We start from the raw sequence: 71,215 nt of genomic DNA on the forward strand, positions 1-71,215 counted from the left end.
ACTTCCAAAGTCAAAGTCACTGAAGACAAACGAAGGGGACGTCTCACTATCCGGATCGTTTTTCTTTTTTCCCAGTAAAGAGCACGGTCTATTTATGTAATTTAAAAGAAAGAGAAACACCTTGCCCACCCTCAGAAGAACAACCAAAACCCCCCACCATTGTTGAAATGCCCCCGTGGACGCAGACTGCGTGCGCACGCGGCGCCCGGGTTTTAACGGCAGCGCTCTGCCTGTGTCTAGAGCATCCTCACCCGGGTAGGAGCGATCCCGGTCCCCCTGTCCTTCCTGAGATAAACGCATCCCCATGGCCGTCCACGCCCGAGCCGTGTCCCCTCATGGGCCCCTCCGCTGCCGCGTGGGGGATCCACGTGCCGGGGGTGCCACTGGGCAGCACCCACGGGGTTCTTGGGGAGACGGGGGCTCGCAGAGGATCCCGGAAGCTGAGCGCCTCCTCGGGAAGGTGGGTGAGGCTGGCAGACGCCAGCCCTTGGACCTGCTCAGTTCAGATGCTCAGGGTGAAGGAACGTTCCTTCTGACAGCGTCTCTGCGTGAGGTGTTTTTGGAAAACTATAAAACAGTCATTTTCCTCTCATTGTTTTCAGTCTGGAGAGTTCAGTAACTCACATGCATGCAGGGAAGGGGGCTTTTCCTCCGATAATCGGGCTTGGCCCCCAGGAAGCCACCATGTTACCAGGTGAGGGTCCCTCTGGACCAGCCCCTGCCACCACCCCACATGATGGGACGGCTGTCACTCAGCCTGACCATGGGGAGCCCCCATGACCTGGGACTCCGCACTCACTCTCCAGGCCCCTCTCTGTCCTGAAGAGGACTTCTGCACATTAGCTCTGCTGTGGCCAGACACAGACACTTCCTGAAGGTCGAAATATCGCCTCTGATTTCGAATGTCATCCCCAAACTGCCAATGCCTTCCTCCCCAGGGCGGGGTCCTGACTCCAGGTGTGTGTCCCCAGGCTGGCGGCGTCACTGTGTCCTGGCTTTTCGGTCTCCAGCCTCTTCCCATTCTCCTGGGGCACAAGAATGAGGTCAGAATGAGGGGTCGCTCTGTCCCACCAGTGGGTGGACCTGGGGAAGGACCTGCATTTGGAGGGTGGAGGGCAGTCGGGTAGATCTCTCAGCTCCGCCCATCCCCACTCACGTGGCACCCCACCTCCAGCAGCTGCAGACCCTCCCGGCAGCGGCTGCCCCAACCCTCCTTGCCCCGCCGCCCACCCACCTGCGGCAGGTGCCAGGGCACACCTGGCTTTGGGAGCTGTTCTGAGCCCAGCCTGTGGGGCAGGAGGGTGGGTCTGCCCGATGTTTGAGTGGTGCTGGGGCCCAGCCAGTGGCCAGCAGAGCAGACCAGGGGAACAGGCCTGCCAGGCACGGGGGTCACGGCACATGCTGGACGTGACCCTCAAGGAGAGGCCACGGGCAGGTCTGGGTCCAGGTGGACTGAGGGCCACATCCAAGCTGCTGAGGTCTGGGTTTCCGTCCAGCAAGCGACCGCCCCAGAAGTCAGGACGGGTCAAGGTCTGTCTGGAGAGGCCCAGGACGAGTAACCCAGGGAGGACCCCCGGCTCTGGAAGAGCTGCCATATGCCAGGCCTTTACCACTGCCAGCGCCGGCCCACTGTGCCTCCAAGTTGTATGAGAGAGAAATGAGGCCACTGAGGCTCGGAGGGTCTCAGTAAAACCGGCCGAAGTGCACCCGTGAGTGAGAGGCGGAATGTGAGCCCAGACGTGGTGGGGCGCAAAGCGCACGTCCCGGCCCCGCACGAGGGCACGCGCGAGGCCCCGGGGCCGCCAGCCCTGGCCGATTACGACAGCAGAAGTGCTTTGTCTCATGGTCTGGAGGCCAGAAGTCCAAAATCAGTGCGTCAGCACGGGCCTTTCTGCCTCTCTCAGCTGCTGGGGTGGCCTGCCCCCTCAGCACCCCTTGGCTTGCGGCCACGTCCCTCCCCCGTCCCCGGCCTCGCGGTCACAGGGGCTCCTCCCTGGGCCTCTTCTTCCAGGGGCGCCGGCCGTGCCGGGCTAGGGTCCCTCCTGCTCCAGCGTCACCGCACTTCAGTCGCCCGCAAAAGCCTTACTTCCAGGTAAGGTCATGCTCGCAGCTGTGGCGTCGAGACTCTGACACATTCTGGGGGGAGGGCGGGGACACAATCCCACTCACAGCAGGCTCTAGGCAGAGCTTTGGTCTCGGCACAGCAGTGGGCCACGGGCACCCGTCGTAAAGGAAAGAGGCAGAAAACCCAGCTCCAGGGACCGGAGTCCCTGCCGAAGACAGTGCCCTAGACGAGGGGGGAATTCGGCCCCTGAGGCTGGGCAGCAGGGGACAGAGCACGGGTGCAGGCTGGACATCGGAGCCGGTGGAGGGCCGCGCCCGGTGAGCAGGGAGCCGTGTGCTCCCAGTGCTCCCGTCTCTCCACCCGGGAGGGGCCTGGAGCCCAAGTCTGGGGGGCTGGTCTGGCTGTGCTGGCGGAGAGCTGGGAGGTGGGAGGTCACCAGGCCGTTACGTAAGGGCTGGCTTCTTAGAGCTGAGAGCCACCCCATGCAGAGTGAGAACAAAAATAACTCCTTAAGTGGAAGTCATCTCTGCCACATCCACCTGGTGGACGCTGATCTAGCTCCAAGGGCTGAGTGAGAACATGCAGGTGCGAGTTCTGTAAACGCAGACGTCGTCGGGCCACTGGGACCACGGCTGCTCCTGTCCAACCTCTCAGCGGGGACGGAGGGGGAGACCTCGGTGACTTTACCCCTGCATTTCTCTTCTCTTCCAAACTGATGTGAGTGCATATTATTTTATAACAAGGCATGCCTGATTTTAAAATCCTCAATTCAAGTAAACGGCCAGAGGCTAGGAAACCCTGCTGTGAATGAGCAGAAACGCCTCTTTGCTGAGCTCTTACTGTTCATCTTTTAAAATGATGTGCATGTTTCCCGCAGCAGAAACCACAGCCATCCTTCTGGGGTGTTCAGGGGGCCCAGGCAAGACCCCAAGGCCCTCAGCCCTTGGCCGCCTTCCTCCTCTTGTGGATGCGCTGGGTGGGCACGCGGGGCAGAGGCAAGCTCCTCTTTCTGGGTTACAAAGGCTCCCACCGCCCACTCATTAGGTGCTCATGCCAGAGAACTGCAGACCGAAGAAACTATTTAATTTCATCATGAATTTGTTCCAAGAAATGCCACCTTCCCACAGACAAATGTGCACCTCTGGAGAGCGGGGGCGGGCAGGCCCCTCTCCAGCCGCTGCGTGTGACGCCCGGGTACCCGTCTTTCAGGATGTGGATTTAAGATGACGATTGCTTTTGCCAGAATTTAGCGTATTCATTGCTCAAACGTTATCGGAAGAAATCCATTTTCTTTATAACATGAAGGCAAATCCTCACCGTTGTGTTTGCTCAACAGAAAATTTATTTTACAATCGTCAGCTCCTCAAGGTTGAACCAGAACACTTTATTTAACTTCTGTTAGAGTCTGAGAGTTCACACACAAAGTCATTACGTAGCTTGGCAAGGATCTAACAACAGTGAGGCTGATTGCCCAGACTTGGTATTTGCCAGACACTGTGCCTTCTCCTTTCGGATCCTCAAGACAGCTCAGACCTTGAGATGTTAGAGCACGTGCCCAAGTTCCACCAGGAGGCAAATGCCAGTGTGTAACAGTTTTCGGTCACACGAGTCCGAAGTTACGGCTGGCGTCTGACTCGGCAAGGAGAGGGTGCTGGGGATGGTAGCAGCCCAATCTCAGTACCTAGACAGTGCGGTGCAGCTTGTTCAAAAGAGCAATTAGCTGATTTACTTGAAAGCAACTTGATTCCCAGCGGAAAAGTTTAGTTTCATCCCAGGAGCCACAACGGGGGTGGAGGAGGGTTATTAGAAAAATTAAAAGCAGTAGGAATCTGCTGTTACTCCGGGACCTAAGATGAGTCACTCCTTTGGTTTCACAAAGGAGCAGGCTTTCAGACGCGGTAGGGGTGCTGAGAACAGCTGAGTGGGGAGAGGGTGCTTTTCCGTCTGACGGGGGGAGAAGGAACGGGACCTGGGAGAGTGGCCGTGGCTGCGGGAACGCCCTGTGTTCAATTTCACGCAACTTTTGCGCGTGGCTTTTCTCTGGACGGTAGGTTTACGCGTTTTCTTCTCCCTAATTTTCTCTATGTTCTGACACTTAATAATGAGCATGTATTCAGTGCAGAACTTTTTTAAAGTTATGTTAAAATCATGTCGTTGGTGAATTCACTTAATGGAGCTGGAACTTGGGAATAAAAGTGTCCTCAGTAAATTAAGCCATGAAATGTACCGATGAATCACAGCACATGGATTTCTGGTCCCCTCTAGAGACAGGCCGTTGCAGGAAACCGAGGGCCAGCTCCTCCACCACAGCAGGAGGCTCCGCGGGGAGGGCGCCGTTGCCTCCCGGTCACCTGTGGCTTTGGGGGGTGCACACACCTGGTAATAGCTGCAGCTGGCCGTGCACGTGCTGGAGGGCCCACCCCCAACCCCACGCGCCCGGAAGAAGGAGGCCCGGGGAACAGGAGTGCCAGCCTGGGGCACAGGGGCCTTCCTGCCCTACCTCGAGAAGGCTCAACGAGCAGGTCCCCACTGGGCCCCCCGGGCTCCCTGAGAGGACAGCGTGTGAGCCAACCCCGGCCCTTCTGGTCCACATCCCAGCCTCCTCCTCCAGCTCTGTCTGCCCAGACAATCTGCCACCCAGCCCTCAGCCTGGAGGTCAGCCACCCTCCTTTCCCACGTCTCATCTGCCCCCAGCCCTGACGAGATGGGGCACAGACCCCAAAGCCCAGCTTTCTGGGGCACGTGCCTGGAGCCGTACACGTGGACCGTCTCATTTGTGTTCTGATGCTGACGGCCTGCAGCCGCTGGACTCGGTCCACGGGCGGGGCAGCCGGGGGAGTGAGCAGCAAAGGAAAATCCGCTTCCAAGGGTGGCCGTTTGAGTGTGTCAAGCCCTTCAGAGAAATAGCCACAAAGCTGTGTGTCTCTGTGCCACAGAGGGTTGTTTCCTGCTGAGCACTGGTCATTAGCTAACCCTTCAGGTAAGCCGTGGACATACGCACACACACGTGAAGACGTCACATACGTGTATACAAACACACGTGGCATTCTGTCTCAGCAGCAACACACACATATATAAGCACACACACACACGCACACCAACCCGGCAGGATAGCTTTGTCTGCAGCCCCAAGAGTTCTGCGCTAGGAGTAAATGGTGACCATTTCCCGGAACACTTGCATGCCCACCGTCACACTAGCCTCCGCCATGGACAGACTGAGCGAGTCTTAGCAGGACCCTACGGACCCTGTGATCGCGGATTGCAAACCTCTGGTGACAACCGTTTCCTTTGACTCACAGAGGAAGCAGGCGTCTCAGCCTCCACGCTTCCCCACCCGCATGGTTTGAGAAGGAGGAATATCCCCCAGGACTGCAGGTCTGGAGAACCACGTCCTCCAGGGCAGGTGGGCGACGGCTCCCTGGGAGTGGACACTGGCGCTAATTACTTGTTACTTGATGTCCTGCTGTCAGCGATGGAGGGTCTCAGAGGGGAATTACTGTGCTTAAGCCTCAGACTGCTCAGAGCCAAACACTCTGCAAGGCAAGATTCCCCCCAATTAACACGGAACTTTGAGCCAGTCGCCTGTGCGATAACCTGGGGGCCGTGAGGAAAGGCAGCCCGGCGAGTCCCAGAGCCAGGGCAAAGGGACGCGCAGTCCTTGAGAAAGAGGCTGCCTCCCCCTCTGTCAGGACGCCCCCTGCCCACCCCGGGGAGAGACACCGGGTGCCACTGCAAGGTGGGGTCGGGGCCCCATGGGAGCTCCTCAAATTCCCGTCACCCTGATGGCTCGCCGGTCGTCAATAAACGGGCACGTGAAGGTGCAGCAGGCCGGTTGGTTCATTGGTCATTGTCAGCCCGGCAGCTGTTCCAGGACACACGCTGTCCCAGGCCTTCGCTTTGCTTTGGCCGTTTGTGGTTAATGTCCCTGCTAAACAAAAGTGACCGCGAGGTCCCGCGCGTGCTGGTGTTGACCGCCAGAAGCCAGCGCCGCCGCGCCTGGCCGTCTGAGTCGTGGCAGGACGGCGGGCAGGCGCAGGGGCCGGGGAGCGCGCGTGCCTTCTCCGGGGGCGTCCGCAGGTCTCCGTCCCGGCTGGCGGCTTAGAAGGCGGAGCCGTAGCTCAGAAGACCCCGCCACCCGGCAGCACGGGCGGCTTTGAGTTAAGCATTGTTTTAAAGAAGCAGGAAAAGCAAACTGTCAGTCCCACAGTAGTGAGGGCAATCGGCGGATGCGAGCGCACAGATTCGCCCTAATCGTCGCCGTCAGTGGAGAGCTGTTAATGTGCCCTTTATCCTTTGAAGAATGTCGGGGAAAGAAGACTTGGCAAAAAAGCAGAAAATCAAACAAGGTCCAAATGTTTCGCATTCCCCGGTGTGCCCATCCCCTGAGCGGACAAAGCCCTGGAAGCCGTTTCTGAACAATGATGGAGAAGTGCACCTACAAGCAAAGGCCCTGAAGGGCTAAGCAGCCGCCTGCAGCCACCAGGTACGGGGGAGAGAGCACGGCAGCCCACACCCAGGTCTTCTCCGGGAGCCCAAGGGGACTGTTGAAAATACTGAACAGAAAAGGAAAGGTTGGGGCATGCATTTTAAAGCATTAGCTACCTGATTTTGCCCCCAGTGGTTTAAATTTTCTGAGTGTGTTTCCTTCGTCGTAAAGGAGGGGAGATGGAGAGACGGTGGCTCAGGGCAGAGTCCCAGCGTCCTTCCCTCGCTGTACCCCACTTCTCTGCAGAGCCTGCGGCTCCCGGCCCCCGTGCGTCACGTGGAATTCTACGGAGGGCTGGCCAGCGTCGCCTCACTCCGAGGGCACCTCACTCACTCGGCTCTTTGAGCAGACTGCCTGCTCGGGGCAGTGAGGTGCCTGTGTGCAGTTGGGGCACTGGTGGACACACTGGGGGACGAGGAAGGAGAGCCACGTGTATTAAATGTCACATGCCACGTTTGGGGCTTGGAATCATCTGCATAGGGCTTGCAAGGGCCGTGTCACTCAGCCAATTTCACAAAAGAGGAAGTAGAAGTGCTCAGCAAGTTCAGGCAGCTGGCCAGCGCAGCAGCCGGGGCGAGAGCCGGGACCCTCCACCACGCCCCACAGGGGCTCGCTCCACCAGACACGTGTCCGGCTCACGGGTTCATTCAGAGTCAGGCCAAGAGCTATTCCAGCCCCAGCGAATGTTCTGTGTCCTCACAGCATCTGAAGCTAGAGGCGGGTTTAAATTTCATATAAATAATAACTAAAACCTATGTGTGCATTGTACATACGTGTATATGTGTGCATATATATATAAGATGTTAAATATATATTAGAGGTCAGTGACTTCAGGCCTGATTCCCGTTGTCTCTAACTCTGGGCACCATGCCACTAAACAGCAGAAGATGAGCATCTGGCCTGTTACCAATAAATAACCTGCTTTTATCCTTGAGACTCTGCGGGGACAGATTGCTGACCCTCAGAGAGTTGCCAGGAAGCCCCGTCCTCGAGGGCCTTGTTTCGTGGGGCAGGGGTGGTGGTCAGGACACCGGGCAGACTCCCTGCAGGATGTCCGGTGGCTGCCCAGCACCAGCTCCTGCCTGACCTCAGGACTCCTCCAGTCCAGGCACAGGGTTGCTGGGCTGCAAGCATCAAGGACCTGGCCTGGGCCACTCTGCCAACCAGCTATGGGGCTTGGGGAAAATCTCTTCCCATCTGGGACCTGGTTTTCCCATCTGGGACCTGGTTTTCCCATCTGAAAAATCTGTTCAGTCTTCCCCAAGTTTGAAAGAATGTGATGGAAGGCTGAAAGTTGTCACTGAATATCCACTGATTCAAAGCCGGGGCCTGCAAGCTTCAAGGCTGCCAGATAAAACACAGGACCCCGGTATACGTGTCCCAAGCACAATACTGGGGACTTACTAAGAGTGCATTCAGTGTTTATCTGAAATTCAAGCTCAACTAGGCTCGCTGGATTTTTATTTGCCTCAACCTGGCAACCCTGCCTGGGCCAAATTCAACCTGCTTTTGTTTGTTTGTTTGTTTGTTTCTTGTTTTTTGCTGCCTGCTTTTTAAATGAAGTTTTATTGGAACAACCGTGGACGTTGACTTGCCAGCGCCTCCGTCTGTTTTAGCAGGAGGACAGGGGAGGCTAGTAGTTGCGACAGAGACCCTCTCACCTGCAGAACCTAAAATATTTACTAACTGGTTCTTCACACACACACACACACACAAAGGTTTCCAACCCCTGATTTAGATGTTGTGTATCGTGGACCAAACTGGTCCATAACCCACAACCTGGCTTGTCAGCAGGTGCTCTATGTTCTTATTGGTTATTTAATATGTGTTTCTCTTCCCCACAGACAGATGACAAACGCCTGACGCCACCATCTGACACGGCCTTGGAACTGGCAGTCCTAAGGCTGCACGTGTGCGGATGGTGGGCAAACTGCGCGGACTTCCGGGCTGGGGCGTCCGTGCCCACGGGTGACCTAAGGGGTCGCGGCCCAGGGATTCACCTCCATCTCCATTCCAGCCTGTCCTGAGGGCGGCTCCGACGGTGCCCTGCTGGTCGGGAACAGGATAAAGGACATCGCATTCGAGACAGTGCCCTTTCCTGCAGGCAGAACAGAGTCCTCAGGGAAGATTTAGCACCTTGCTTCCCAGCAAGGGCTGCCCAACTGGTAACTTCATTCCATTAAGCAAACATTTTTCGCAGGCAAAGGCTGACGCATCTGATTTCTATGGCACAGGGGAGAGATCTGCTGGATTTCTTGAGGTCTAACGCCGGAGACAACATCTTAAGCCCGGAATCACACGTCCCCCTCCGTCCTGCCTTAAATCCTCCATTGAAAGCTTTCTCAAGAGCTTTGAAAGGGGCCGCTCGCTCGTTTCCCAAAGAAACCCCAAGATGGGTCTGATGCCTCGGTTTCAAAGGAAGAATAGGAAGCTTTTTAAGTCTCACAATGGAGGCGAGAAGCAGCAATCTCTCCAGCGGACAAGTGCGTCTGGGGGCGGGGCGTGGGGGGTGAGGGTGGAATTTGAGAAGACCCTTGAAATGGGGGTGAGTGAAGACGAGAGAGGACGGCCCAGGGCCCGGGACCAACATGGCAGCTCCCGGGGCAGAATCCGCGGTGTCTGCCCAGAGCATCACGTGAGCGAGGGGCGATGAGCCCGTGGTGGGCTTCCACCACTGGGAGCCGCCTTCCAAACTGCAGCGCTAGTCGGACCAGTTCCAACGCAGGATCCTGAGTCTTTCTGGGCATCGAGATGGGTCTCACGGCAGAGCTCTGGGTGGGCTCAGAGAGGGCCAGTCCGCCCGCCCCTCCAGCCGTGCGCTGTTTTGTTATCTGGCGGGCAGGCAGCCTAGAATTCGCAAAGGGCCCCGAGGAGTTGCGGTGCTCCGGCACAGGTTCCTTCTTTCCACCCCCGTTCTCTTCCTTCCTTCCTTCTTCTCTCGGCAGTCCTAACTCTCGACGGCAGGGAGTCCAACCCACAGAGCGATCCTTAGGCAGAAGATGATGCCCGGTGAACCCCCTTACGACGGCGTCCCCGCTTTACGGAAGAGCAGTCGACACTTGTGATGCCTGTAAAGCAGGGTGGCTTCTCCGCGCACTTTTCGAGAACAAGGCTGTCACACACGCGGCGTGCGCCGCTCCTGCTCTGCTGTTGCACATCTGAGTGAGGAGGTTTGCTTGATCGACAGCGCTCTGAGCTGCGTGCCTTGGCGCCAACACGTTATGTTTATTTTCTCCCAGAAGCTCAGCGAACACACTGTGGGGGCTCTGTCCCCGTGCACAGAGCGCGACTAAAGGCCCTTTGATGGCGCCACAAAGCCCCTTCACATTCTTGCTGCTTCCTCTTCCTAGGCCGCGGGTCGGGGAGATTGGAAGGGGAGTCAGAAAACCCGAGTTTTGACCTGAGCTCCGCCCCTGGACGGCGGCCTAACCCCGGCACTTTCCTTCTCCGCTCTTGGCCACGGTTTCCTTTTTTTTATATTCCAGTTGAACTCATTCTAGCTTGCTTTTATTTGTCATTTGCTTATTTTAGTTTCTGTCTTTTGTTTTTAATCGAAATGTAATTGGTTTACACAGGTCACTATTTTCTCGATTACAAAATGAAGAGCTTGACCCCTGCCTGGGCTGGTTGGCCTGAATGTCTGGGGCCAGAGTTGACATCTTCCACCAGGTCGTGCAGAAAAGACCCAACCAGCCAGCCCGACCTGTGCTGGCCCCGGGCTCTGAGGCCCTAACAGACGGGGCGTTCCAGCAGCCACGGCCCAGAGGGCAGCGTGGAAGGGACCCACGCTCTCCTCTGTCACGATGACCTAAACCAGTGCTTCTCAAACTTCACTGTGCACACGGGGGTCTCATTAAAATTCAAGTCCGATGCCGTAAGTGGGAGGTGGGGCTGGAGCACCTGCCCTTCTAGGAAGCTCTCAGGTAAGGCCCGTGCTGCCACGGACCACACTCTGAGCAGCCAGGATCGACACACGGGAAACTCAAGGCAGTGCTTCTCCCAAGGACTTTGGTCTCAGTCATGGGTCAGTCACTTTTGCTTCTTGAAACAATTTGCTCCAATTGACTCGAGAAACGAGGTGCAGGCCGAGGTCAGGTGCTCACACCTCGCTGATACACTCTGCTCCAAGGCAGGCTCCGCCCGCCGCCCCCCCCCCTCCCCGGCACTGCAGGAGGTGAGGGTGAATCGGCTGTTTTCACAACTGCCAAGCAGGTTCAGGGTCCAGGGGGCAGCTTAAGTCATCTGCCAGGGCATGTTTCGTGAAGCCCCAGCTACTCCAGCTTCTGACATGTTTCAAAGGACCATTCTAGACCCCATTTCAATCCACAAGGCTCTGCGGGGCCCTCGTGTCCTCACCTCCTTTGAGACACCTTGAGCCCAACTTCAAAATCCTACGATTGGCACTTGGGTCTTCCCACCGGAGACCTTCTGCCCTGCCAGCCGTTGGCCGGACAGAGGCCCCCGACCTCACTGACCTTCAAGGCAAAGAACAAGTGTCATGTGCTCACCCAAGCTTGTGTCTGAGGGAGCAAAAATAACCACAGGCGTTGAAGCTGCCTCGAGGGCCGGTCCACCGGGAGGCGTCAGTTCAGCAGAAGATGTGTCAGTCCTTCTTTTTTTTTTTTTTTTTGGTGATCAGGAAGGGTAGGGTTGCCTTCTGGTAGCAGACTCAGCACAACTGTCCCGGAAATGGGACACCATTTTCTCAAAACTCCTAACAACTATTCAAGAACTCACTAAGCATTTAGCTAGCCACGTCTCCATGTTGTTTTCCAGAAGATGCTACGTGATCTTTTGTCACCAGGGGTGTCCAGTAGTCATTGAGAGAAACGTCCCATGGCCCGGGTTGTCAGACAAAGCACAGGATGCCCAATTAAATTTGTATTTCAGATAAAGAAGAGATAAAATTTCATTCCTTCCCAAAGATTGCCAGGACATATAATGCTAGAAAGATATTCATGATTTATCTGAAATTCAAATTTCGCTGGGCAGCCCGTATTTTTATTTTCTACATGTGGCCACCCTTTCCGTGACCTAAGCAGCATGTTTGCGTTCAGTCTCGGACCCGGACAGCCTCTCGGTCTGAGGTAGGGTGGGAAGGCCACAGACCACGGGGAGATCCCCCAGTGCAGAAGGTTGGAAAGACGAGACGCTGTGATGTGGTGCTGCTGTTCAGCATTTACACATATGTCTCTGTTTGAAAGGACTCAGAAAGCCTCAAAGTGTAAATATCTCTATTCAAACTACCCACTTCTTAGACATTGAGAAAAACAGTTATCTAAAAATGGAAACAAAGTGTTTCTGGTGAAATAGATAATACTCTTTACTCTACAGGCAAGAAGGTGCATGTGGGTTTTAAACCATGCTTTCTGCCCCCAGCCAGCACGGTCTTCAGCCCCATCCTGGTCCTCCCGGTGTCCTGAGCCCGACCCCTGCTCTGCCCGCCCGCCGCCCGCTCAGTACTCCTGACGCTCGGGGGGCCTACCCCCTACCGCCCGCCAGGGCCGCTGTCGCTGCCTCTGCCCGGCCGCCCCCCACCCCCAGCAGCCCTGTCCTGGGATCCCCCACAGGCCCACCGTCTCCACCTGGCCTCTCTCTAATCCGCTTCCACCCGCTACCGAATGACCCTTCCCTCCCTGATTCCAGGTCCTTCGTTGGATCTGACCCCAGCTGACCTTTCCCCATGTCCCCTGCTGTTCCCCTACGTGCGACCGTGGTGTATTCCGGCAGGTCCCTAAATTTTGCGTCCTGTTCACACGTGCCTCCATGACTCCTCCCCAGATGAGTCTCCTCGAGAGCCTTCTTCCCGTCCATCTTTACCCAAATGCTCATGCCTGGCCCTCAGGTCCCGGCGAGCCCCCAGGTCAGCTCAGCTGTGTGTCCTCTTGTCCCCTTGGCCTACCCCCACCGCAGCCCTAACGCGTTGTGCTCAAATGACGCTGGCTCGTAGCTCTCCCTCCTAAACAGTGAGCTCCTTGAGGACCAGACTTGACTTACCCACTGTCATATCCCAGTACAAAAAAAAAAATCAGTACTTGATGTGTAGTGGAGGCTGACGAGTATGTTGACTGGAGAGAGAGAGAGAGGTAGCTTCCAGCCTCCAAGACGGCTGGGTCCCCCCCTCCAGGATTCTCGCTTGTGCAGTCCCCTCCCACTGTGAAGCAAGCCTGGCCCAGCCTGAGCAACAGAACCTGGTGCAGATGACAGAGGGAGACTGTCAAAGCTGGTCATCAAAGACTTTGCCCAACCCAGGTCTCCTGCACCCTCCCAGGGGAAAGCGGCCATCTGCAGTGAGGGTATCACCAGCCCCACGTGCACCGAGGTCTGAGCCTCACCAGCCGCGACTTGCCAGCCGTGAGACGGAGCCCCTGTGAGGTGGGCGCTCCAGCCCCAGCCCGGCCCTCGGAGGAGACTGCAGGCCGGCAGCAACCGACTGCACCTGTGTGAGAGGTCGCGAAGGGGAACTACCCGGGTGGTCCCTTCCAGATACCAGACCAGGAGAGATGGTGAGAGATTTAAAAAAAAAAAAAAAGATTGCTGTTTTAAACCTTAGTTTTTGTGACAATGCAGCTTTAGATAATAGGAAAAAATTCACACACGCACATGCACTGATAGAAAATAATTATAGTGACTCGGTATGATGCAGCCAAGGGCATCCACTCATTCATTTATTGTACAATCTTTTCCTGAATGCTGATCAGGAGCCAAGCACTGTGCCTCAAGGGAAGGATAGAGGTGAAAAGATAAGACCCCCGTCCTCAAGGACTTGGAGGGACCCCGAATTAACGTTCAGATGACTCGGTGGGACAGAGCGCTTGGCCTTACGGCAAGACATGTCTGACTGAGGCTTTTTCCTTTAAGAAATAATATACGAAGCACATTGGAAAAGCTAGTTAATTGCTTTAGAGGCATTCAATCTTTTTTATTTGCTTGTTTACATATTCAAAACCGGCATAGTTCAGCTTATAACCTCAAACGTTGGCTTCAAATGACTTAGCCACTTCCAAAATCCACGTGTACCTTCAAAAGACGAAGCTTTGCCACTACTGAGGGAATCCAAAGAGACGCCAGTCAGTTCCCAAGGAGGCATCGAAGGCTGCCCTGAGCGTTTGTCCGCGTGCTGCAACCCGGGGTCGGCACGTGGGCGGAGCGCGGGACTCCCGCAAAAGGCTAAAAGGGCCGCATTGAGGGATGACGCCCGTGTCTGTGGAACAGGCAGCCCCCGGACGCCCGTGCCACCTCTGGCACGTTTAGAGGAGCGCAGCCTCGTCTGACTCATGCAGCAAACATTCATTTGCTTCAACAAATTTTGGGGAGCATCTGCTAGATGCCAGTGAACCAGCTCTGGGGTGCGTTCTCCTTGGGGAAACGAAGCATGAACACCGGCAGCACTCAGGACCGAAGTAAGACGCAGAGTCGACGGAGGAGGCGGGGCGGAGAGAAGCTCCTCGGAGGGCTGCGTTTTTGAGACGATGAGAGGCAGAAACGAGGACCAAACGCTCCAGACGGAATTGCCAGCTGACCTCAGCCTGTTATTTCAAGGACCTCAGGCTTTTCAGGGCTGCTCTGAGCCCCTTAGAACATCTCCCAGGGCACCGGGATAGCATCACTCACTGGACCTCGACGGGATGCAACTATGTGAATCTTTCTATGTAGAAAAAACCACGTGGTGTAGAGAAAGAGGCAGGCACTGGGGTTTGGGAGCCCCGAATTCCATCTCAAGTTTGCTGCCAACATTTGGGCGAGCTCCTGGGATGTTACGGAACTCCAACAAGATAAAAGATGTGAAGTGCTTTACAGAGTTAAAATGCCTCACGTAATCCCAAGAGGAATAACCTGTAAAGCCCTAAAAACAACAGCCCAAACGAAGCGACAAGTCTGCTCGCAAGGAGGCAGGCTTTTAAGGACTGAGACGTGAGATGGTTAAGTTTCAAGAGGAGAAAGAGATTAGCCTGAGGGTTCTGAGGAGGGGGCTTCGGGCAGGGCTTCGGGCAGGGCTTCATGGGAGTTCACAGGAAGGTGCTGGAACACTACGCCAAAAGGGAGGAGAGGCTCCGGCAGGGGCTGGAAAGACGTGTGACTGATTCCACCAGGGTCTCAAATGCGCCCACGACCACTCTTGGCCAATCTGCTGTCCCTTTAGCTGACTAGGGCTCAGAAGGACTGGGTCGTTGAGCCAACCCTGCCACGAAGATCGCAGTCCGGATAAGCATCAGATCGCAGCACCCGTAGGGGGCGAGCGGCGCCCCCTCCCTTAACCCGCAACTTCCGCCTTCACGTTTCTGGGAGCACGAGGTGGTTCTGGGACTCACCGGTCACCCCAGCGTGAGCCCCTGCAAAGTTAGATTGTAAAGACCTGCACTGACGGGAACCCGTTTTGTAGTCGGTGAGGCTGCTGGTGGCGCAAGGAGGTGCCGTCACCGGAGTCCTACCGCCAGGGGCTGCGAAGTGAAGTCCGCCCCCAGCCCCCGCCACTTCCTCTTCCAGGAGGGCAGTGTCCTCAGGGTCAGCCTCGCTCTTCCTCCTCCTCCTCGATCAAAGAATCCTCCTGCGTAACCGATGTGCTGGCAAGGAACTAATCAATTCCCATCAGACGCCTGTGACAAATGACAACTTAATAAATTCTGTTTCCTAAAGATATTTTAGGAGGGCCTAATCCTTTTATCCACAGAAGAGTAAAGCAAGAAGGAACTTTCCAGGCACTTGGCAGGCACTGCAAAGGATGCTGTAAAGCGAGGGCCTTCTTCCTGCAAGCCTGGGTCACCCAGCTGCCACTCACACTTCTTCCTGCAGGTGCCGGGACCTGGGGGACACACACACTCGTCCTCGCTCTGACACCCAAGTGAATGACGGCAGTGGCTCGAACCGAACAACACCTGCATAGAAGGCGCTTCCTGCGGATGGACGGTGAGGGAGCCATGCTTTCAAATCGTTCAAATCGCTCCGGAGGACAGGATGCAACCTTTAGAAGGCTGAGCCGAGATGCTTCTCGTCTGTCTTGTCAGCGTGTTGCATGTGAGGACGCCAGGGTCCCCAGAGAGAGAACCCTTTCCCTGCCGCTGGAAAAGGGCAGGAGCCCAGGCTTCCATCTCAGAGCCCTCAGTCAGGCCAGCTAAACCCCTAGTTAGCAGTTCAAAAGGACTCATTTGCACTCTTCCCTTCTCTTGAGCATCTTAATTTTGCCGCCACTTAAAGGGAACTAGCTGGATTTCCGCAGGAGGGAACGACATTTTCAAGGGGCTTGCCCCCAAGATGCAGATCCCAGTTGCACATTCAACCACAGAGTGTCCGACAGAGAGAACTTGGAAGATGACGACAAGAGTCCCACCCTCTCATTTTCCAGATGAGACCCTCAAGGCCATTGGGAAAGCTGACTCGCCCATAGCCACCTGACCAGCTGAGCAGAGTCCTCGTGGACCCTCACACCTGACTCCGTCCCCCAGGGCCGTGTGATCGGCCCGCGGCAGTTACAGAGTTCACTAATAGAAGAAGAGGCTACATTAGCTTTACCTTCTAAGAATTTTAGAGCCATTATATTTTCTTAAATCAACTCCTTATTTTGGAATAATTTTAGATTTCTAGAAAAAGTTGCAAAGATAGTACCCAAAGCTCCCCTGTACCCCTCACCCACTGTCCCCAAAAGTGACCCTTGGCACGTGGGTCAGCACTAGATGTTGACGGCGGAGCATTTCTATTAACAGACTCCAAGATCACGTGCTTTCCCACTGATGTCCTCTCTCTGTTCCAGGATCCAGTCCAGGATCCCACAGACCATTATATTTTAGCATTCTAAAATCTATAAAGAGACCAAAGACCCTCCCTGCCCAAACCCACATCACACCTTCGCCATATTAGTGTAGGCGGCCGGTGACTAATTAGCTGATTCATTTGCTAGGATCCAAGACTCTTATTAATCACAGTGATCATTTGTTTCAAGAAAGCTGCTCTTACTTCATTAGTGACTGTGAGTAAGAGATCGTGTGTTTGGATTCTGTACACCCGGCTTGTCACATTGTGGACAATAGTCAATACTTTTGTATATTGACATTTGTAATCAAGGCAAGATTACAGAGATAACAGTTAAGTTTCTCAATAGAACCATGAACAGAGCCCTGAATTTTCCCCTTTTCTTTCTGGCTGCAGTGGGGAGAGAACAAAGGGGCAGAACCGCGGGCATGTGGAGACGGATTGATGGGTTGAGACTCATTCCTTCTTTCCGGTATCACTAGGCCAGGGTGAGAAAGACAGGTGAGGCAGTCCTTGATCTCGAGTCTATTTTGATGTGAAGTCTGAAGCAAATGGTATAAAAATACACTTGCAAATTCAAATGTAATTTTTTGTTCATTTTACTAAAACCAAGACAGAAAGTCTTTTCTTACCCACAAAAAATTAATCTTAGCAGTAACAGCTATGTGAACAAAAAAATTTCCTTCTGGCCACATTGATACAAAGATATAAACAAGGTATAGGGTGGTGGTTCTCAGCAAGGGAGCCATCTGTGAGCGCTGGGTTTGCTGGATTCTGCCCCCAGTCATATCAAGTAGAAGCTGTCCACTTCACCCGGGTTCTGTTTTCCCTTAAGACAAAGACACATCACTGTGGGGATGGAGGACTCAGGTCAGCATGAACACTGTCTGGTGAAGACGTGTCAGCTCTACTGAGAAGGAGCGTCTATGTGGCTGGAGCACGGCGGGGGCCCGTAGCGTCTCGGAAGTGCTCATGGGTCAGGCAAAGCCGCGGCATCACAGCAATCAGATGGGAAGATTTTAAATAACTTCACAAGTGCTGACTTTTGAAACATCAGGAGGCCCTGCAGTTAGAAAATCATCGCACTGATAGCCCAAGAGGGGCGGGCAAGCCAGGGGGACTCTCCTCCGTGCTCAGTGCCCAGGCCAGAGGGGATCAGGCTGCACCAGGGTAAAGTCGTCTGCTCAAACAGCTGCCTCAGATGGGTTTCAGGTTTATATTGAGAATCACGAGATATCATCCAAACAACCCTGAGAGACCACCCAGTCCAAGCTCTCTGCTAGGAATCCGCCCCACTCAGGTAACCTACCAGACTCCAAGTGAGATACTCCAGCAACAGAGGACTTGCCATCTTCTCTCATTCCATTCCTTTGCATTTTTCCCCAAGAAACATGTATTAATGATCTGTACCACTATTAGCAATAAGAGCAGCATTTAGCAAGTTGTTTTTCTACATCGAGTCCCAGCCATCCCCCTCCAGCCATCGGTCGCCCCAGCCACCAGTCCAGGGCTATGGTTTTTTCCCTGGGAGGGGTTGGCCACCGGCATCTCTCGTTTCCTTCAGCTCTGCGTTGCATAAACTATCTTCCGGGAAAGAGGTCTGGGGGCCCCTTCTTCCACCCAGGCCTCACTCGTACCTCAGAAACCGTGGCTCAGGTGCAGCCCAAGACCCTGGGCCCCTGACCACCCTCACCCAGCACGCTTGGAGGGCAGAGATTCCATACCAGGAAGGGCAAGCCAAGAAGACCAGAGGCCAACACCCCCACCCAGTGCCCTGCTCGTAAGGCAGGGGTATTACTTGAGAGAAGCAGGCATTGCCCCCTTGACTAGGTCCAGAGAGGGATGCAGAGGTCTTTCCCGGGAGGCAGAGAAAGGCCTGAAGAACACATAGCTCCGAGCTCTTTCCAAGGAAACCAATTTATTTGGAACAGAGAGTGAGGAAGTTCGTCCGAAAGGTGCTATCAGAAACAGTGGAGATTTCAGTGACGAGAAATCTAGAGGAGGCTAGTTGCTCCAGGTACACAAGCTGGGCTGTAAGCCAGCTAGAAGTTTGCCAGAGACGCCAGTGAAAGAGGCAGTTGGGGTTGGAACAAGGCTCAGAGACAAGCCTCCGAAACTAGCCTTGCGAAGGGGCATGAATTTAATTGAATCTGACCATAGAGCAACTTATGCCCGGGGGCCTTGTCAAAAACGATAGAGCAGTGAGCCAGCAGGGGTGGAGGCTAACAGCTGAGTGTGATACCAACAGAGGAAGACAAGAGAGGCGGTCAGAGCGTCCTGCTGGAACCGCTGTCATCCCGGGGCGGCTGGACACATGCCGAGGCTGGGCCCTCAGGGAAGAGACAGCAGATGCCGCACACTGAGAGGGTAACAGGCTTGCCAGAAAGAGTCCAACCAAGTCACCAAACGGAAAGCACGCCAACGGTGACAAGCCCTGCGGAGGGCGACGCGGCGCACACAGTTGCTGTGCTATATCACCGGATATGTCAAGCTTTCAACAAAAAATTCTAAGACACACAAGGACCAGGAAAGCGCGACCCATAAACAGAGGGAAGACCAGGCGACAGAAACTGCTTTTGAAAGGACTCAGATGTCAGACTTAACAAAGACCTCAAAACAGCTGTTGAAAGGATGTTCAAAGAACTAGAGAAAACTATGCTTAAAGAAGTAAAAGAAGGTATAATGACAAATAGAGAATATCAACAAATCAGTGGAAATCATGTTAATAAAAGAACCAAATGGAAATTCTGGAATTAAAAGGTGGAATGACTAAACTGAAAAATTCACTAGAGGGGTGCAAAAGTAGATTTGAGCTGACAAAAGAATCAGTGAACTTGAAGGTAGATTGGAAGAGATTTTACAATATAAACAGAAGAGAAGGAAGAAAATGAACGGAGCCTTAGAGAAATGTGCGTACAGAAAGCATACCAATAGATGCATGATGGGAGTACAAGAAGAAGTGAGAGAAAGGAGCAGAAAACATATGCAAAGAAATAATGGCTAAAAACATCCCACACTTGATAAAAAAAAATATTAATCAGCACGTCTAAGAAACTCAACAGCCTCAACGAGATCCACAAACAGATGCATCGTAGTTAAAATGCTGAAGGACAAAGAGAATCTTGAAGTCAGCAAGGTAAGAACGCCTATCACACGCAAAGGAACTCCAGTAAGATTAACAGCTAACTTCTCATTAGAAGCAATGGGGGCCAGAAGGCAGTGGATGACAATCAAAGTGCTGAGGAAAAAAGCTACCAGCAAAACTATCTTTGAAAAATGAAGGTGAAATAGATATTTCCAGATAAACAGAAGCAGAGGGATTTGTTGCTAGTAGACCCAGCTTACAAAAAATGCTAAAGGAAATTCTTCAGACTGAAAACAAATAAGACCAGATGATAATTCGAATCCACATGGGGGAGAAGAAGAGTGCTGGTGAAGGCAATGGCAGGCGCGTCTCGTTACTGCACTTCGCAGATATTGTGGGTTTTTGTTTTTTTTTTTTAACAAATTAAAGGATTGTGGCAACATGGCATTGAGTAAATCAGCACCATTTTCCCAACAGCATTGGCTCAGTTCATGTCTCTGTGCACATTTTTGTAATTGTCATAGTATTTCAACCATTTTCATTATTACTATATTTGTTATGGTGATCTGAGAGCAATGATCTTTAATGTTATTACTGCAATTGTTTCGGGAATCAAGGAACTATGCCTGTACACGATGGCAAACTTAATGCATAATCTCTCTCTCCTCTCCAAGCTTCAAAGCATCAAAGGCTGGGCTGATTCTGTTGGTAGGGGCTAATGCAGCTGGTGACTCTAAGTTGAAGATAGGGCTCTTTTACCATTCTGAAAATCCTAGGACCCTTAAGATTATGCTAAATCTACTCCTCCGGTGCTCTCAACAAAGTCTGGATGATAGCTCATCTGTTTACATCTTGATTTACTAAATATTTTAAGCCCACTGTTTTAAACTACTGCTTGGGAAAAAAAAGATTCCTTTCAAAATATTACTGCTCGTCGACAGCGCACCCGGTCACCCGAGGGCTCTAATGGAGACGCACAGTGAGAGCCATGTTATTTTTATGCCTGCCAACACACTCATTCTGTAGCCCACACCTTAAGGCATAATTTTGACTTTCAAGTCATACTATTTCATAAGGCTATAGCTGCCATAGATAATGAATCTTCTGATGGATCTGAAAGGAGTAAGTTGAAAACCTCCTTTCACCAGGAAAGGATTCACACCATTCTAGATGTCATTAAGAACATTCATGATTCACGAGAAGAGGTCAAAATATAAACATTAACACGAGTTGGGAAGAAGTTGATTCCAACCCTCATGAATGTCTTTGAGGGGTTCACGGCTGCAGTGGAGGAAATGACTGCAGGTGTGGCGGAAAGAGCGAGAGAACTAGAAATAGACGTGGAGCCTGAAGATGGGACTGCACTGCTGCATCTCGTGATAAACCTTTAACAGATGAGGAGTAGCTTCTCACGGATGAGCAAAGAAGATGGTTTCTTGAGGTGAAGTCTACTCCTAGTGAACATGCTGTGAAAACCACTGAAGTGACAACAGGGACTTAGAATATTACATAAACGTAGTTGATAAAGCAGCAACAGGATTTGGGAGAACTGACTTCAATTTTGAAAGAAGTTCTGCTGTAGGTAAAATGCTATCCAACAGCACTGCCTGCTGCAGAGAAATAATTCATGAAGGGAGGAGTCAACCAATGCAGCAAACTTCACTGCTGTCTTACCCTGAGAAATTTCCACAGCCACCCCAGCCTTCAGTGGCCACCACCTTGATCAGCAAACAGCCATCAAGACTGAGGGAAGACCCTCCAACAGCAAAAAATATCCACTACTCACTTAGAGCTCAGATGGCGGTTAGCGTTTTTGAGCAATAAAGTATTTTTAATTAAGGTATGTACATTTCTTAGATAGTGCTGTTGCAAATTTACTAGACTACAGTGTAATGTAAGCATAATGTTTATATGCACTGGGAAACCAAAAAACTCATGTGACTCACTTTATTGCGATATTTGCTTTATTGTGGTGATTTGGAACCTAACCTACAATATCTCCAAGACGTGCCTGTGTACAGTTATAAAAGACTACGTAATTACATCGATCTTCTCCTTTCTTCCCTTAACCACTTTGAAAAGCAAGTATATAAAATATGCACATGATTAGATTCGGGGGCCTGTAACATACTGTATTTGACAATAACAGCACAAAGGAGGTGAGTGGTAGTAAAGCCACACTGGAGTCAGAATGCAGCACCAGATGGTAACTTGAATCTGCCACAATAAAGTCAGGATGGAAAAATAGTAAATAACAAGATTAATATAACAAACACCAAAAATACACACTTGCTGTCCTTTCTTCTGCATGCTTCTTTAAAAGATAAACAGCTCTACAAAGTAACAATTATGACAATGTGTTGTTGGGCTTGTAACATATATAGATATAATATATATAACAATAGCACCGAAAAGGGGGCTCTGTGGGAGGAACATCTCAATAGCTCACTAAATTTTTAGTACAAATCTGAAGTAGACTTTGTTAAGGTGTCTATTGTAAGCCTACAGCAATCACTAAGAAAACAGTTTAGAAATATATGATGAAAATTACTGCAGAAATTACCATGTTATTCTAGAAAATACCCATTTAATTAAAAAAAAAAAAAGCACCAAAGGAGAAATAAAGAAACAAAAAGGGCACAAGCATAGAAGAAAAAAAGTCAAAATGGTAGACATGAATCTAACCATATCAATATTAACACTAAGTGTGAATGGACTAGCAAGCTAATCAAAAGACACAGACTGTCAACCTGGATTGAAAGGACGAAGATCTAACTGTTAAATCTTCAGGAGATGTGCATCAGATTCAAAGACACAAACAGGGTAAAAATAAAAGGATGGAAATACATATTATGCAAAAAATCATAAAAATCTTGAGTTTACTAATATCAGATCAAAAGAAACTAAAACAATCATTTTACTAGAGGGAATAAGGTTACTTTATAAAGAAGAAAAGACTGCTCCATCAGGAGCAGAGCAGTTATCTATTGTAAGACACCTAACAGAGCCCCCAAAATGTGTGAAGCAAAAACTGACAGGATTGAAGCAAGAGACAGACAGTTCCACAATAATAGTGAGAGAGTCTGATGCTCCACTGTCAACAATGGATAGAACACACAGGCAGGCCGTCAGGCGAACAGAAGGCTGGAGCAATACTATAAACAAACCGGACACAGTAGACGCCTCCTGAGCACACACCTCAGCACCACCAGAGCGCTCATTCTTCTTAGACACACGGAATATTCTCCAAGATAACCGATGGACAAGACCGAACAGCAAGCCCAAGTAAGTGTTAAAGAATGTAAATCATACAAAGCATGTTCCCCAACAGCAGTGGAATAAAATTAGGTATCAGTAACAGAAAGAAATTTGGTAAATTTTTCAGTATGTGGATATTAAACAATAAATTCCAAAATGATAAATGAATAAAAGAAGAAGTCCTGAGGAAAATTATAAAATACCTTGAGATGAATGGAAATAAAAACCACAGCATACCAGAATTTACTGGATGCGGCTAAGGCAGTACTTAGACGGACATTTATGCCTGTGGTCACTTGTATTTAAAAAGAAGAAAGATCTCAAATTGACAACCTAACTTTCCACTTATTTAAAACACTAGAAAAAGGAGAGCAAACTAACCCTAAAGCAAACAGAAGGAAGGAAATAACAGAGATTAGATATGAGATAAATTAAATAAAGACCAGAAAAACAGTAGAGAAAATTAAGGAAATCAAAGGTGAATTCCCTTAAAAGATCAACAAAATTCACAGAATACTAGTGGGAAGACGCAAATTACTAGGGTCATGACTACCAACCTTACAGAACTAAAACGTATTTTAATAGAGTGCTATGAACAGCTGTATGCCAGCATTTTAGATAACTTAGACAAAATAGACAAATTCCTAGAAAGACACTAACTACCAGAGCTGCCTCAAGAAGAATTAGAAAGTCTGAATAGACTGATACTAAGAAAAGAGATTCAATCAGTAAATTTCAAACTTCCAGGAAAAAGAAAACCAAGCCAAGATGGCTTCACTTGTGAATTCTACTAAATATTTTTAAAGAATTAATATCAATTATTTACAAATTATTCCATATACATTATTTGAAAATTTATTCCAAAACCTTATTCTATGTGGCCAGAGTCACTTTAATGTCAAAACCAGAAAAAGAAATCACAAGAAAGCTACAGACCAATATCTCTTTTGAATATAGATGCAAAAAATCCTCAACAAAATCTGGCAAACAGAATCTGGCACCTTGTAAAAAGGATTCGGCTCTCTGACTCAGTGGGACTTATCCCAGGAACACAAATTTGGTTCAACATACGAAAACCAATGCATGTTATACACCATATTAATAGGAAAAAGAACCATGTGATGATCTCACTAGACCCAGAGAAGGTGTATGACAAAATTCAACACACTTTCATGTTAAAATGGTCAATAAAGTAGGAACAAAAGGGAATTTCCTCAACCCAATACAGGGCACCTTTGAAATATCCATCCTTGACATCATCCTTTATGGCAAAAAACTAAATGCTTTTTCATTAAAATCAGGAAGAAGACAAGGATGTCCAAAGTCACTACCTATATTCAAAATTGTACTGAAGTTTCCGGGCAGGGAATTAAGCAAAAGAAAGAGACAGAAGAAGAAAGAGAAAGAGGAGGAGGAGGAGGGAGAGGAGGAAGGAAGGAAGAAAAGAAGAAAGAAAGGAAGGGAGGGAAGGAGGGAGAAAGAAAAGGCTTCCATCTTGGAAATGAAATAAAACTCTCTTCACAAATTGCATGATGTTATATATAGAAAATCCTAATGAATCCACTAAAAAAAGTATTAGAACTACTAAACAAGTTCAGAAAAGTTGCAAAATATAAAATCAATACACAAAAATCTATTATATTTCTATACACTTGCAATGAACAATCTGAAAATAAAGTTAAGAAGCAATTCCATTTATAACAGCATTAAAAGAATAAATTCCTAGGAAAAAATTAACAAGAGAAATACAAAACTTGTACCCTCGAACTACAAAACATTGTTAAAAGAAATTAAAGGTCTAAATAAATGGAAAGTCATCTACAGTCATGGATTGGAAGACTTAATTTTGTTAAGATGGCAAGACTCTCCAAACTGATCTACAGATTCGACACAATTCCTGTAAATATCTCAACTGCCTTTTTACAGAAATTAACATGCTGATCCTAAAATTCGTATGGAAAATAAAAGGACCCATACGAGTCTAAATAAACAATCTTGAAAAAGAACAAAGTCAGAAAACACACTTCCTGACTTAAGACTTATCACAAAGCTGCAGTAACCGAGAGCGTGTGGTGCTGGCACAAGGACAGACATATGCAGATCAACGAAATTGAGCTGGAAGTCCAGAAATAAACACATCTGTAATCAATTGATTTTCGACAGTGATTCCGAGACAATTCTATAGGGAAAGAGTTGTCTTTTCAACAGATTGTCTTGGGGCCACCAGATACCCACCTGGGAAAGAATGAACTTGGACCCCAACCTCACACTATATACAAAAATTAACCCAGAACGGATCACAGACATAACTGTAAAAGCTAAAACTGTAAGATTCTTAGAAGAAAATACTGGAGTAAATCTTCATGACCTTACAGTAGGAAACATACTTAGACACACCACCAAAAACACAGGCGACAGAGGTGAAAAGAGACGATTTGGACTTCGTTGACATGGAAAACTTCTGTGCTTCAGGGCCACCAGCAAGAAAGCGAAGAGACAGTCACAGAATGAGAGGAAGTGTGTGAACAATGTCCTACAAAAGCTGTTTCTCTTTTTTGAAAAATTACACACAGGCAAATGTGAGAACCCAGGTATCTTGTTTCAAGACAGACATCAAAGATGTTCGTGTACGTGCAAATCAGTATCACTCTTCTCATTAAAAATTTTGGGTTTTGGAAAATAGAGTTATTTTTATAAAAATACGTGATTTATGTTATGGGTTTCTCATTGTTATTTTTTAATTAATTAACAAGGTTTTTAATTCATTCATAAATAGTATTTTTAAAATTTTTAATTTCCCTTGTAATAAGCAAATCCTCTTTGGGGTCCTCAGGAATTTTTCAGCATGTAGAAGAGTCCCGTTGGAAAACGTCTGAGAACCACGGAGCTGGAGGAGGATGCAAAGGCGTCAGAGAGGGAGGCGCCGCCGCCGCTGAGGACCGAGGGGGTGGGCCGGCTGTGCCCGGTGCCCCAGGAGGATGAGGACCTGAGAGCTGGCCCTCGGGCAGCACAGAGGTGTTCAAAGGACAGGGATTTCCCGAGGTGCACACGAGACCCAGCTTCTCCCGTGCAGGGAGGCCAGCAGAGGAGGCCAGCGGGCAGAAGGGTGCCTGCAGGCGCTGAGAGGTGCGGGTGGGGCAGAGACCGGAGCCCTGACAGGGACGCGCACGAGGTCTGACACTCCCCAACTCCCCGGGCATCCTGCTGCTGCGTGGGTGGTGTTACTTGTCCAGGCTGCTGGCCCCTCCACATCACGTGCAGCCGGGGCTGGATGTGCAGCCAGGGCTGGGTGCTGAGCCAGTGGGATGTTCTGGCTGTGGAGGAACAGATCATTCCATCCCTGATTTAGTGATGAGGGACCCAAGACACAGAGACCGGACATTCCGACCACATTTCAGGGCAGTCGCTTGCTCCATGGGCCTGAGAAGACAGGAGTCCTGGACACAGTTGGAGCTGCGTGTCTGATGGGGCTTGGGGCCTCTGTGGCTGGGTCAAACCCTCCTCCAGAGGCGTCTCCCGGCATCACCCGTCCCCTCCATGCGTGGGAGGACGGGGACCGAGGGTGAGTATGGGAAGCTTGACATGTTGATATTGCCCACTTGTTTGCACATGTGCCCTCGAGATTTGGCACTGGTGTGCTTCTTGTAAATCTAAATGATGTAATTTGGATTCGAATGAATCATAAAAATGTCCCTACCTTGGCAGGCGGTGTCTTTGCTTTAGGAATAAAAAGGAAATACTCCTGCTTATGAGGGCAAAGTTGAGGGGTGGTGCTATCTGATAAGAACATCTATAAAATGAGTAAGAGCGTGTTTTATAAGTGCAGGAATCTTTACCAGGGGGTCGTCTGCGAGGCTCAACAGGGGCGGGAGGGGCCGCTCTCCTCGGGGAGCAGGATGGGCGGGGCGGGAGAAGAAGGGACCCTCGGCCTGGCCTCACCGAGGGCGTCCTCGGGCACAGTGATGGTGGTGGTGTCGCCTGCTGCGTCTTGAAGGCACTGCGGTGAGCGCAGGACACGGACGAGCTGGCTTAGTCCTAGTGAGCAGCCTGCACAGCATGCATGTGGTTCACGGGTCTGAGGTCACAGAGCCAGGGAGCGGCAAAGGTGACGCTCAGACCCGGGTCTGTGGGGCCCTCGGAGCCAGGGCGCACGGGCGCCGTCCAGGGCCAGCAAGTGTGCGCCGCTGATTAATGGGTCTTAGGGATTCAGGCAGCAGCTTATGCTCCCTACGAACGTGTGCGTGTGGGTCCCTGCCGTTTACCTCTTTTACGTATAGTAATGTGTATCCATTCATCCCGAACTCCTAATTCAGCCCTCCCTTTGGTGCAGCACAGACAAGTATGTTCAAATTCTTGTAATAAGCTATCACGGAACTGAATCTGAAAAGATACATATGTATGTGAATGTATATGTATGATTGAATCGCTTTGCTGTACACCTGAAACTAACATTGGAAATGAACCACACGTCAATAAAAAATAAAATGAAAAAAAAATGTGTGAATGTGGTTCATATGGACACCTGTGCACAAATGTTCACGGTAGCTTCGTTTGTGGCCAAAGCGGGGACTGACCGCCAAGTCCTTCCACGGCCGCCGGGTGAGCCGAGCCACTCGCTGGAGGAGGAGGGACTACGGATGCAGGAGGCCATTTGGTGGGTAAACCCCCACCCTGAAAAGTGTAGTGACTCTCCATTCACACAGCGACCTCGGGGTGGCAGGAGTCTAGGGATGAGGACAGCTTTGGGCTGTGAAGTGAGGGCAGGGCAGGGAGGGACCGGATGGGTCCCTGGAACCGTGCCGTCTTGACTAGGCCGGTGGACACGGGAGCCCACGCCTGTGACAAGACGGCACTGCCAGTGGGCGAGGCACGGGCGGCAGGACTTAGCAGCAGATGCCAGGACGCCAGGCGAGAGCACCGCTTGGCAAGGCACGGTGTAATTTAGGCAAAAAGGCATTTTAATGAATAACTGTGTGAAAGACAAGAGGGTGCCCGTAATCCCAGCATAACAGCTTTAACTGCAAGGGTTTTGAAAGCGAGCTTCAGGGGCCAGCCGGCTGAGCTGCACCTCGCCTAGCAATCACAGGCAGGAACAAGGGGTACTGCGCCAAACACGCTGGTAAAGGATGGCGGCGGGGAGGCGGCCGTGGGAACCAGCACTCTCAGACCCGCGGGGAGCGATGTGCCACTGGGCTCCCCGGGAAGTCGGAGGGACAGACCAGAGTCTCTGGCTGGACAAGGAGACACAGAGACAAAGACCGAGAAGGAAGAGAAGGCGGATCCCACCCCCGCCAGTCGGGGGAAACCCAGGCCGGGAAGGGGAGGGGCTGGCCCCTGCCCCCGAGATGCCCGCAGAGCCAGGGCTGCAGCTGGAGGCTCACCTGGGGGCCAGCCCTCTCCGGCCTCTGTCAGGTCCTTCTCCTGCGACACCTGGCCATGCTTTTCCCTCCACAAATCATCCCCACTGAGAGAGATCCCTTCCCCGTGTCTCAGGAGGGGCAAGGACCCGAAGATAAATCGGCACGTCCAGGACATGACAGGTGACGGCGCCGTGGACTCCATCCCGTGGCACAGAGATCTGCACGCTCCGCGTTCCGGGACGTGTAAACCCGTGGGAAGCCCGCTGTGAGGAGCTACGCGGACTCTAGCAGCACCATGTTGCTCCAGCCACCATGGGGGCCACACTCACCAGCTCCGCCGCGGCCACCCAGACTCGGAGGCCCTGCCCGGGAGCATGGCCTCAGGCTGGGCTTCCACCAGGGCTGGGTGGCCGGGCCGTCCACCACCACTGCTGTGTGTGCCAGGACCGGGGCCCCAGGCTCTGCCCTGGTTCAGGGACACAGGCAGGGGAGATAGGAGAGAGAGGAGAGGGGTGACCCTGTCCTCAGTCCCCGGGAGAGACAGGTGGGTTCCAGGAAGAAGGAGGGAAAGGGAGGGGCAGGGTTGGCTCCACACCTATGGGCTGAACTCGGAGAGAGACAGGGCCCGAGCCAAGAGCTTCGGGAAGCGGAACAGGCGGGCAGGAAGCGGCGGCCCCACCACAACAGCAGCGAGTGCACAAGAGAGCCCTCAGGAGGGACAGACCGACCTCATCTGGCCAGTGTGTGGGGCGCCGTCTCAGCCAGGGGAGGCTCCTGCCGCCGCAGAGACCGGACGGAACCACAGCAGCTGCCCGCGCTCACGCCGCCCAGGTCAAGAGTGTGAGGCCCGACCTGCCACCGCTGGACTCGGCCGTGGCGACCTGGGCGAGGCCACTCCTGCTGGCCACTCGACCTGCGCTCGGCTCCACGGTGGGTGGGCTGCCCTCGCCGACACTTCTCACCTGCACACTCATGATGGTGTTGTCCATTAATAGAACATCTGCTTCTAAAAGAGACTCTCCCTGTGTTCATCACCTTCATCCTCCTTTTTTAAAGAACACTGAGTGACAGGACTCAGGTGGTCAGAGGAGAAGTCCCAGTGCGGGACCCTTAGGTCACAGGTGAGAGCTCGCCTCCCCCAGTCCAGGGGCCCCAGGCAGAGTATTTAAAAGCCCTGGGCCTGCCTCGCTTTCCCCAGCGCGGGTTTCAGTGCCACGTCTTTCCAGCAATACCCACCCCATCCACGGAGCACCGCTTCCCCCAGGATCCCACGTGGGGGACCGTGGCCCCGGCTCTCCCCTCCAGGAGCCGCCCACCCCGCTCCCCCTCGCCAGCCCTTCTCCAGCCCTCACAGCTCAGCCCCCTCCCACCTCTGAGTCAAGTCCAAACCCCACTCCTCCTCCAAGGCACCTTTCACGTGGCTTCCATCTAATCTGAAAACACCTCCCGCCCGTTGTCTCTCTATCTGTGGGCTGTTTCTTCAGCCACGTTCGAAAGAACCCAGTGTGGAGGAGAGTACACGCTGGGGTCTCGAGCAGTTGGTGTATCTACACGGGACCCCACCCCACACAGCAGGACCTGGGAGCTGCGTGTGCAGAGCCCGCATCCTGCCCGTGGCCTCTCTCCAGGCCAGGGGCTGCCCCAGCCCTCCACGTTTAAGGCTGTGCTGTTGGCCTCCCTGCACACCGGCCGCCCCCACAGACCTCAGAATCCAACAGGGAGCAGGGCTATCTGTGGTGCAAATGCCCAGGAAGCTGCACCCTCCTCCACCAGCCTCTCCGGGGGCGGCGACCCGGTGTAGGGGACCCGCCACACACTCGAAATTCGATTCCATTGGACCCGCCTGCTTTCCTGCGGGGAGCAGGACAGCTCGCTTCAGAACTCTCCGGGGAAGGATTTAAACGATGCTAAAGGTTCGACAAGTTACACTTGTGGTTTTCAAAAGAAATCATTTTGTGTGTGTGTGAAGAACTACCTTTCTTGGCATAAAATAACTGGAAAGTACCTGGGATATCTCAATAAAACACATCAAAAGTAACTTTCTCCGGCTTGTTTTGACACGTCCACTTGTGGTTTTGTCAACTTTAGCTAAACATCAGGCTTTCTCAGACAGAGCAAACCAGTAAAATATTCAACAGAAAAAGCAAATAGCTGTAATTCCTTCTCTGTTTGCCTATTTTCAAATAAAAGGCCAAACGGAGAGGAGTGGCCGGCCCAAGGCAAAGCGCATTTTTCTGCTTCATATGTTCCTGTAATTATTTGCGTAGGGTTTAAATGTCTAAGGTCTAGATCCTACCAGGCTTTTTCAACGCTGTGTTGCGAGGTGCAAGCATTCTGAGCCAGTTTCATATTGACAGAGGATTGTCCAGTCCCGTGGAGCCCAGTGAAAGTCAGAAGGAACTCGTGTAAGTTTGAGTTCAGACTGTTGGAGGCAGACCTTAAACAGACGTCTTCCCAAGAGAGACAGCGCGAGCCCACCACGTTTGCCCAGATCATTTGGGGCTTCACGCCCTACCCCCCAGGACAAAGCAGCCCCCAGGAGGTGGCCCTGGAACCAAACAGAAGCAGCACTCATGTTGCAGGGGTGTGAGGCGAGCTGACATCACAGTGGGGCACTGGGCTTCCTGGCAGCAGAGGCAAAAAGAGAATCTGGCCCACAGGCCTGATTTTCACCTTCTAACAGAAAGAAAACTATATATGAATTTATCTCAAGGCCAAAGGGAGAACGAAGCCCTTCTTCCTGGAGGTAAACATAAGCAGGACTCTGTGACAAGATGTGTCGTCACATCTGAAACAAGCAGGAGAAAGACGTGCTCCTTCTCGGGCTCTTAACAGGTGGCAGCAGCAGCGCTGCTGGCAAACAGAGGAAGATGGGCCACCGCCACGGCGCCGCCTCCCTCTGCAGTGTGTGAGGGGAAGGTGCTGACACCGCCTGGGGAGCCCTGCCCGCACGGGCGTCCGGCTGCGTCTTGTTGTGGGGGGGGGGGGTTCTGCCCTCTCCGCCCCCTCAGCAGAGCCTTCCTCCAGCAGGAGCGGCCCTGAGCTGCCCCTTGCTGATTGTCGGCCTAGGGTCCCGCTTGCCTTGGGTGTGATGCCGGGCTGGGCTGGGCCGGGCCTTCCGCCGTGAGCGGGAGAAGCCAGCGGGGAGTGTCCGGGGATTATTGTAAACAGGTGCTGGACCCTGTTCTGCACGCAGGGAGGGTAAGTTTGGGGCACAAACCCAACGGGGCCTGTCTTGCCCTCGGGAGCCCACCGTCCCCGTAGCACATCAGTCAGCAGGTCAGTAAGACAGGCTGAAATGAAGCTGGGCTCCAGGGAGTGGGGTGCAGATCGGACAGGGGGCAGGAGGAAAGGCACCAGCCTGGAGACTCTGAGAGGGGGTGGGCCTGACGTGGGCAGCCCGGGGACGGGGGCCAGACCCTGAGCTCCGCAGGGCGGCCCGGGAAGAAGAGGAACCCAAAGCAAGGGGCTCAGAAGGAACACGAGCAGGAAAGCGTGCGCATCTCCGCTCAGTCTGGCCCCCAGACTGAGGGGCCAGGCCAGAGATGCCGGGGCTGGGGACTGAGGCCGCCGCCACGGAAACTGGGCTGGGGCGGCGACGGACCCGGGGAGGCACCACAGGTTTTAGAGGGATGGACTCCCTGGGACCTGGTAATGGAGGTGAAGGTGGAGAATAGGGACAGACAGACAGAGACAGAGACAGTGACAGAAACTGAGAGACGCAGAGAGTCAGACAGAGAATGACAGACACGGAGAGAAGTCCAGGCGATGGGGCTGGACGGGAAGTGCAGGGACGGAGGAGGAGGGGCTTGTTGTGAGGTGGGGAGCCCAGGCTGGAGGGGGAAGGGAGAACGGGGTGGGGGATGCGGCACGGGAAAGAGAAGGAACCGGCAGGTGAGAGTGGGGGTGAGCCGCTACGCGCTGGGGTCTGGCACTGCTCGGCAGGGGTGGGTGGAGAAGTCGGGGCAGGGCTAACTCATCTCTTAAACAGCCACCTTAGGAAGGTGGGGTTCCTGAGGAGTGGCCATTAGGATAAAAACCTCTGAGGGAGAGGCGAGGCCACGATGCAGAGGGCGCTGCTGCCAGAGTCAATGAAAGTGCCTCCTGCTTCCTCAGCTGGAACCCCGAGATTTGGGTCGAGAGAGGCTCATCCCTGCAAACACTCAGGCACTGTGCTCAGCTTTGGGGTCTATTAGGAGGTGAGCTGTGTCTCCTCAAGTTCGTATGCTCAAGTCCCAAGCCCCAGGACCTCCAAATGTGACCCCTCTTGGGAACAGAGAGGCTGCAGGTGTCATTAGTTAAGGTGGGTCATTAGGGTGGCCCTGCTCCAATTTGCTCGGGTCCTGACACAGGGGGGAAATCTGGACACCGACACAGATGTGCAGGGAGAACGCCAGCTGTGGAAAGATCAAGACGGTCACTGACCCCCAGGGGGAGGCTGGCACGGCCCCAGGAGGAGCCGCCCTGCAGGTGCCTGGGTCGGACTTCCAGGCTGGAGGACTGGGAGACGTCGGTCTGCCGTTGGAGCTGGTGCTTCGTGACGCGGCCCTGGGCCCGGCTCAGGGTCCTGACCTCTCCTGCCCTTGTTTCAGCTGCGTCACCTTGAGGGGGGTGGCGGGAAGAGGGGCCGCCTCGGAGGTGCTGCTCCTTCTGCTGGAAGGGAGGTGACAGAGGCGAGAGCCCCGGAGCGCGTGCAGACACGGTCGCCATGGAAACAGGCTCCTGGCTCCAGGAAGGGATGAGTTGTGGGTCCAAGGCCAGAACTCCGGAGGCTTCTAGGCAAAGATCCCACCTTCCTACACCGGGCAGGACTTACATTTTAAAATATTTTAGGGCCGAGGCGGCTGAGTCCTTATGTAACAGCCGACTTGAGGGCGTGCAGACGGGTAAGAGGACTAAGATGAGTGCCCTCAAACAGCCGAGAGAGCCAGTCTGCTGGGGAGCCTAATGTAAGAGCAGCCACTTGTGTGGCGGCAAGTGCCTTCCAGCTACAAAATCCCTTCTGGGATGTGACTGATGCGGCCCTACTCCCCAGGCCTCACCAGCCCGTGGGTCCAGACTCCTGAGGGCGGCTCCGAATTAAAGGCCACGTGGCCACGCCCTCCCCTCCGAGGGAGCCAGAGCAGCGGGAGCCACGTCAGGACCACAACGGAGGATGCAGACGACAGAGGGCGGTCTGATTGCGACCCACCCTCCAACCTCGCACAGCCCCCGGGCCCTCCACAGCCTGGAGCATAAAACGGACAGGGAGAAGGATGGAAACTGGGTCTAACGGCCTCCAAGAGGCTGGAGGCACAGTCGGTGCCACACAGCTGGGGTGTGTCCACTTTGTTAGTGAGGCTGGCCGTGCCTTCGCTGCCCATTGAGCAGCCCTGCACCCGCGGTCCCAGCAGCGGTGCTGAGGACACTGAGAAACAGGATGGGCCCCTCGGGTGCCTGGGTTCCTCCACCTGGGAGCCCTTCCAACCGCTTCACAGCGCTCAGTGGTTTTGCGGTGATGTGGCCAGTGGGATGGAAGTCAGCAGTGCTGGGCCCACCGGTGTGCTGGTTCTTCGTCCAGGAACAGAGATCGTTTCTCCTGGGTGGGCGGCCTCCCCGCCCTCAAGCAGGTCCAAAGGCCTTGCCCCCGACCTCTCGGCAGCCCCTCCTCTGGGCCCCCTGCCCTGCTCCCCTCCCCCAGTTTCCTTCCGGGATTCCTGCCTGACTTAGAGTCTCCCCGACTTAGCCCTCAACTGTACGCTGGCGAAGTGTTCCCAGAAGCGCCGTGAGTGAGAGGGGACGGTGTGTCTCTCCTTCAGCCCCTGGGAGCCTGGATCAGAGCCCAGGTGTCAGGTAAACGTGGAGAGGACATCTGATGGTTCCAGCGTCTCAAACGTAACCATCACTAGCATTGGCAGTTAGCAGAAGGAGAAGTCTGACAGAGGCAGGGTATTGGCCTAACTCCAGCGGTGGACGGACAGGGGAGGGGCTCCTTGCAGGGCGGAATAATCCATCTTTGTTCTTCTGTGTGTTTAGACTCTTCTGAGCCAAATTCTGTGTAAATATATGATTTTAGTCTGGTCTTTTCATTTTGGGCTGCATGTCGAATGGATGTGTTAGCTTAGAATTTATCACCATAACATACAAAGTGCTAGAAAAAAGATGGGGGGATAGCTAAGCCCAGGCTAAGAATAGAATCTAATTTATGCAAGTTGATTATACTTGTAGCAAGAGTGATAATTAGAGATATTTTGAAGGAAAAAGAAGAAGAGCTGGAGAGTGAAGATAATTGGAAGACGCCTTTCTCCTAGGCTCCTGGGTCGCCAGGAAGGGGCTCTTTAATCACATTAACAAGAAAATAATTATTGATAGTCACAAATAACGTCTCTGCGGGCGCAGGGAAGCTCTGCGCCGCTGGAATGATCCGATCACTTTAGAGCCTTCCTGCCAACTCTGATGTGAGCGAGGTGAGGGTCCAGGGAGCTGTTCCCCATGTTAAATTTGTCACAGGTCATTGTGGGCAGCCCGGGAAGGAGAGACCTCGGGGGCTGAGGGGTGGGGGCTGCGGCCGTGGGCATAGCGATGCTGAGCCCCTCCCCTTGCAGACCCTCAGCGGGAGCCCCGCCTCCCACCTCGTGGACTTCCACGGAAAATCGGGGGAGCCATGCGTGGGGCGTGCACGCGCCAAGTACTCCCCACCCCCCACATCTGGGCATCACCTCCAAAGCCCGCCTTTAGCCCTAAGAATACGGACCTAGGATCACTCTCCTCACTTCAGATTTGAAAAAGTCGGGGTTTCACTTCTTTTGCTCACAGAAGTCAGTGTGAAGGGGCTTCTCAGAGCAAGACTGTGGCAGCTGACCGTCAGTGGACCCCTTTTCTCGAGCATCCTCCAAGCCTAACGTCTCGTGCCTTCCCTTCTCCTCTGCCTCGGGCTCAGCTCGGGGAGGCCTTTCCCAGCTCCATGAGCCTGGACCAGAGCCTCCTCCCCTGGGACCAGAGGCCCTGGGCCCATGGGAGCACAAAAGTCCTTCTCTGTGCAAAGACCTTCATAAAGCCAGTTTCTCAGTTGCTGCTTCTCTGGCACCGGCGCCCTGGCTCCTGGAGGGAAAGAGAGGCCAGACTTGTCAGTGAGACCTTCTCAAGATCTGGACCAATCCTCCCGGCCGACCCCGTCCCCACGCAGTGGGCCGCCCACCTCCCTGAGCCCCACCCAGCCGGCCTCGCGCTCAAGACCCCCACAGATGCCAAGCTGCATCCCGGGCTGCTGGTGGCTCCTGCGTGTGCTCCGGGCACGTGGCTGACACTTTCCTCGGAGCGCGGGCCTGGGGGACTGGTGAGCCTCTGCTGACCCAGCCCTCACCACCAGACCCGAGGGCTGGACCCTCCCTGGCTCCCGTGGCATTCCCAGGGACAGGCAAAGGCCCGGCATTCCTTCAGCGCCCAGAATGGATAAACACACTTTGGCACAGAACTAAATTCTGATGAACCTTAAGACACAAACCACGGAAACCATTGTCAAGCAGTGTTTCAGACCACGGGATGAAACGAGGAGAAACCAGAGAGCAGTGGGAGGCGTGCCGTCAGCATTCACCCCACTCCTCCTTCCGTGCTTGGAGCCGGGCTGCAAACAGGAGGCTGAAGCCCAGACTCGGAGTTCACAGTGTCCCCCTTCCCACTCCTGACCTCATTCCTCTGGAGGCCGGGGGACCCTGATGTGACCCAAGGGTCAGGCCACGCCCCCGAGGGTCCCAACTCTCTGGACAAGCCTGTGGTTCTCCGCCATTTAAGTAGAATTTTTTGAGCACAACAGGAATGATCCTTCGAGAGAAACAAAAATGAAATTTTCAAGCCCCCTGTCCACTGTGGCTGGGACTTCACAGGTTTCACAGACCAGCCCCCACCTCCCAGAACAAACCCAAAACAAAACAAGAAAACAAACTGCAGGGAAGTCTCGTCCCAGGATCCCCGTGCAGTGCTCTCTCCACAGCTCCAGCCTCCGCCCAGCCTGACTTTTCAAAAGGACACTTTTTACAGCTGAAATGTGCTCACTGACTCAGGGGTTCAGACATCAGAAAATGACACTGACCACGAAGAAGCTGTTGGCACTGGTTCTCCGCTAACAAGGGAAGAACACTGCGCTCCATCTGGACACTTGGGATTTTAACACTTAAAAACATTTACAGTCTGCAGAAGGGAAACTCTAAACCGATGCCCAGAGGGAGAAGGCAGTTTCTCCTAGCGGGTCTCAGGCTGCCCTTGCATCAGTCAGTCCCGGCGGCAGTGATGCGGCACCACCGAACCTCAGGCGCTGAAGCCACAAGAAGCGTTTGTTCAGCTCTCGAGGCCATAGGTCGAGCTGATCTCGCTCATCTGCCGGGGGAGGGGCGGGGTGGGAGCTGCAGAGGAGGTTCTGGGGACCTCGGCTGGGGTCGGCTGGCTGATGGCTACCAGGGCTAGCCCTGCCCCAGTGCCTCCTCTTCAGCAGGTCCCCTACTAGGGGCAGGGGGACAAGAGCACTGCAGTGGACAGCGTGAGTCACGTGACCAGGCCTGAGGGTGGGGCCCAAGGTCACCCAAAGGATGACTGAAGGAGGGGCTGTGCACTGGGACCACTCACAGTACCTAACCCCTCCCCCAACTCCTCAGCCCACCGTCCCTGCTAAATATTGCCGGGAGGTCCACACACAGACTGGCCGACAGCTGTGTGGCCCCAAGGAAGTGAGCCGCTTGCTTCTCACCCCTCCGCCTCCTTTCACAGACGCCCCCGACCCCACCTGAGCAACTAGCCAGAAGCTCTCCGGCTGGGGAGGCGCCTTTCATGCTTTGTCTGTGTCACACCTCTGCCTCGTGGAGCTGGGCCGCTCACACCCTCTTAGGGTGCCCTTCAGAGACTGGATCCCTCCTGTGGGGACTGGATCCCCCCTCCGGGGACTGAATATATTCTACAGGGACTGAGTTCCCACTGCAGGGACTGTGTCCATCCTGGGGGCACTGACTGCCTCGTGAAGCTGACCCTGGCCAGCCACCAGGCAGTAACTAACCAGGGTCCTCGTCAGCACCCCCGGGGCCTCACGGCTCTGCAAGTTGCTTTCTGCACGTCGTCTTCACCGGTTTGGCGTCTACCACCCCCACCCCGCCGCGGGCAGCGCTGAGCTCAGCCCCGGGGACCAGACATTAACAAGCCACAGTCCCCACTCCCACAGCCCAGGGTCGCCCTGGGGACGCTTGACCGATTGATTAACTCTCAAAACCCACTTCCCTGTTTTCTGTGGAGGAGTCATAAACACACGAACTCACTACAGATGGGCTGCGTGATGGGATTCCCTGCACTGTGAGGGAAGAGCCAAGGGGACAAGCAGGCTGGGGGGAAGCCCTCCCCCCTCCGTCATCTACTTGGGGAAGAGGTGGCTTAGGGTTCTCAGCAGAAAGGCCCCTAAAGGCTCAGGCTTTGGGCCATGCCAGGTTCTCTACAGTTAAGCTGTCCTTCGGAGCAAAGCTCATGAGTCAGAATCAGTCAAGGCAGCTCGGCCCGAGTCTTCCCTGTGCCCTCGCCCTCCATCCAGGGGCCCTGGAGACAGCCTCTCGCCCCGCCCCAGCAGAAGTTCTCGCCACCCACAGATGTGTAAAGAGGCAGCTCGCGGGCAGCGCGGCCACGACGGCAGCGCACAGCCTCACTCGTCTGTAGTTCGCCTCCTGCACCTGTCACGGGGCAGGCGTGCAGCCAAGAGCCGTGGTGGGTGCAGTTCCGGGGGGGGGGGGGCCGTGGAAGTACTAAACCCAGACACACCTCGTCTGGTGCAACGCCGGAGGCTCGTGTCCTCGGCCCTGAGTCTGCGACACCCAGCTGGTGCAGTCCTGTCCTCCACTGAAGAAATAAAGCGGGTTTAGAGCACATTGACTTTACATTTACATCTAAAAAGATGCCAAATTCCCACGCTCTTTCAAGACCCTTCTCAACTTCACTCCCCTGCCCGTCGTGGACCTTTCTCTGTAACTCCAGCCAAGACTGAGAAGCCCCCTCCTTGGTGCCCCCAGCCCTGAGCTTACGGGGACACCTGCCCTGCACCGCTGGCCTGGATATCTGTGCTCGCCGTTTCACGTGGTCAGTCTTGGCCACTGGCTGCAAATTGGTACCCGGGCCAAGCGTTTGCCTCCACCAGACACGCCGAGTCCTGGTGATGAGCCCAGCCTCGGGCGTCGTGGCTGGACCTGGGGGGCCGGTTGCATCTGCCCTGATGCCTCCTCTTTGTAGCCACACAGATGAAGCCTGGGGGAGGGGCCAGGTAGTTCTTGGAACCCCACAGAGGATGGAGGAGGAGGGGGTAACTCCGCACCTCCCCCACAGACAGTCCTGACCAAGTGCAGTTGATGAGGATGTCAGGCCCGACAGGGGGTGGTGATCAAAAACATGAAGGGATTGTGGGGGGAAGGTATAGCTCAGCGGTGGAGTGGGTGCTTAGCATGCACAAGGTCCTGGGTTCAATCCCCAGTGCCGCCATTAAAAATAAAGAAAGAAATAAGCCTAATTACCTGCCCCCTCCAAAAAAACAACAACAAAAACAATGTCTTAAAACATCGAAGAAAAGAACACATATGTTACACACTGTGTGTGACCGCTCCCCGGGCCAAAGTCGGCCGATTGGAGGGTTTTACGTTACACTGCTTGACTCCCTTCTGGTGAATAAAGAGGAAGACACTCGCGCCAGGCTCTCGGCGTTGTGTTCTGAGAACTGAAATCAAGCACGAACAATGGCAGCCGGCTTCTTACAAACTGTGACATAGCCGAGGTTTTCAGGAGCGGGAGAGCACGTGTCCGCGGGAGACCTGACCCGCCCCTGGTCCCCTTTGGAGGCTGCACTCTCCCTCGGACGACCCCGTGCTGGAACCCTTCTGGGCCTCGCCCGGCCCAGGGGCCCTCAGAGAAGCCGGGAGGTTTGGTTTGACCTGGTTTGGTCCCTGCTCTTACACCGGCCGCGCAGTCCTTGCCCAGGACCCTGAGCTCCTCCGCGCCATTCTTTGCGCTTGTGTGAAACAGGACATGCTGAGGGATGCGGTGTCCCGGCCCAGCAAGCGCTCAGCAAACAGGAGTAGCTGTGACCAGGGAGGGCCGGGGCCGCCTCCGCGGGAGGTCTGGTTCTCACACGCTGTCGAGAAGGATTCAGAGGATCTGGTGAACAGAATGAGTGAGGAGCCTGAGCGACTGGCTCAGCAGTGAGACGCGCTGCCTTGTGTATCTGGCTCTGGTCGTTACTTTCAGCAGTGAACACGCACAAGCATTTGTGGGGGGGGCTCGACTCTCCAAGGCCACCCCTAGGACCCCGTACATCAGCTCCGCCAGCTGTGCTTGGTCCCGGGCTCCGGTCTGCGGGCAGGGGGCACATCGGGGCCGCCTGAAGAGGCTCACGCAGACGTCCTGGGTCGGGGTCTCTGGGCGCGGGGTGCGGGCATCCGGACACATGGGACTTGGCAGGTGACCTCTACACACAGGCAGGGTGGATGCCCCGGTGCTGCCTGGGCCCAAGGAGCCCTCTTCCTCCGCAGCCCCTCAGACACCGAGCTCCTTTCCTGGTCTCTTTCCTCCTCCAAGGAGATCGTTGTAAGTGGGCCGCAGGGTATGGAAATTCAGGAGGCAAAGAGATTGTGGAAAGGTGCTGGGACGGGGCAGGAAGAGAGACAGATCGCAGAGCAATTCCAGAGCCCCGAGAGGGTCCTGCTGGCCTTGCCCATGAAACAGTGACAGTGAACAGGCTGCTCTCAGCTAAGGCCCTGCAAGACGGACACCCCCGGGTCAGTAGGCGTGAGCACTCAGAAGACACTGCCCCCTTCTCAGCCTCCCTCAGATGCACCATTTGCTTCAACACTCAGCCTGGAGAGGAAGGCGGCACCCTCGTGCCTTAATGCGTTAAACACAGCTCAGAACCACTATAAACAAGCAAACCTCTCTAAGAAGCTTTCAGTAAACATGAAATACCCATTTTCTGAAACAGGGACTGCAGAACTAGGTTCCTTCAAAGTAAATATAAATATTTCTCATGTAGAGGACAGAGGAGAGGTGTGAGGCCTGAAGACCAGAGGAGACAGATCTAGAGATCTAGAATAGATGGTGTGGATGATGGGTGGGGGGATGGGTGGATGGATGGATGGATGGATGGGTGGATAGATAGGTGGGTGGGTGGGTGGATGGATGGATAGATAGGTGAATGGATGGGTGGATAGATAGATGGATGGGTGGTTGGATAGATTCTCCCCCATTTTCTTGCCAAAAGAATCCTAGTTCTTTTCAGGGCAGCATGGTACACAGAATTTTCCTAAAAATCTGCATCCTAGTTCCCTTGAGGCTGGCATTGTCACTGTGACATCAACACAGCCAACAAGGTAAGAGCAAGAGTAACGGGGAGTTCTGGAAAGCTTTGACTTTCCCAGTTCAGGTGGGCCCCTTTCTTCCTCATGGCTTTCCCCTCCCCCGCCTCCTCCCCCTTCTCTACTCCTCCGTCTCCTCCTCCTCCTTCTTCTTCTGGAGAAAGTAGATGTGAAGGCAGGAGGTGGAGCATCCATTTTGTGGCCATGAGGCATCCCTGAGGAAGAGAGTGGTAGAAACGAGAGACTCCAAATGTGTTGCCACCACAGAACTGCTGTCCCACCTGCAGACACCCTGGTCAGTTGAGCCACTGCTGTGGGGTCTGTGTTGCAGACCCCCAGGCACAATTCCTGACTGATACCGAAAGGGCATGGTTTCAGTCCTGGTAGAACACACTGCCGCATATGAGGATAACTTATCCCAGGGTTTTAATACAGCTCAGTGAGCACTCTGCCTAGCACTTACCACGTGACCAAAGCGGAATGACTTCTGAGAAGGGGCTTATCCCTTGCTGATGAGATCGACGCACATGCAGTCTTTACAAGACACCCACGTGAAAACAACCCAAGTGTCCCAAAAGCGTGGAGACAAAATCTTGTGAGAAATCCAGAAGGAAAGCCGGTGGCATGGGCCGGGATCATCTAGAAAGCCTCCGTGGAGAAGGAAAATTTGAGATGAGACATTGTAACATAAAAGGCCAATGTAATTAAGATACAGCAAGTCCCACTGAGAGAGGGCACACCTGTGTTCGCTGACTCCATGGGTGCAGTCGACTCAGTTTTTCCAAAATTCCAACAAACAGAAGAACCAGTAAAGATTATTTGCATCTACAGCTGTAGACCTATGCATCGCTAATTGATGTTTATTAAGACATCTTCGGGGAAACAGAAAAACCCCAAAGGACCTTATTATCCGAAGAGTCAATTACTTCCAAATTGTTTGGATGTTAAGAGTAAGTTAGTACATTGTCGATTCACATTCAGTCTGGGATTTGTGAAATAAATGAAGATGCTATGTGTCTGTTCAGTCAGTTAATTATATTCCCCATAAATTTATCCATACATAAAATCTGTGACTAGACAGTAATTTGCTTAAATTCAGTCTGCATATTAAATGATCATCTGCTATTTATCTCTTTGTTTTTGCTTTATTTCTTTTTTGTTTTCCTTATTTATATTCAGTTACTGCCTCCAGCATCCAAAAAACAGAAAGTTACTGTAATTAATTTCTAATAAGGAATAATACAGACACAGATATTATGCAGGAAGCAGATCTTTTCAACCCAATTCCACAGAATGTCCTCGGAGCTTAATTCTACAGTTATTAGGCATTCATGTCAAAGGCAAATCCATCGCTAGAAAAATGGGAAAACACAGATTATTTTAGATCCATTAACAATAAAAAAGACTGTTCAAAATAGCTAATCTATCACAGATTTGTTGTTCAGAGTGTTTGGGAAACAAGATATGACGTAGGTATGGCGTGATGGTGTCGTTATCCAACTTTGACCAGTACAATGCCAGTCACCCTTCCCGGGCCGTCCTGGGCATGTGATGCTGGAAAACCACATCATCTTCCTAGACTGGAGAATCATTATGAGCTATTGCTACTGTTCCAAAACCAAAAGGATGATGAGCATTCCAACAAATGCCAAAAAAAAAAAAAAAAGAGCATCACTGCCTCTGACAAAAGCCAAGTGGGTGATTTACACAAATGGAAGACTGAGATGGCTGGTGGAATTTTCCAACATCACGCTCCGGAGGAAAACAACCCTTGAGTACCAGTCTGGCTTAGAACAATGCAGTCCCACAGAATGCCATGAAAGTAGCTTCGGTAATTGTCCCCAGCCTTTTGCAGTGACCAGTATCATGGAACTCAAGTTTCCAGCCCCAGATCATGTTGGGGCTTTCTTCTGCCACTACCCACGTGGTGTCAGGACTCGTCCTGAAGCCGTCAGCGGCTGTAGGGCCAGCGACAGCAGCCCAGGCATCAGCATCGCGTGTGCTTGCTACTCTGCTTCTGCCTGTTTCTCACCCTAGGAGCCTGGTTTCAGTTTTGTGTGTTTTTTTAATGGTTCTGAATATCTTGCAACATGTAAGTTCAATATTGTTTATTCACTCATTTCAGTTGGATGTTATCCTCATAATATGTTTAGAGCTGAGTAGGGCATTAAATGTCACTTATTTCATCCTTTGCCTTTTTAATGTGAGAACACTGAGACTCAGAAAGGTGAGTTAATTTATTTACACAACCAGAGGGGATGCAAGTCAAGACTAGATCCACATCCCCCAAGTGCATGGTAGTGTTTTTTCCAGTTCAGCACTTTCTCTCATTATACTTTAGAAAGCAAAGGGTGTGCACGGCTGGGTTCACTTGTTTCATGGCTTTAGAGAAGCTTCTGAGTGAAAGGTTGAGCTCAGTGGGGCTCTGATTTTAAATCTCCTATTAAAGAGATAATGTTCTGTTCCTCAAAAAAATTAAACACAGAATTACCATGTGTCCAGAAATTCCACTTTTGGTAGCAGCATTATTCACAATAGCCAAGAGGTAGAAACAACCCAAGTGTCTATAGATGGATAAATGGGTAAATAAAATGTAACACATCCATGCAGTGGAATATTATTCAGCCTTAAAAAGGAAAGAAATTCTGACACCTGCTGCAACATGGATGAACCTTGAGGACATTTTGCTCAGTGCAATAAGCCAGACACAAAAGGACGAATACTGTCTGATTCTATTTCTATGAAGTAGTTGGAGTGGTCAAGTGCATAGACAGTGGGCTAGTGATATGAAAAAGAATATATGTGTGTGCATAACTGAATCACCGTGCTGTACGCCAGAAACTAACGCAACATTGCAAACCAACTGTGCTTCAGTTAAATAGAAGAAAGTGGAATCACTGTTGCTGGGCGGGGGGAGGGTGTTATTTGATGGGGTTGGTTGTCTGATGTTTGCAAGGACTGGACTGCACACTTAAAAATGGCTAAGGCGGTAAATTTTATATTGCGTCTTTACCACAATTTTAAAAAAATTTCAAAGAATGTTCCTTAAATGTTACCACCAAATATAATCCGAGTTCAGTAGGACACGCCCTCTGAAGCAGGCCCCAGGCCCACAGGCTCAGGCGGGTGCTACCAAGTCTACAGCTCCGTTTCTCAGTGGCGGCCCCTGCAGAGGCACCTGGTGGAAAACCCAGTAACAGAGTGTCGGAGGCTGGGACGCAGTGGGCAACGTGTCTGACCACAGATCAGGAGAAAACACAGTAATATTCCCTTCTCTTCTCAAATGTCCCCAACAGAAATGTTTTTGTCTCACTTTCCCAGTTTCCAAATCTGCTAAAAAGAAATCACCTCAAAGACCCTTCGCTCTGCTCCCTGATATGGCTGAGACGACCAAACCCAGCTTCAGCGAGAAGCCTTTGGACAGATGGCTTCACCATTCTAATTAAGTATATATATTAGACTGTTGGAATTAACATACTTAACACCACAGACGTTTTCTGTGCTCATTTAGAATTTTTAGTCATTTACTGTCTGTGTGGTGTCAGAACCAGGGCCCTCTGTGAATTTCATTCTGTTCAGTTTAGCAGTTTATTCATATTTGTCACTTTACGATTACTTTTGAGCAATCTTCAAGCATAACGTGGAAACGGAAAATTTTTAAAAATTAGGTGGTGCTTTTCCGGAAGCCTGAGGACTAACATTAGCCAGGAGAAGCACTGAGCCACCTCTGATGCTACTGCGATGCTCCCTAAGCTGGGCCGTCATCCCCCAGGAAGTCTTCTCTGCACGCGTTCTCGCCAAGCTTGAATTCTCGTGTGTGGTCACGGTTTTCTGAGCGTCTGACCAGTCCCCTCCCCAGCCCCACTTCCTAGGGTGCTGCCCGCACCCGTCCACACCCCATGTAGGAAGCTCCAAAGTCTCCCGTCCGTCCCCTCACGTCCAGCCCAGGCTCCCGTCTCGGTCCCCAGGTCCCTGGGTGCCTGGCCACAGTCAGCCCACTGACCAGGAAGCACCCAGCTGCCCTGCATCTCTGTCTGTGTCCTGATCGCCTCTTCTTATAAGGACACCAGTCACACTGATCAGGGCCCTGCCGTATGACCTCATTTTACCTTCATTACCTCTTCTAAGACCCTGTCTCCAAAATATAGTCCATTATGAGGTCTTGGGTATTAGGACTTCAGTGATTAAATTTTAGGGGGACACGGTCTCGGCAGGTAACAACTGACAAAGATGCACAGAGTTCAGGATTGGCAGGTACTAACTACCATGGATAAAGCAGATAAACAACTTTCTGCTGTGCAGCACAGGGAACTGTATTCGATGCCTTGCAGTAACCTATAATGAAAAGGAATCTGAAATGGAGTATCTGTGAACGTGTATGACTGAGACGTGGTGCTGGGCACCAGACGCTGATGCAACACTGTAACCTGACTGCACTGCAACGAAAAAAGACACACCGGTCCTCCCTGAGCCTGCCCGCCCTGTCCACGGGCACTCACCTGGGCGGCTCTACAAACCGCTTTCATCTGTCTTCTCCATAAATGTATCTATTTGTTCACATTTGTTTTTTCAAAAGAATGTAAGAAAATCTAGATACACTATGTCCACAGCCTTCCTCTGGTCAAATCATCCTTTTTTAAAAAAAAATCATAAAGTAGACTGCATAGTTAATCAGACAATTGCTTTTATACTCATCATGATTGAAACCTGGCATAACTAACGCCAAGTTTAACGTGTATATACAACGTAAAATGGAAAACAATTAAGTGTCCAGAAAAACTAGCTTAATTTTCTACTAAATACAGGTGCAGTGGTTATGGCAGCTCTACCCTGGCCAGGTACAAATGGCCCCAGCTTCTATGACAAAATACATTCCTGCAAATCACATCAGACAAGTTGCTTTGAGCCTGTGCTTCTGAACTCAGGTACGAAATATGATTGACATCATTAATGGGAAAAAATTGAGAGAAATAAAGAGTGCTTCTTTGCAGACATAATAACAATCTTATGGTTATTGGAGGAAAGGGGGTAGGAAGGGATAAATTTGGGATTTTGAGATTTGCAAATGATAACCAGTAAATGTAAAACAGATTTAAAAAATTGTCTTCTGTAGAGCACAGGGAGGTATATGCAGTATCTTGTAATAACCTTTAATGAAAAAGAATATGGAAGCAAATACATGTGTATATATATGCGTGAAGGGGACACTGTGCTGCAAACCAGAAACTGACACATTGTGACTGACTGACTTCAGTAAAAGGAAAGAATGCTTTTTACATAGAATAAGAAGGAAGGAAGCAAGGAAGGAACCAGAGCTTTCCAGGTCTGAGAAGCACAAACGGGGACTTTGGGGCTCGGGAGATACTTGGGCTGTGGCTTCCCTGCCTACCCGCATCACCAGCACTCAGTCTCACTGCCACTGACTGAGGGCCCATCCTCGGGGCTGCTGCGGGACTGCGGGACTTGGAAGCCCTGGGGGCTGGGACAAGCCTCTTCCTCATTCTGCTTTGCAGAATTTCACTCCTAGTTGTGGGCTTTCTCCTCTGAGAGAGACATTCCACTCAGAACACCCTGGAGGGAACTGTGCATTTGACCTCTGCCCTGGAGGGCACAGCCTAGGTGGCTGAGGAGACAGGAGAGGGTCCCCATGTCAGGCTGAGGAAAGCAGAGAAAGAGGTGAGATCTCAGCTCAGAGCTGAGCTCTTCCCAGCAATCACTTGTGGAGAGGAGGACTGTGAGTTACAGGTAGACCTCAGACAGATCTACTGTTCTGCCCGCCCGGACAGCCTCAAGGGGCCAGTTCTGTCCCACATCCAGAATGTCTGAGGCCAGCACATCCCCGCAGAAGGGCCGGGTGCGGAAGCCGCAGCTCCTGGTTCGTGCCATTGGCCAGCATCCTGCACAGCCCTGGACGTAACCGGCCCCATCCGTGGTCAGGGCGGCAGGACAGGTTAAATACCGGGTCTGATTTATGTTAGGGGATGGCGACAGCACACGGTTGACAGGGGTGGAGGGAAGGACCCGATCTGGGAGCAGGGTGAGCGCAGCCCAAGACCCAGCCGCAGGGAGGCGATCCAAAGACGTTTGTCCAGGTGTCCCCTGAGCGGACCCAGCACTGGGAGTGTCCAGAGGCCGAGCGCCCCGAGCCGAGGGTAAGGAGGTCTTCAAAGATGTAACAGCGCTGCTCTCCCCGCCGCCTTCTGTTGGTGTTTAGGAAGATACAGGTATTTTTCATGGAAAGCTGTTAGCCCTGTTGACATGTACCGGGTCTGCTGTTGTTCTGAAATTAATTATTTAATTAATGTTTTTACCGTTTCTTAGTTTTAATTCCTACTACAGTGAACACAGACGGACACAAATTGCATAAACTCTCTTTGGGGTCCTCAGTCTTTCAGGAGAGTATGACGGGGCAGAGACCAAAACATCATGGACCTCGGGGCCAACCGAAAGAGGCAGGAGTGCCAGGTGCCCGTCCAGGCCGTGCTCAGAGGCACACGGGTCCCCGCCCGCCCACCTGCCACCTTCAGGAGGAGGATGCACCGCTGGTCCTCGGGGAACGGGAGACGCGGGCAGCAGGGCTGCCCTGGCCCGGACAGCCCAGCGCGGAGCCCCGGCTGAGGCCAGCCGGACGGCCCGGCCCGGCCCGGCCCGGACCCTCTGGACGCTGCAGACGGCTGAGAAACCAGTGCCGAGTGCTGTCCGCACTGAGGGCCTGTGGCTGTGTGTTGTGACGACCTCCCCGGCCACGTCTGTGGCCTTCCAGGAGGCCGTGCCCCCTCAGCCCCTGTTGTGGCTCGGAACCCTTGCAGGCGCAAGCAGGAGGCACGAATGGGAGGATGGGGTCTAGAGGCCCGTGCAGACTCGGGGGCAGGGGCGTCCAGCACACGTCCCAGCCCCTCTCGGAGCTGTGCGGGCCACATCCCCAGCAGAGCTGAGCAGACCCCACCGAGGCCTCGTGGGCCCAGGACGCAGGGACCCGCGTTGCTGGCAAACCCTAGGGCCAGCCTGAGCTTCCCGGCCGTGCAGCTCCCAGGGCCCGCTCGGGGTCACCGGGGAAAGAGGCAAGCGTGCGGCCGGCCCGCACAAAGCTGCCCGCTGCCAGGTGGCGCGCCGCAGGCAGCCGTGCCGCGTGAACACCCGGGTCGCCGTCCCGCGGGGCCCGGGCTGATGCCAGGCCGCCGGCTGGGGAGGCGCTTCCGGGGAAAGCCCGCGTCAGGCCAGGGGAGGCCGCCCTGGGCGTCACACGCGGGACGGGCTCGGGTCAGCTCTTCCCTCGCAAGCCGGCAGCGCCCCTCCCACTCCTCCACCACCACCGAGACCCTAAGAGCCACCTTTCCCGGGCATCAGAGAACAGTGACAAAAGCACACTGGGAGTTCCTGCCTGGCCCTCATCACTGACCTCCCACCCTGAGCCCCCGAGCCCCCCTCAGCACACAGGCGGGGCCCCTCCTTCCTAACCAGGGCACTTGGGGCACGTCGCTGAAATGTGGGAGTTCCTTGTATGTGCTGGAATAGTGGCTCCTTACCAGATACTTGGCTCGCCAAGATTGCCTCTCACCCGCAGGCCGCGCCCCTGCTGCGCGGAGCCTGGCTTTGCTGTGCGGCCGCTGGTTCACTCCTGGTTTTGTTGCTTATGCTGTTGGTGTCATTTCCAAGAGATCGTTGTCACAGCCAACGTCGTGAACTTTTCCCCTATGTTGTGTTCTAGAAAATCTACAGTTCTAGGTTAAGTCTTTAATCTGTGTTAATTTTTGTGTGTGGTGTAAGACAAGGGTCCAAATTTCATTCTTTTGCACGTGGACATCCAGTTTTCCCAGCATCCTTTGCTGAAGAGACTGTCCTTTCCTTACGGAGTGGTCTCACCTCCTTGTCCAAGGTCATTTGACCGTAGATAGCAGGGTTTACTTCTGTCTGTCCTGGAACCACGGCCAGGAGTGTGAGATGCAAACACAATGTCCACTGTGGCTCAGGCTTCTGGGAACACAGAGCCTGAGGGGGAGTCAGGCCCAAGGGCCTGGTCAGCAGGAGGTCCAGCCCTCACCTCGGGGAGTGGGACCCCTGGGTCAGTCCAGGTGCCAGGACAACAAATGCCAGGATAATGCAGGAGTCCAGGCTGCCAGTTGCCCTGCCTTGGCTGCGGGTGCCTTTCCTGGCAAGGCCTGATCCCTGGTGACCTGCCCTTTCTGCCCCCGCCCTGTGTCCCATGGGCCCGTTGGGCCACAGCCTGCTCTGCCTTCAAATACTCGGGTCCAGACTGAAACTACTCTCCCCAACTCAGTTTACCGAGTTGCTCATTCTCCCCCACACCCAGTCTCTCTCTGAGATGTCTGGAGAGAAATTAATTCATTATTCAGTAAGTATTTGTCTACAGAGCATTGCTCTGGGTACCAGGAAACAACAGTGACTGAAACAGATAAGAAGCCTTGCCAGTGTGGAGTGTCTTTGCTAGTGAGAGATGGAAGATGAACGCGGGTGAAGAGGGATGTGGTGTGTGGGAGGTGCTGAGAATGTGGAGGAGACGGGAGGGGCCGGTGCAGGGGTGGCCTCTCAGAAGAAGGCCTGTGCAGATGCCCAAGGAAGGACACTAGGTCAGGGAGCAAGCCAGACAGAGCACAAGGCTTGTAGTCCGGGTGGAAGAAACAGCAGGTGCAAAGGCCCTGGGGCCAGTACAGGCCAGGTATGGCCAAGATACTGAGGAAGACAGCAGGGCTGGATGGGGGAAAGGATGGAGCAGGAGGTGTGAACAGAAGGGTGGGGTCGGCTTTGCAGGGCCTGAAGGTCACTGTGGGGACTTTGGCTTCACCACTAAGTGAGATGGGAGCCTCTGGAGGGTCCTGTGGGGAGGAGAGAACTGGTGTGCACCTGTGTGAGTGTGTGCACACCTGTGTGAGTGTGCACCTGTGTGAGTGTGTGCACACTGTGTGCGGAGAGAGCTGCCTGCCCATCTCCTGCCTCGGGCTCTGCGGGTCCCCCTCTCTGTGGCTTCGCTGTGTGACAGCCTGACACAGGCTCCTGTGGCCTCTGAGGTCTGGGAAACCTTCATCCACCAGTGGGATGTCCAGGCATGAACCAGGGCAGGAACTCAACTTTGCTCAGTCAGTGAGAGGCTCCTCGGCTCTGGAGCCAGTCCTGGGGCAGACAGAGCTTTCCTCCTGGCCTCCATCCTGCACCTGCCGGTGCCCACTGCCTCCTTTCCCCCGGCCTGGCCCTTCCCATCCCAGAGCCAGCCTGCACAGGGCCAACCCCAGGACAGGGCAGGCTGTGGCTGAGCATCCCAGGAGGTGGGTGCCCACAGGGTGGGGTGTGATGAGGTGCCCACAGCCCCTTGCTGCCCTCAGCTGTCTCCTCACCAGCCTCCTCTGGCTGGCCTTCTGCCCCTCCCGGCCCCGGTCACTCCTGCTGGTCATACAACATGGGGCGGTGCTGCCAGAGGGTCCCGCCCCAACTGCATGTGTTTCCCAGAAAGGGTAGGGTGCTTCCTCCCTTGGGTCCAATCCTGACTCAGCCACTTCCAGCTGAGCCTCAGTCATCTCATCTGTAAATTGGGCGTTAAGAACAGGACCCACCCACCGCGTAAGTGTGCCTGAGGACTGAAGAGCTAATGTGTGTCAGCCACTTAGGGGCGAGCCCGGCGGGCACATGGCTGCTGCCTTGTCAGCACCTCGGTTATGACGATTATCATTAATGTAGGAAGAGGATGTGGGGATTGGGTGGGCGATTGAGTGTGGACGAGGTGGAGTCAGGAGACCTTGACTTAGGTGGTGGGACAGCGGAAAGCTGAGGGTGTTACATGCAGCTGGGTTGGGACCCCAGAAAGACAGAAGAAACCCTGGAAAAAGACACAGCCCAGGGTGGGAGCCTATGGGGGCCCCAGTGGAAGGCCCTGGGTGGCCCCAGAGAGGCTGCCGGTGCCTCCAGGACCCCTGGCTCCTCCTCTTCCGAGCTGTGCCACCCTGAGCAGGCCTCCTAACTTCTCGGAGCACTGGTCTCCCGAGAAGTCCCGGCCATCAGCCAGTTCTGCCCGATGGCTGTCTGAGAACCAGCGAGCCCTCTTTGGTCCCTCTGAGCTCTGTGCTGGCAGGATGCACAGCTGTCTGAAAGTGCAAAGCAGGACCACGGCCGTCCACACAGAGGCCACCCCTAAACTGTGGCTTGAGAGGGACTAGTGACTGACGGGGCCCTCCATCCCCAAATCATTATCTCCACTTTTAAAACCCGCCGTTGTAGCTTTCCTCCGATAGACCCGTCTTAACATTTTGCCAGGCTGCCTAACTGTCCCTAAATTCATCCAACAGTGAACTCGGCACAGCCTCCCAAGCCCCCACCCTCACACCCGCCCCGGTCCCTTACCCTGGCTGGACACATCACCATCTGCCCTGTGGTCCAGCTGGACGCTCTTTCTCCGACGTCTCCTGCATCCAATCCATCCCAATCTGCCAATTTCACCCCCCAGCGTTTCCTGACTCTTCCTGCCCCGACCCCCAGGCTCCCACTGCACACGAGGTGTCCTCTCTAATTCGCCCCCTGCAGGGGTCCCCCCTCAGTAAGCCACCCTTTTCTGCTGGGCTGGCCCAGACAAAACTGACATGTGTGTTAGTCCCAAACCGTTGACTTTTGGTTCAACCCACAAAAAGCTGAGAGGACTGTGTGGATTTCCTGCCAGAACCTCCAGAACGCCCAGCTGCCAAGCCGCCAGGTAAGCAGCGGTCAGGCTCCCGCCTGCGTGCCCCCGCTCCCAGCAACCCCAGACTCCCAGAGCGCTCCCTGCCAGTAATCTTGGGTGGGGCCTGCTGTGTCAGCCCTGCTGCCAGGGCACACCACACCTGCTCTCTCTTCGCCCACCTGTCCTCGAGAAGCAGCCTGGCCATCGCCTCCTCCAGAAAACACTTCTAACCACCCCTCAGCCGCGTTCAGTAGCATCCCCGCTCCTAAAACCAGGTGGGAACACCACCACACTTACCACCTCAGCTGCGGTTCCTGCTTCTCCTTCTGGCCCCCGCTGTCAGCTCACAGGTCAGGGGCGAGACGTTCATTGGCCAGCACCCAGAGCCAGGCAGCCCTCAGTTAATATTTACTGAATGAATCAGGGGAATGTTCGCAGGAGCTCATTCACACTAGCTTGTAAAGGACTGATACTCATCTTTTCCTGAGAACCACTCCTGATGGAGGTAGCAAGGGAAAAACCCCAGTGCCCGTGGAAGTGGAGAGAGGGGAGCAGCCCCGCCTAGAGGGGCCGCTCAGCTGTTGGGGGGGGGGATTGTGTACGATGCTTCCCGCGGGGGAGGGCGAGCTTGAGAAATCAGCCCACATAAGCAGGGATCCCGGGCCTGACGCGAGGATCCCAGCTGCTGCTTGGACCCGCCTCGCAGGACGTGCTCCCGCGCCCACGGCCACATACGGCGGGCACTGGCGGTTCCCCGCGGATGAGTTAACAAAGAGCAGCGCTGTGAACTCGCAGGAGTGTTTTCCTAAACCGCTTTCAATCGCTGTGAGCATGAAAATACAACTCCGGGGCTGAGCCGGAGCTGCTCTCCCCAGAAAGACAGGGCCCACCAGGCAGGCCACGGCCCTGGACCGCCCTGCGGAGCCAGGGCAGGAAGGAACCAGCCTGTCCCCCTGCCGGGGCTGGGCTGTCCTCTGGAATTGAGAGCCCAGCCGGGCCGATGTTTGTGTCCTCGCTATCCGGTCCCCTCCTCACCCCCCGACCCTACTCGGGCTCTGCCTCCTGGAAAGCTGTGCGGGAGGCACCTGCTCCTTCCTCGGCCCAGGGCTCCAGATGCGAGGCTCTCCCTAGTCCTCCTCCCACCCTCACTGCAGCAGCATCCCCTCTGGCCAAGCAGGCTCCTGTCTCCGCCGGGCGCCCAGCTCCCCAGGCGTCTGTCCCCGCCTCCTCGCGGAGCGCCGCCCCCCACCCTAAGAGGCTCTCCTGAGGGGGATGAGACCGCGTGGACCTCGCGCCGTCGGGTCCCTGCAAGTGACTGCCAGTGCGTCCTAACGTGGGCACGGCCTTGTTCATCCGTGGGACTCTCCTGAGGCCAGCAGGGGTGGAGGCCAGCTCTGGGTGCGAGACACGGAGGCTGCCGTGCCGAGCTGGGGCCCAAGCCCCTCGCCCGCTGGCGGTGGCCCTGCACCTCACCCCAGCCCACCCAGCCCGCCCCAGGCTCAATGTCGCCATCGCGATGTGAGGCATGGGCTGAGGTCCCCGGCGGCTCCGCACCCCCGAGAGCAAGGGGGTTGTTTGCTGCTCTCAGGGTTCAGTCCAATTACTCCAGCTGCGATACCAGCGTTTACACGCCACCAGGGGCGTGACTGAGTGCTTACTAGCTGCTTGGCTCCCCCGGAAAGGCGGTTTGCATCTGAAGAAGGGCCCATGGGCCTCCTTTTTGGAGGCAGATGAGTGTAGATCGTCAGCTGTATCGGAAGATAAGCCGGCCACCTTGGGAACTCAGGGTTTTGACTTGAACACAATGGCTACCTGCCTTCGACGGCGGGGACCATACTCCCCCACCGCACTGTGCGCGTCATGCCGTGCTCTGTGCGCTCTGCTGCCCTGACGTGGGCCGCAGCACTGTGTGGCTGTGACTACACGGGCCATACCGACCACACTCACTCTCTTCTCTCAGAGACCATCCTCGCTGAAAGGAGAGAGAATCGAGCCTGGAGACGGGTCCTCAGGTCTGCAGGCTCAGCCATCCCCTCACCTCTCGTCCCCAAGGCCGGGGCCCTACCCAACACCTGCATCTGTACGGAGTCACTGCGATGCCCAGAGGAGGCCTGGCATGTGAAGAGCCAGGCAGATGTGTGAAGGCCTCCAGCCGGGCCAGGTGATGGCTTGAGTGGTGCACGGGAGGCCCTTGCGTGCCATCAGCCCTCAGGACAACTGCCTGCCTGCCCTCCTCTCTCTCTTCCTCTTCTTCCTGGAACACGCTTGACCACCTAGAAATGTCCAAATCCCTTTGTAAAACCTCCATGCGTCCACGGCCACCGGGCTGCTCCCAGCCCCTCGGAGCCACGTCCCTGTGGGCGCCGAGGACAGCAAGGCCCACAGACGGGGCCTGAGCAGCAGAGACGGGGTCTCCTGCAGTTCTGGAGCTGAAGGTCCCAGGTGGAGGTGCGGGCAGGGCCAGGTGCCCCTGAGATCCTGGATACAGCTTCCTGCTTCTTCCAGCTCCCGGGGTACCATCCACCCATGGCTTCCCTCCCCAGGCTCTGCCTCCGATGTCACACGGCCCTCTCTGCATCTCTCCTCTCCTCACAAGTCCTCACCCTCACGTGAGCACATCTGCACAGACCCTATTTCCATGTAAGGTCAATTCACAGGTATGGGGGGTTAGGACGCCAGCATTGGAATGTGCAGGGGAGGGTGCAGAAGCCGTGTCCACTGCCCCCTCCCTGGGGCTCCCCATCCAGAGGTCCCAACGTCTTCAGGATGGAGTTCCAGCACATTCCATGGCCCAGAGGCTGGTCTCACTGACATTCTGAGTTTCGTGTACACAATGGACCCATGAAACGACTTTCTTGAGGTGAAGTTGCGATACCCTCGGCCTGACAGTTCCCGGAGCGGGTGTCCCGCACGTGCCTGCAGGGGGCACGTGCATTGGCTTGGCACAGCGCCGGGGCTGTGGCTGTTGACAGTCCCTGAGTCCCACCAGCTGGCGCCAGCAAGCATGGGAGGAGGTAAAGGAAATGGGTAAGAAGTCTTCATCGGCCATGGTTCTGTGTGTGCTCGTCCGGAAATTTGCTCATTGCACGACCAAGCCTTAAAGTGGCAGGAACTCTGCTCTCCGATTAAAGCATCTCTCCAAGGAACAAGACTTTCTTCAGGCCAGTCAGAGTTGCTGGATGGGCCATCCTGTAGGCACCAGGCACCTTCGAAACAAGTCCCCAGAGAGATGAGGGCCTTTTGCCACAGACGCCGTGGATGAAGCCGAGGAAACAGAGGAAGAGGGCCTCTGCACTTGGAGGAGAGGTCCAGCCCAGGGCCAAATGGGGGTCCAAGGCCCACAGGGAGGCAGGTAGCAGCTCCCCAGAGCCAGGGGGAGCCCAAGCCGACGGTCACTGCAAGGGGCCAACGACCCTGGCACCGGGCCTCCCTGCCCTCCGTGCAGTGCTGGTGGGTACCCGGCAGGTAGCGGTTCTCCCACTGCCCAAACCTGGAAGAGCGGCGGGCAGTCCCTCCATACAGCTTTCCTCCGGCTTGTGAACATTCACAGGCCCTCATCCACTAACGGCCAGATGGCCGTCCAGGCTAACCACACGCTGAGAAAACGAGCCCCGCTCGGGGACCCTGCGGGGGCCAAGGGGTGGCTCCACGTTGGGAGGCACGTCCAGCTCCCGCCCACCGCATCGTCCCTGGCCTCAGTCACTCTCCCTGTCTGTGCAATGGAGTCATAGTCCCACTGTCCCACTGTCCTTACAGCCGTGGGAGGTTGAGAGGTAGAGGGCTGGGAGCATCTGCTCCGGAGGAAGAACCAGAGTCACTAGTGCGTGCACACGCGCCTGCCTCTGCCACGCCTTGCACGCTCTCCCCACACCCCCAGCCACCTGCCTCGCACGCTCGGCACACACCCATCTCCAGGGCACGACCGCCCTCCTAGGCTGCGCTCCAGGGTACAGGACCAGCTCGCTCCCAGCCCACCAGCTTCCAGCACATCTGGCTCTGCGTGACCCACCCCCAGCCCCCTTCCAGGTCTCAGCACTTCCATCATCTGCGTGAAAAGGGCCCCGATTAAGCTCCGCTGCTGGGATCACGCTGACCGGCTTTCTGATTGGGCTTCTGTTATTTTTCTTCCTAAGCAGCAGGGCAGTTTGGGGGATGCAGAGATGAATGTGGTTGGTCTCCTACTTTCTAGGAGAGAATGTCCCAAAGTGGGATCCAAGGATCCCCCGAACGGGGAGGTTCTTGTAAAATCACACCAGACCCGTGAAACCACAGAAGAATCTGCATTTTAAGAAGCCTCCCAGGGGACTCCCGGGCAAACCAAATTCTTAGGAGTTTGCAATATAGGGGGGAAACAGGCTGTAAGAACATACGGGGGAGGAGCTTAGTGAAGGCAGTGGGCGTATCCCTATTCCTGCACCAGCCACCAGGTCAGCCTTGGGAAGGTCCCACACCTCGACGGTCTCTGTCCCCATCTGAGCAGCAGAGGTGGGGTGGGGGGGGGGGTGAGTGACGGTGAAAAAGCCTCCGGCACCGAGGCGTGCGTGGGTCTGTGGTCTCAACCAGAGAAGGGCACAGGCGGTCAGCGTCCAGGCCCAGTCCAGTCAGGGGTCTCTGACCACGCACATGGAGTCTTCAGCACTCCACAGCATGAATGGGGAGGCAGATGCGTGCGAGGGACTGGAGGCCGTAAAACCACCCTGGAAGCAAATATTTATTCCAGTAACACTTGTCATTGGCCTACAGTGCAGATAAGATTAGTGTGACACACTGCAGATAAAGGGAGTCATGTGTCACCTGCCCTTGGGCCCGTCTACACACCAGCCCTGCCAACCAGGCTGCAGGTCTACCTTCCCTGCCCGTGGCCTTCCGGCTGGAGCTCTGGGTGTGGCATCAACCCCCGCGTTCCAGAAAGCAGCCGTCTGCTGAGAAGACCAGAGGACAGCCTGCAGGCAAAAGGAGCAGGGACGCTGGGTGCAGCCCTGAAGCGGGGCAGGCGGGCTGGGCAGGGTGCACAGTGGGCATGGAGAGGGCCCTCTTCCCCTGCTCGGCTGGTCCTGGTTACTTTTTTTAAATAAGGGCTTAAATAGTCAAGACATGGAAACAACTGAATGTCCATCAACAGATGACTGGCTAAAGAAGCTGTGGTATATTTATACAGTGGAATACTACTCTGCCATAAAAATGAATAAAATAATGCCATTTGCAGCAACATGGATGGACCTGGAGATGATCGTTCTAAGTGAAGTAAGCCAGAAAGAGAAAGAAAAATGCTGTATGATATCACTCATATGTGGAATCTAAAAAAAACCCACATAGATTAAAAAAATTTCTTCTGTATAGCACAGGGAACTATATTCAATGTCTTATGATAACCTTTAATGAAAAAGAATATGAAAATGAATGTATGTATGTACATGACGGGGACACTGTGCTGTGCACCAGAGACTGACACACTGTAACTGACTGTACTTCAATTAAAAAATAAAAGGACAGGAACCTATTTACAAAACAGAAACAGACTCACAGACACAGAGAACAGACTCTTGGTTACCAGGGGGAAAGGGGGTGAGAAGGGATAAATTGGAAACTCAAAAATTGCACCTCTTGAGGCAGGATGGAAATGTCAGCTGTCCTGATTGCAGCAGTGGTTTCACTGGAGTACACATCCATCAAAATTCGTCAAATCGTACATTTGAAATATGCGCAGTTTACTGTACAGGAGCGACACCATAATAGAGGTATAAATAAATAAATAAATAGATAGAATAGACAGACAGATAAATGAATGAAGTGCTTTAATACTTCAACTGGCTAAAATTCTTTGAGAAAACACATTGGCCGGTAGCGGTACACCTGGGCAGTGGGAAACCAGGGAACAACCCAAAAGTATCGTTTTACATTAAATCTGAACGAGGCTGCAGAACAATGTACGTTGTAGGTCTTGTCACGTACCCTAAACGATATCTGATTTCTATGTAACTACACAATTAAATGTGACATGCATTTTAACCCTGGGGGCTGTGTCACAAGTACATGCATGTCTTTGTAAATCTGCCAGAAGCTCCCGGATGGAGAGGACCCCATTTGTGGAATGGGAGCGGAGGGAAGGATGGCTTCAGCTTTTATTCTTTGTTCTTTACTATGAGAATGGGTTGAGGGGGGGTATTTTTAATCAACAGAACAAATTTTGTGCCTAAAAAATTACACTGATATTATTTCATAGAAGTTATCTGGGAAAAAAAAAAAAAAGGACTGCCTAGAATGAGAGGAGCCCGAATTGCTCATAGACATGGAGGGAAACAGGGAGGGTCTGTGTGCAGCAAATGTCCCTGGCCTTCCCCACAGCAATCCCACCCCTCAGCTGATATCCTAGAAAAATCGCCAAGGTGCATAAAAGTCATTGGCAATATGTTCTTCCCAGTGTCGTCTGGAAACGCACACTGTCCCTAGGAGAAGGATGGACCTGCAAAGGGTGGCGCCCCCGCCCTGGGGTGCCCTCCCCAGCAGGAGCCGGAAGCTGAGCTGAGCAGCTCCGCGCTCAGCAGAGGCACCGCTCAGACCCCAGCGCCGAGGGCGGGAAGCGGGTGCAGGGTTCTGGGCAGGAACAGAACGACAGAGCCACATCAGGATCTTGAAAAACACGCAAAACACGGCTGGCATTATCTGTAAATACACTTACACATAGTAAAAGTGTAAAGGCAGCGACGGGAACGATGAACACCAACTCAGCATCTGTTCTGAGCTCAGAACAGGATACCTTGGTCCTTCCATTACATCCGTAAAAGTCACCTTTGGGCCGGGGAGGAGGCCCACTACATTTTCAGTTACGTTTGTCATGTCTGAAATCTTCTCTGATTATAAGCAGCCAAGAGAGGTTCTCCAGGACCGTTCCATTTGGGTTCCCCTCCAAACGCATTCATTCAAATGTATTTCTTTTAGAAGCTGGAGGCAGCCTGACTTCGGAAGGATCAGGAGCTTGAACTCTCGGGTTATGAGGAAGGACGGCTCATCTTAGACAAGAATGACGTCTTTATGGCGGGGGTGGAGGAGGAACGTGGTTTGCTCAGTGCTCAGGATGGGGCTTTTGCTGCCGAACCCACCTGTCCTGACTTAGGGAGCAGATCTGTGGGGGTCAGAGCTGGACTCTGTGAGGAGCCTGTGGCGTCTGTCACAGAAGATGAGTTGCCTCTTGGTCCTTGAAATCTGATGGGGCAGCACCCTGGCTGTATGAGATCGCTCTGTGCAGTCCAGATCACCGAGGTCTGCCTGTGCCGTGTCCGTGAAACAGAGGCTCGGCGAGCCCAGTGGGGGCTGCAGGCGGACAAGAGGAAGGCGTGCTTCGATCGCTGTGCGACTCTTCCCCTGAATGACATGGACATGAGTCATGACCTCTTGGAGAGTTCTGGTGGTGACTCAAACCACGTTAACCAGTGAGCCCTGATTCTTCTCTCCAGGCAGGACTGGACTTGACCCGGAATCCAGGCCATAGCTGACACCAGCAAGCCTGGAATCTTACTTGTTTTCATCTCTTGAGGGAGATCTGAACCCTGCAACACTGTGAAAATGCTGCTTGAATACAGGTGCTGCGTGGTCGGGGGCATTTCCATCCCACGCATCGGAAAAGTACTGCCCTGAGTCACCCTTCGCTGGTGTCACAGGGCCTCCCCCGCCAGGGCCCGGAACCCGTGTGCCCCGTGGTTTCTGTCTTCACTTCTGATTGTTCTGTTTCTGTTTCCCTGCGAGCCCCAGTGACAAACCACTGCAAGAGGAGTGACTCATTGGAGGGCAGAGTATCAGGGTCAGGGAGCCTTCGTGGGCCCCGCGCGGAGCCCGCCGCTTGGCCGCGGGGGAGGCGGGCGCGGCCCCGAGACCCGTCCGGCGTCACAGCTGGCCACTGTCCAGCTGGGACCAGAAACTGGGTCTCCTGGTGACTAGCTTAGTGTTCTTTTCATGACGAGCGCGCTCAGATCTTGGCTCTCCATTTCCAAACATTGGCCTAAACACATTCCTTTGTCCACCAGTATCTAACCAGCGCCTCTTGCCGACCCGGCTGCAAGCCCTTCCGATGGTCCCGGCACCCCCTCACCGCTCCCCCTCCCTCCGACCCTCTGCGCCCACCAGGCCGTTCCACGTCCTCGTCTCTCCAGGGCCCGGGTGGTTCCAAGGCGCCCTGCGACCTTCTGTGCTCAGAACTCTTCCTTCCCTCTCCAACATGTAAGGGGCTCCTTTCGGCCTTGCTGGGGGAGCCGCATGCTGACTTCCCGTCAGTTACTTACAAGGGAGGACAGAAGTGAGGGGAAAAGTGAGCGAACGTAGGTCCCTTTCTGCGGCTGATTTTTAGAGAAACGGGGGAACTTGGAGAAATGGTGCCTCAGCCCAGACACGGAACCTGCTCATTCTTTCCATAAATGTCATTTTTATTGACAGCCAGTGTGAGCCATGGTCAGAGGTGTGGGCTCTGGAGCTGGGCTGTCAGGGTTCAAATCCCCACACCCCACGGGCTAGTGGGGGCACCTCGGTTTCCTCATTTGGAAAGTGGGGAAGATTTAACACCTACCTTGCAGCCTTGCAGGGTTGTCTTGAGGATTCGTGGATTCATGCTGACATGGTGATTTAACATAAGGGCTTGGTAATGGCCAGCATCACCCATGTGTGCTGCCGGGCCCTGATGGGGACATGCCAGGGGTCTGGTCTCCAAGAGGACCGTCTGACTGGGGGGAGCCCCTCCGGTGGCAGATGCTGTGTGAGAACTACCTGTGTCCCCTGTCTGTTTACGCATCCGACTGTCTAACCGGGAGAAGGAGCATCCAGCGCAGCCCAGCTGCCCTTCACGCCTGCGGCCCCCTTGTTCCTCTGCGGCCAGCAGTGGCCCGACGGCTCCAGAGGCTTCTCTTCCCACTTTGGTATTGAAGGCGCTGGCGACCACAGTGTCACCTCCACCCAGGAACCCAAGGAGAGGGCTCACCCCTGCTCAGAGTCTCTCAGGGCTGGTGATGGGCAGTGTGTCTCTGGATGTGACCAGAGAGTAGACGCCACAGGGCTGGGCAGGGTGGACGCCCTCGGGGTCCCATGTTTACCCTTCAGCACTGCAGACAGAGGCTCCCCTGGGCTTCCCCTCAGGTGGCTTCAAGGAGAGTTCGGGGCTTTTAAGACTTTTTTTGCATCTTAAGAGCACGGACTGCATCTTACTCTGCACCCTAGTGGGTGGCTCAGTGGGTGTCCCGCAGCTGCTTCTCCTTTGCTTATTGTGGTAAAATGTCCAGAACACCTTACGTATCACCTTAACCATTTGTTGTGAGCGCACAGCTCAGTGGTATTGAATACATCATGACACTGTGTAACCAGCGCCTCTGTCTGTCCCCAGACCTTTCATCATCCATCCCCATTAACCCACCCCCGGACACACCAGCCTCGGGCCCCTCCCTTGAATGAATTTTTCAGTGGCTAGTCCTTTTTTTTTTGTTTTTTTAAGTGTAACTGACATACACACAGCATTACATTAGTTTTAGGTGTAGAGCATAATGATTTACCATTTGTACACACAGCAAAATGATCACCGAAATAAATCTAGTTTCTTGAATGGGCTTTCAAAACTTATGGGACCAGATGAACAGAACATAACTTTCTGACGACGTGGCTGTCAAGCCGAATAGACGTGAAATGTCCACTGTCAGCGATCTTGCATTTTATTCTGAGGTTTTCGCTCTCTCTCTCTTTTTTTATCAGCCCATCATTTAAAACTCAAATGGGGCAGCGCTCGGCTCCATTGATCAGATACTGCATTAGCAGCTAAGACCTAAGACAACTGCAGTAGTATCATTTCACATCACAAGTTCAGTTTCTTCTTAGAAATAAAAAAATTAATAGATTCAAAGTACAAATATAAAATGCCTCGACATAAAAATAAAACATTTAAAAATTAAAGGAGCCTTGAGAAAATGCTTGCAACATATACAATGAAGGAAGGGGGAAATTTTTTTTTAACTTAGAAAAAATCCCCACGTACGGAAGGTCTCGCTCAGTGGCAGAGCATGTGCTTGGCATGCACGAGGTCCTGGGTTCAATCCCCAGTCCCTCCATTAAGGGATTCAAAAATGATAATAAAAATAAAGACATAGCTTAGACTAAAGGAAGGTGAATACCCCTAAACTAAAAAGCCATGGAAATAACCACTAAGGTGAAGACAGAAAATTAGGACAGGAAACAGAACTGGAAAAAAAAGGAAATAAAAGTAGCTAATAAAAATTAACTTTGTTAGTACAAACAAACACAATTAAGAGAACAGGGCAGCTCTGGCTGAGTCAGCCAGGGCCTGTGCCCACAGCCCTGCGGACTCCCAGGGACAACGTGCCCTTAACCTTTCTGCAAAATAAATTGATGGCATTGACCCAAGACCTTTAGAAACATTTATGGACTTTGGTCCAATAGTTCCACTTCTAGAAATCTATCCCAAGGAAGCAATGAAAAAAATGTTAACAAAAGTATAGTGTTCTGTTGACCAAGATGGATATCAAACCCTTGTTTGTAAGCAGAAGAAAATCTGAACCCAAAAAGCGAATCCAAGTCATAGAATATTATTCAGCCATCACAAAATCCTGTTTACAAAGACTAAGGGTGTATAGGAAGCTCATATGGTAATACCTGCAGTGAAAAAGGAAGGGTACTGTGGTTTGTTTTTGTTTCTGTTTTCTTTTTTGTTTGGATGCTTAGCATTTGCTTTGTTCTTTTTTGTGTGTTGAATCACAGTTGACTGACAGTGTTGTGTTAGTTTGGGGAGTACGGCAAAGTGATTCAGTTATGTGTGTGTGTGTGTGTGTGTGTGTGTCTATGTATATATATATGTGTGTGTATATATATTCTTTCTCAGATTCTTTTCCACTATAAGCTATTACAAGATACTGAATATAGTTCCCTGTGCTGTACAGTAAGACCTTGTTGTTCATCTATTTTATATACAGTAGTTTGTATCTGCCAATCCCAAACTCCTATTTTATAACCCCCTGCCCCCTTTGGAACCATAGATTTGTTTTCTATGTCTGTGAGTCTGTTTCTGTTTTGTAAATAAGTTCATTTGTGTCACTTTTTAAAGATCCCACATATAAGTGACACCATGTGATATTTATCTTTCTCTGTCTGACCTACTTCACTTAGTATGATCATCTCAAGATTTAGCCATGTGACTGCAAATGGCATTATTTCATTCTTTTTTATGGCTGAGTAGTATTCTATTGTGTAAATATACCACACTGTCTTTATCCAGTCATCTGTTGATGGACATTTAGGTTGCTTCCATGTCTTGGCTACTGTAAATAGTCCTGCTATGAACACTGGGGTGCAGGTAACTTTTTGAATATGAGTTTCCTTCTTTTCCAGATATGTACCCAGGAGTGGGATTGCTGGATCATATGGTATGTTTAGTTTCTTAAGGAACCTCCACACTGTCCTCCACAGTGGCTGCACCAGGTTACATTCCCACCAGCAGTGCGGGAGGGTCCCCTTTTCTCCACACCTTTGCCAGCATTTATTATTTGTAGACTTTCTGACGACGGCCATTCTGAGCAGTGCGAGGTGCTACCTCATTGCAGTTTTGATTTCGTCTCTCTGATAATTCTGCTTTAACAGGCTACACACACAGCCACTTACGACCAGGTCTGAGGGGAGGAAGGGGAGGAATGTGTGGGCGATCAGAGTGGTCGTTACTGTGACTTTGATGTTATTTCTTTTCCTCACTTTTTAACCTTTATTATGTTTTCAAAATAGTCTCTAATCGGCCAACATTATTTTTACTATAGTTAAAATTCTTTTTAAAAGCTCTGCTATTAGACGTTAATCTTCACTCCCTTCGGGTGCTGGCGTCAGGAAGCATGCGGAGGGGATGGGCTCCCCAACTGGGTGGCAGGGATGCCCCAAAGAAGCAGGTTATCCGGATCCAGAAGACACCCAGTCCGGGTCTGCCCTCCCCTGACCATCACACCCTCCAGGAACACCGGGGGGCCTCGCCTGCTGGTGCCTCTCCCTCCACCGGACGCTGCGACTCCGGGGGCCGAGACTGCCCTGTGGCTGAGCTGCCAGTCCCTGGCGTGATTCCTGGAATGCTGAAAACATGTAGTAAGTGTGTGCTGAGTGAATGCACGACTGTCACAGGCAGGAGATCACTTCCTGTTAACTGAACGTGAGCAAGAACTCGAAGGACTGGATAAACAACAAGTTCACAGTGTGCAGCACAGGGAACCATGTTCAGTATCTTGCAGTAACTCATGTTGAAAAGGATATGAAAGTGAACATACGTGTGCTCATGTATGACTCAAGTATGTGCTGCACACCAGAAACTGACACAACATTGTGAACTGGCTGTACCTCAATAAAAATATATTTAAAAAACAAGAGGTAGGGCGGAGTCAGAAAAGGAGATGTGACAATGGAAACAGAGGTTGGAATAATGAGAAAGAGGGGCCACAAGCCAAGGGGTGCGGCGTCTAGCAGTCTAAGACGGCTGGGGAACGGACACGCCCTTAGAGTCTCAAGAAAGAAGAAACGCAGCCCTGCTGACAGCCCGATTCTAGGACCTGCGGGCTCTAGAACCGTAAGATGATTTGTTTAAGCTGCCGGATCTGTAGTCATTAACTACAGCGGCACAAAGAAGCCAGCGCACTTGCTAAAGCACAGCACAGGGAATGTAGTCAGTGATGCTGCGATAACGTGGGTGACAACAGTGACCATTTTGTAATGTATAAAAATATTGAATCACTATGTTGTGCATCTCAAATTAACATACTATTATAAGCTAACTATACTTCAATAAAATAAAAAGAAACTGAATTAAAAACAAAAAACTCGAAGGACAAGAGAAGGGAGCTGATGGCGGATGGTGGGAGCTGACGGCAGATGGTGGGAGCTCCTCCCAGGTCAGGCCTGGCTCTCGCACAGCCGAGGCCTGGGCCTCGTGGGCGGTGGGGACACCGTCCGTCTTTACCCCTCACACGGCTCACCGCACCACCCAACAAGCTCCATTCCAGCGAGGAAGCTGGACTGCTTTAAGCCCCCAGAGGGGCCAGGCCCTACCGCGGGGGACAGATGACAGCTCTGGCGTCTCCTCCAGCCCCGCCCGCGGGCCCCTCCGCAGGCTGCTTTGCAGAGAGGCTTGCCGGGCAGGAGCGAGGCCCTGGGGCCGCGGCAGCCGGGGAAGCGCAGCAGGCGCCTGCCCGCAGACCCCGTCTCACACAGAGAGCTCTTCACGGAAGGGCCCGCTCTCGCCGTGGAAGGAAATGGAGACACCGTCCGATACCACACTTCACAGAGAGTCTGTCCCAGCAAAACCAAGACTGCGACTGTTAAATTCGTGTCCCCCACAAAATGCAGGGACCTAGAGATGGAGAAGTCAGCTCCTTGGCTCGGGTGTTAGAGCAAAGATTGACGCGTAACAAGCGGCAGGCAATTTTTTCTGTGAATAGTTAATTTCACAGAAACCCTGGCCTCCTCCGCAGGAGCAAGGGAAGGGGGGCCGGGTTGTTTTCACCTGGTTGCTGTCCCCAAGGGTGACCTTTCTGCATCAAGGTCAAGTGCAACTCTGTCCACCGCAGCCCAGGGGCTCGGGGGCTGAGAGGAAGTGAAGGGGCTGTTTAGGAGGAAGCATCTGAACTCGTCTTAAAGCAGAGCACGTCACTTGGCCAATTTTCTTCCATTGTCATAAATGGACTAGCACCGCGGTCACGGGATGAACAGCAGTTCACGGCCTGATCCTAAACTCAGTTTCACATCGGCATCCAGTTCCTCACCCCATGAGGCATTCACACAATGCCTGGTACCCACCCCCTCCCTGGACCCAGCACACCCTTTGTCTAAATACCACACGGGTCCAAAGCCAAAAGGCAGGAAATGCCAAGGAGGGCGAATTCTCGGCAAGTCAGAGCCACTAAAAGGAAAACCAAGAGAGCGCAATGCGGAGTTAAGGCGTTGTCCACCCTACCTGTGATATCCTGGATTTCCTCAGTTTGAGTAAGTTACCAAAAATATCACCGCCAAGTGCGCTTGGGTGCTGGAGAGCGCTGGCTTGTGACAGATGAGGGGAAGTCCACGTTTTCTCCATGGGTAAGTCCTGAATCCTTCTTTGGAAAATAGTGTTGCAGATGATCTGAGGAGTAGGGTCTGATTCCTTCCGTATTTTGAGAACAATTTCCAGGTGACTTTATGTAAATAAAAGAAGGCGAAGCTGCTCTTGTGAAGGAAGAACCAACGTCACCAAAGAGCAGGTGTGACCTTAGTCTCCCCACCAGACCAGCTGGTTTTCTGAGGAGGCAAGGAAAAACAAAACAAACCAAGCAGACCCACTGCTGCCTCTGGAATTTGCCAGGAGCTAGAAGCTAGACTGTTCTTAAGAAAAAGCGAGTCCCACGGTACCTGCATATTCACGAGACACCTACTGTGTGCTCGGAATGGTGCCAAGTGCTAGACACCACAACGCACCCCCAAGCCCTGCCCCTGCCCTCCCGGTGCTGGCCCACAGCTCAGCCTCGGGGGCGCAGCCCGCAGGAGGGCTCGTGAGGGCTCCATCCTCCATGACGGGAGTTCCAAGAGCTTCCGTGGCTTCCTCAAGGTCATAAAAGTACCGCCAGCTCCAAAACAGAACAGTGACATCACTGCCTTCTAAACGTCAACTCTGGGATGAAGGATGTTTGCTTTCACCCGCTGGGTCTCAGAATAGGGGGGCGTCTGGCACCCAGTGGGGTCTTAGCAAATATACGCTGAGTGAATAAATAAATATGTTGCCTTGCAAATGACCAGGCTACCTGGGAATATTTTGGACGACGGGTTATGCTTTTAAAAGGAAGATATCTAAAACACTTCTGGGCTAAAAGTAGGAAAGGAGTTTCTCCTTGTGGAAGAACCCATGCTACTGTCAGATTTAACCATTAATTTTTGTAAGTTTTTTTTATTTGGGGTTTTTTTGAGGGGGTAGTAATTAGGTTCATTTATTTATTTCAAATAGAGGTGCTGGGGATTGAACCCAGGACTTCGTGCATTCTAAGCATGTGCTCTACCACTGAGCTGTGCCCTCAGCCCCTTCGCTTAGGTATTTTAATTCTATGTGTTTACCCCTAAAACAGCCACTCCAGCTGCCCTCACCACCACCACTCGACAAATCGACGGCTCCATGGCAGTGGCCTGATGGAGGGACTGGAGCAGTGCTTGGTCCGTGGGACTGGCCTCCGTGAGGTTTCCAAGTGAAGCTCTAGGCCTGTTCCAAGCCGTTCGTCCACTGGCTTGTCAAGGAGCCTCATGCTGACGCTAAGACCGCGTTCCCCCTGCGATCTGCCAGGCTCAGTAGAGACTGTTCTTCACAGTGCCTGGGCTTGCCCGTTGTTAACTCATGTAAGGCCCCAACGGCTCCCTCGGACAGGTTCTGTTGTCGCCACGTTTAGTGGATGTGACTAGGCAGAGCCAGGCCTCAAAGCCTGCGGTGGGTCGACAGCCCGTCACCCGGCTCACCAGGGCCGCGGGCCCCGTGGCAGGGAGGGCGGGGGAGCGCCATTCCCAGGGCGCCGTTCTCAGAGTGCAGGGGGCGCACCAAGCATCTTTTTGGAGAAGTCGTCTACAAACTAAAGCTGCCTGTTCTCGACGACTTTTGCCAGGGCCTTGGAGAGATATATGCTTTGTCTCCTGTAAGGCAGGCCTTTCATGTACCCTGCAGCTTCTGTCACTCAGACGTCTTCTCGTCTGAGACCGCCAAGCTTGGGGCAGACACATCTGCGCCCTCACCTCCTGCACATTCCAGGTACCTGAGGTCTCAGCCATGACGCCCTGCTGGCTCCACGCAGGACCCCTCTGCTGCAGCCTTCCCGGAGTGAGGGAGCCCGGCGGCAGCCACACTCGTCCTTCGGGGCTTGTGTTCTAGCATCTGGTTCCCAAATCCCTCTCTACAGGGATCACAAAGGGGTTGAGGGTTTTTTCCCCAAGTTCCATGGCTTTGCTTTTCACAGCCTTAAATGTCCTGGAAGTTTTTATATTCAAAGAGGGGAAGGCGTCTAACTTTCTTTCTGTACGGGAGGCCCGCTGTCCCAAGTCCACGTGTTGGCTGCTCCATCTTCTCCTTTCTCCCAGGAATGTTTCATGGTTACTCTTTCACATAAGAATTTATTCTTTTACTGTATGTTATTGGATGCCTCTCGTGTGCCAGGCACTGTTCTCAATATGGGTGATAGGACAATGAACAAGACGGACAGACCGACAGCAGCCTTGCTCTCCTGGAGCGCAGGCGGTAACGGACGTGGAGCATCTTCCAGGCAGAGAAGACAGCAAGCGCAGCCCCGCGAGCAGAAGCAGCGCGGCGTGTTTGGGGCGGACTGGAGAACACGCCTGTTCTTAGCCACTATTGACTGTCACTGTGCACACCCACTCAGTGTGTCCCAGCAAAGCCAGTCAGGCCAGAAAATGGTAGGAGACAAGGTGAGAAAGGCAGGGCCTCTAGACCCAGACAAAAAAGTTACACAAGTGATGGGAAACCACCAGGGGTGCAAGCAGGGACGCCAACAGGGGCGCTACTAACATAGCTGAGGCAGTGGGAGGGGCGATGGACTCCAGACCCCTGGAAGGTCAGGGGGACGAGCCTGTGTGGTCGGGAGGGAAAGAGAAGGCTTTTTATTGGAGCAATTGTGTAAATGCGATGGCATGTTTTCAAAACGGGTGTCCTGTGCAAGGGGCACATCTGAAGCAGGAGAGGAGAGTGGGGACCAGAGTCGTGTTTCTAAAATACTAAGTTCGAAGTTCTTGTTGGGCTTGGAGCCGTCTGGTGGGCAGACCAGACGTGCCAGGGGCTCCGGAAGGCAGTCGTGTCTGTTCACAGAAATGTGGTGTCGTTAGCACGCAGGTGGCTTACAAGCCGAGGACTGATGAGGTCTCTGAGCTCGCGGTGCAGTTAGGGAAGCTAAAAGAAGGAGCAGTGCTGGACTCGTGACGAGGCTGCAGCGGGCGAGTCGGTGATGCCTGTCTGGACTCAGTTCTGGTCTATCTAGTGTTCATCTGTGTGCCAAAAGCACAGGGTTTTAATTACTATAATTTTGTAAGTCTTGATTTCTGTAGGGTTTGCCCACCTATGATGTTTGTATGCTGATGAGAAAATCCAATCAAAAGAGAGACTTTGATAATGAAGGGGAAAGGGAATCACTGCAGGAGTGATTCAGGAGTCCATGAGCGGATGAGAAGGGAAGTGAACTGTTGCCTTCGCCGTGTAAAGACTGACTCTAGATAGAGGAGGTGTTTATCCTTTCTAACAGATGAAAGAGAAGAATATTTGAGGACAGATTTCTGTTATACTCCATGCATCTGTTTTAATAAAGGTTATCTTGACTTTACAAGTTAGTTCCAAATAAATTAACATCATTCGTCCATTGAGTCATAGTTTATATCCATGAGCCAAGTACACCTCTAATTTCATTGTCTTACCTTATTGCATTGGCTAGGACAGCCAGAGACTTTCACTGAATTTTACTGGGGATGTTTTGTGGCGATATGCTCTGTAATTATAACCCTTGTTATCGCTTTCAGGTTAAGGAAGCTCCTTCTCTTCTTGATTTGAGGAAAATTTTTTATCATGAGTTATGATTGAACTGTAATTAATGCTTTATTTCACTTAGTGACAAGGTCATATTGTCTTTGTTACTCTGTAATTATGTCACAGGGACAGACTTTCTGACACTGAACCATGCTTGTCTACATTTTATTGCAGTGTTATTATTTTATATAAACATTTTATACTGGATTTTTGCATCGATGTTCATAAATGAAATTGAAATTTTGGTTTTCGGATTCATTCAACCTCCACGTAGGCTCTCAGCCCTGCTTTAAGTTTTAGGATTCCCATAAACCCTGGTTTGCAGACCTGAGCTTGGAGAAGAAAGGCCTAGGAGGAAGAGATGAAACTGTTGAGAACAGACTTCTGGACACCTGTCCGGGGCATGTCCTACCTCGCTTTGTCACCCTCCTGCTCACCAGAGTTGCCCTTGTCCCTGTTTGTGCCCAGCACTCTGGCCTCTGGTGCCGGCCTGGTCCTCCTGCCGTTGAATTCTCAGCCCTGGCTCCTGGGGACAGTCCTTTCCTGCTGTGACCCAACAGTTCACATAACAAAACCTTTGCTTCTGAGGAACTTCTCACATCCTCTAGGATTTTCTAGAGAAACTCGTTCTGAGTAATTCTCTCCAGGGCATGTGTGCTCCAGGGTGGTTTCAGTGAATGTTTTTCCAAGTTCTATAACCGCTTATCTAGGAAACTAGAAATAAGCACAACAGCTCTCCCACCCACTTCCCTGCCCTTGACCCCCTTTTCCTGGGGGTCATCCTGCCTGTCAGCTTCTGGCTGGTCACCCATCAGTTCTAGCCTAGCCTCTGCTGCTCTGTGCTGAGCGTTCAGAGCCGGCCTCCCATTGTCCCTGGGCTTAAAATATCCTTGCCTTTATGCCTTCTTAAGATTCAGTCCAAATGAAATTCCAAAAGCCAAGACAAATGGAAATCCAGCGGTTCAGCCTGACCACGTGCGGGAGCAAACACACCCAGCACCGGATCCGTCCACTTACAGTAGTCTCTCGACAGCAGAAACGCAGGCCCTAGGAGACCGGGCAGTTAGCAGCATTCATAGCTTTTTTCAGACCTTCTCCGCACCCCCCCCCCCCGCCACACCGCCTGGGCCGGCAGGGTTTCAGTCAATCAGCTAATCGTCTAGCTGACCTTCACACGGCAGCCTGGGCGGATGCGGGGACGGAGCGGACATCTGTTATACCCCAGGAACTACACTCGGCATAACAGTTATGGTCCTTCTGCTAACCGCGTTAATAAGTAAGGGAAAGGGGTCTTTGAGGAGCAGCCGTTCAGCTAGTAAGCGGTGGATCTGGGATTTGAGCCGGAGTCTGAGGGACGTGAAGGCGGGGCTCTCTCAGTAGACTAGGTCATGGTCTCTGCCCTGTGTGGGGACGCCCACCTTGCTGGGAGATGAGGCCAATGCACAGAAGGGCTGCAAAGCTGCCATGGTGTCAGGAAGGTCAAATGGGTGCTTCACTAGAGGATTTCAGGGCACCCGGAGAGGACCCCAGCCCCCGGCACCTGAGGAAAGAAAAAGCCTTGTACCTCCCCCACCTCCCCTAGGAGGGGCGGCTAACCCCAAACTCCGGAACCAACCCCCTGCACACACGTGCTCACACACCTGCATTCTTCCTGAATATTCTGCCCCTGAGGGCCCAGGCCTCCCCAGAGCAGCTGGGGAGTAGGGAGCACACACTGCAGACAGGAGGGGCCCCTCGGTCCGAAGACGCAAAAAGGAGGTTCAGGGCCACCAGTCAAGCCTGAGTGCCCTCCCAGCCTGGCCAGGTGCTTGCCACGCTAACGACAGACTCAGCCTTTGCAAAGCCTGAAGACAGATGGACCGGGCTGTGTCTCCTTTCCAGGGCACGTTTTCATTGGAGCAGAATTTAAGAAACCGCTCCAGATAGAGGCAGCTGGGGGAGTAACCCCCTCCGTCTTTCCCGCCGGGATGCCCTGCAGGGTGAGGCCAGCTCCCCACGCTCGGACAGTGGCCGCCGGAGCCCCGGGTCGGTGCACGTCCCGCATAGCTGTCCCCGGCCGAGCGCGAGGGCGAGGTGAGCGCAGACGCCCGCCAGTGCGCCCTGCCCGGCTGGCGCGGGACCCACGGCCGCCCTCCAAGCGGACAGACAGACAGGTCAGATTAACAAGACCTGTCTGCGCGGTGTCCAGTAGACTCTCCTGCGGACCGGCGAGTCCAAATGTGGAAGGAGGGCCGGGTGATTTCGGAAGGGAGAGAGGAGGGACCCGGCGGCGGTGTCAGGCGGCCCGCACCCCCGCAGCCCCGTCCGCGGCAGGGCGGACCCCGGGCGGCTCACAGCCCCAGTCTGCTTGCCCGTGGCGCGGGGCCGTGAGCTGTTCCTGCGTCTCGGGGGTTTTACGACGATCAAACGCGGTGACTTGTGTAAATGTGCCGCACGGCGGTCGGCAAGGAGCAGGTGCCCCCTCCCTGCCGGCTACTGTAAATATTTAGTATCGTCCAGCTTTAGCCTCTGCCCATCTGCCCAGCTCATCATCTTTGTTCTAGGAATGGGTACAGGTGGAAGGATTTTTTTGTTTCCTTCCAGAGATGAACACAGTTGAGTTCTAACAGAAGCACAGCAAGAAATCAGCGTGAGCTGGACAATGCGGGGGCGAGTGGCCGCA

The 71,215-nt window shown here is 53.1% G+C and overlaps 1 long non-coding RNA gene across 1 annotated transcript; it reads right to left on the minus strand.

The window, feature by feature from the left end:
• Positions 1–45,121: 45,121 nt before the first annotated feature.
• LOC141578241 (uncharacterized) lies at positions 45,122–51,367 on the minus strand. Its single transcript, XR_012508381.1, has 3 exons — positions 51,303–51,367; positions 47,869–48,331; positions 45,122–46,622 (listed from the first exon to the last, which is right to left on the minus strand). It is a non-coding gene; the product is annotated as an uncharacterized LOC141578241 (long non-coding RNA).
• Positions 51,368–71,215: the final 19,848 nt, after the last annotated feature.

Source organism: Camelus bactrianus, chromosome 7 (assembly GCF_048773025.1).
Source record: "Camelus bactrianus isolate YW-2024 breed Bactrian camel chromosome 7, ASM4877302v1, whole genome shotgun sequence".
In the NCBI taxonomy this organism is placed as follows: Eukaryota; Metazoa; Chordata; class Mammalia; order Artiodactyla; family Camelidae; genus Camelus; species Camelus bactrianus.